At 47.6% G+C, this 60948-nt stretch overlaps 1 protein-coding gene across 2 annotated transcripts; it reads right to left on the bottom strand.

Annotated features, from left to right (window-relative positions):
• Positions 1-8837: 8837 nt before the first annotated feature.
• Positions 8838-44361, bottom strand: Rbpms2 (RNA binding protein, mRNA processing factor 2). 2 transcript variants are annotated; one of them, XM_057767801.1, is made up of 9 exons: positions 44323-44361; positions 43193-43402; positions 20395-20472; positions 19861-19899; positions 18628-18690; positions 18211-18361; positions 17603-17751; positions 10046-10115; positions 8838-9847 (listed from the first exon to the last, which is right to left on the bottom strand). In XM_057767801.1, exons 2-8 carry the CDS (start codon positions 43271-43273, stop codon positions 10053-10055), a joined length of 624 nt encoding a protein of 207 aa, XP_057623784.1. In that variant the 5' UTR covers positions 43274-43402; positions 44323-44361; the 3' UTR covers positions 8838-9847; positions 10046-10052. The 2 variants fall into 2 exon arrangements, with proteins under 2 accessions (XP_057623784.1, XP_057623786.1); XM_057767803.1 differs by lacking the exons at positions 19861-19899; positions 44323-44361 and having other exon boundaries at positions 43193-43553.
• Positions 44362-60948: the final 16587 nt, after the last annotated feature.

Here is a 60948-nt window from a genome sequence, read left to right as displayed (position 1 = left end):
CAAACACCTGTCACCCAGGATCAGTAATCTGTGTACCTGTCTAGAATCCAGAGAGTGGTCTGTGTTTGTAACTGACTGCCTAACTCAGAACTTTGGAGCAGGGGCCCAGATAGCCCAGGTCTGGGTCAAGTCTAACCGAAAGGATCCAAAGGCAATCATCCAAGTAGCTTTGAGCTCTTTCGCCATAAGAGGGCACCACAGACTCATGGTCTAGTTAAGGCCTCAGCTATTACCACTACAGTGGAGGGAACATAGGAACCTCACCTTCCCTCACAGGCGATGACCAAGGGCCAGAGAGGAGACAACATAGATGGGCATAGGATGGAGGCAGGGAAAGAGACAGGCATGGCTGTATACCTAGCACCTGAAGGCAGGGACATCACGGGCCCAAAAACTAGAGTTTATATGCAGATACACCACAGGGAATGCAGTCTTGGGGAAAACCTTAGTGAAGACCTCCGCTCTGGCTTTTGTACCTTGTTCCCCTTAATGGCATCTCTGCTCCCACTTCCTCCCTGAGTAAAGCTGACTTCCAGGAGACAAACTGCAGATTTTAGGGATGTGAATCTGAGTTTGGATAGAAACAGACACATCAGAGAAGCCTCTAATTCAAGTAACCCTGTCCTGGGAAGCCAAGACTACATTAGCACAGTCAGACTGGCATGCTAGGGAAGACAGGGAAGAACGGCAAACAGAGGGGGAAGACTTTTGGACTATTTGCCTAATTCTTCCCATTCCTAAATATTCCTCCTTGAGCTGCTCAGCCATCCAGGTCCCTGACTGTACACTCCAAGGAGCAGAAACTGAGCCCCATTCTCTACCGACCATGTACCAAGTGCAGGGTCCACTGGAGCAGTGTGTATGTGCGCCTGGGCAGGACACACGGTTCAGTGGTTAAGAGCACGTGGTGCACATGCAGAGGACCTTGTTGGTGTGACTCATGGCACCCACATGCCCGTCAACTCCAGTTCCAGGGGATCTGACACCTTCTGGCTTGCGCAGGCACGTACATGGTACACATAAACATGCTCCCAAAATGCAAATATACTAAAATTCCTTTACAAAAAAATGTGTGTGCCCGAGTATATGTAAGTGTACTCTGTAAACAGGTGCACAAGAAGTCAGGAGAGTGGAGTTGTAAGTGTGTGTAAGCCACCTAATGTGGCTGCTGAGAACAGAATTCAAGTCTTCTGCACTAGCAAGTGCTCTTAGCTGCTTGGTGGTTTTCTGCGATACTTATTGAGGTAAGGTCTGCTGCTGCACCTGGTATAGCTTGCTGGTATAGCCCCTCTTCTGCCTTCTAAGTGCTAGGATTACAGTAGACTGCTGCAGCCATCCAGATTTTACATGAGTTCTGAGATCTGAACCCTGGTCCTTACGCTTGCAAAGCAAGTGCTTTGCCCACTGAACTATCTCCCTCTGTGGGATTTTGAAAAAACATGTATTTACTAGTGGATGTGGACACATGCCAGAATGCACGTGCGGAGGTCAGAGGGCAACCTAAAGGAGTTGGTTCTCCTTTTCCACTATGGATCCCAAGGATAAAATTCTGGATGTCAGGCTTGGTGGCAAACACCTTTTTACCTGTTAGAACTATCTTGACAGTTTCCATGGGAGCTTTTACCTTCAGTTTCCATAGCTACAAAAAGTAGATGAAAATACCTTTCATGCTTCAAAGGACTTTTACGGTGACCACAAGAGACAGCATATGTAACCATGGTAAACTCCACATCAGGACAGGAATGTATAATTCTGTTCCTCCTGCTGCTAGAATCCTGAGATTTCCTAGTGGCTTCTCAGAGGGTTTCAGGTCGCTGGTGACACCGAGAAGACAGGGGGAGCCACATCTCAGTCTCATCTACATAGCAAGTTCCAGGGCAGTCAAGGCTACACAGTGAGCAAGACCTTTTCAACACAAAATGAAGAGTGTTAGGATGGCAGACTCAGGGCTTGTAAGAAGCCAGGGTGCAAGCCAGTGGCAGAGCACAGCCACATACACGGCCTTGCACCGACCGTCTGCAGCCTCTCTCCTTAAAAGCGTGTGGAATAATCTTTTTTGTGAAGATTTGTCACTCGGACTGATTTTAACAAAAAGCTGAATAGCCAATAGCTAGGCAGTATTTTCGGGGCAGAGAGGATGATGGGAATGAGGGTGGAGGCAGGGAGAGTTGCCAGCCAGGGATGGAGGAAGCAGGACAGCAGCATAGGTACTACAGAGTAAAGGAAATAAAGCCACAAGTCAAAAAGTAAACTAATAGAAATGGGTTAAATTAAGTTGTAAGAGCTAGTCAGAAACAAGCCTTGAGCCAGGCAGTGGTGGCACACGCCTTCAATCCCAGCACTCAGGAGGCAGAGAGATAGGCCTCTGAGTTTGAGGCCAGCCTGGTCTATAGAGCGAGTACCAGGACAGCCAGGGCTACACACAGAGAAACCCTGCCTCAAAAAACAAAAACAAAAACAAAAACAAAAAAACAAAAAAAAAAAAAGGAAAGAAAAAAAGAAACAAGCCTAAACTATTGGCCAAGCTTTTATAAGTCTCTGTAACATGATTTGGGAGCTGGTAGGAGGGACAGAAAATCTACCCACAAAAAAAACAGGTAGTAAGTACAGTGTGACAATATCTGAGGTCATGCTCTGTGATTTCTGGGCTTCTGACTCATTCCCCTTGCCCCCTTTCCCAAGTAGAACATTAGATGAAAAAAACAAAAGCTGAATACAACTTTCAGGGACAAGCATGGTGGCTGATGGTGTAGAAGCTGATGATGGAGGAAGGTCATTGGTTAAATAATCAAGAAACTGCTTGGCTCTCATAGGTTAGAACATAGGTGGGTGGAGTAAACAGAACAGAATGCTGGGAGGAAGAGGAAGTGAGCAGATGCAGGGCAGCTCCTCTCAGAGCCAGACGCGATGCAGCCAGCCACCAGGTCAGACATGCTGAATCTTTCCCGGTAAGACTAGTGCTACACAGATTATTAGAGATGGGTTGATCGGGATATGAGAATTAGCCAGTAAGGGCTAGAGCTAATGGGCCAAGCAGTGTTTAAAAGAATACAGCTTGTGTGTCGTTATTTTGGGGCATGAGCTAGCTAGGTGGCTGGGAGCTGGGTGGCAGGAACACCAGCCCGCAGCTCCCACAACAGAATGGCCCCTAACGTGTGAACAACTGAATCCACAGAAAGCCTGAGAAAGCTTGGGAAAGAAGAGAGTAAAGCATGTTTTCTTGGTAGCAGCAATTTCTTGGGTCTGCAAGTGCTCTCGTCTAAGAGAGGCTTCCTGACTCAGCTTTAGCTGCAAAGCTTGCAGCTCTTTTAAGAGGTCCTGCCACGAAACACTTAAATGGTATTGATAAAAGCTGACTGCATGCTTGTTTGTTTTCAGCCGTAGCAGGAAAAAAGTTATGTTGTTTTAAAATGTGGGCTTTCTGGGCCGTCCTGCCAGGGCAAACTCTGTGTGAGGCAGGAGGGCCAACTACAGAGAGAGGACTTGAGTGTTGTCTGTTGCAGCTTGCTTGCTGGCAGGGACCTTGAAACGCCATAGACTTAGACTTGTGGCAATAAAAATGGCTACAGCTGGTATCTCCGCCATGAGGCTGGAAAGCTAAGGAATGGGCTGTGTCCAGCCGTCAAAGCCATGGCTTTTGTCCTAGAGATATTGCTTGGTAAATTAAAGACTCATGTGGTCAGAAAAAGAGATATACAGTAAAGAGAGATTCAAAGACAAAGAAAACTTTAAATGATTTACAGTGTGTTTAAAAATATATGCAGGCTAAAAGTTAAAGTTCTTAAAAGTAAAAAAACAAAAATAAGGAAGTAGTTGGGTGTGGTAGTACCCACCTTTAATCCCAACACTTGGGAGGCAGAGGGAGATTGACCTCTGTGACTTCCAGGTGTGGTAGCACAGGCCTTTAATCCTAATGCCTGGAAGGCAGAGACAGAAGGATCTCTGAGAGTTCAAGGACAGCCTGGTCGACAGAGTTATTCCAGGTCAAAGATATACAGAGAACCTGTCTCAAAAAGCAAAAAATAAAAGTAAAAATAAATGAAATAGAGGTTAAAATAAAGCACACAAAGATGGAAAATACACAGAATTTTGATACTGTATGCTATTATGCTGTTTGAATTGTTTGAATGCTGAGGAAGGAGCAACAGCTGCTAAAAGATATTTGTTTATAAATGCTACTGAACTAATCCAACATAGATATTTTGAAAATACCTTGACTTCAGAATTTGGATCTAAGGATATGATACTTTGGAAAAGAGATTCTTCTTTTGTTTTCACAGAGGATGACACCCTGTGTATTGCTTCTATCCCAATATGGTATGACAGACTACGCCCTCCTAAAAGGTTGCAGTGAACACCTTCAAAAAATTACTTCGCTCAACTGCCAACTGAGATGAACCTAACAGACAGGTTACACCATAAACGACCTAATTAGCAGCACCCCTATACAGCAGGAAGCAGTTTGGAGAGAAATAACTGCGCCCATGTTCCCATATATTGTTTATAAATGTTCTTTTACACTTAAAGGGGGATATGATATAGATATGGATAATTTACATTGGTATAAGTTTTGCTTTGTTGATATAAATTTAAGGCAATTTTGTTATGTATATATATTTCTGATATTGATTAGGGTATTGTGGTTGTGTAGTTCATGTAAAAATGTAATGTATATAGGTTGTTAATGGATAATCATTAATAATAGTCAAGTTTGTAGTCATGTTAGTTAAGATTTTCTAGATGTACATAGATATATTTTAGATAGGCATTCTTCATATCTTTCAAAGGCTAGAGAATATGGCATTTTAAATGTTTTAATAACTTAGGGTTTTTCATGACAATGAGACACGTCTGCTCCTGGCAGCACCAATCTACTTCAAGAAGAAGATGGGCATCGAAGAGGTTCCTTATGGCGTTTGATAGCCATTTGGGCAAGAAACTGCTCTTGCCTGGACTATTGCATAAACTGGACACAGAGAACCTGCAGAGAGAGGACTACTGAACTTGCCTAAAGGTGAGATGATCTTTCAGGGTTCCTGATTCATGAAGGAGTCTGCAAGACATTCTGCAGGACACAGCAGATAGTGACTTAACTGCCTTTGAAATTTCCTGCTTCATTGAAATGTCTGCTGGAAACTATGGACCTGTAGGCCGAAGATGGATGCCCCAATGGTACAGAGGAACTTTGGGTGACTGTCCAGGCAGCGAGATGTCTCTGTGATTTCTAGAGTTTTGTAAGTTGCTTACTTCTCATTTACTTAGGTAATATTATATCCTTCTAGAGTTTTTGGTGGAGTAGAAGAATAGATAGATAGTTACAGTTTTCCTTAGTTATGATAAAGATAAAATAGATGCAAATATTGTAACTGTAATTCTTACTTGATAACTGTTTTGTTATATGTAATTTTGCTATGTTAAAGTTAAAGCCTTCCTTTTTTGTTTAAACAGAAAAGGGGGAAATGATGGAGGAAGGTCATTGGTTAAATAATCAAGAAACTGCTTGGCTCTCATAGGTTAGAACATGGGTTGGTGGAGTAAACAGAACAGAATGCTGGGAGGAAGAGGAAGTGAGCAGATGCAGGGCAGCTCCTCTCAGAGCCAGACGCGATGCAGCCAGCCACCAGGTCAGACATGCTGAATCTTTCCCGGTAAGACTAGTGCTACACAGATTATTAGAGATGGGTTGATCGGGATATGAGAATTAGCCAGTAAGGGCTAGAGCTAATGGGCCAAGCAGTGTTTAAAAGAATACAGCTTGTGTGTCGTTATTTTGGGGCATGAGCTAGCTAGGCAGCCGGGAGCTGGGTGGCAGGAACGCCAGCCCGCAGCTCCCACAACAAGCTGAGGCAGGAGGGCAGGAGGACTAATGCAAGTTCAAGGCCAACCTAGAAAACACAGTGAAATCCAGGACAGTCTGGGCTACAGAATAAGACCTTGCATCCAAACACACACACACACACACACACACACACACACACACTTTTAAAGACTATGATCTCTGACAAAAAACAGAGTATGTAAATTGTAATCTACACTTTAAATGCCAGATATGGTATCACATGCTTGAAACTTGGTCGTGGTAGGCTGAGACAGCACAATTACCACTGAGTTTAAAGTCAGCCTGGGCAAATTCCAGGTCAGGAGACAAAGTGAGACCCTAACTCATTGCAGGCTGAGGTAGTCTCTCCTAGAACTCTCTAAAACCGCACTCTGAGGTGTTTAAGGTTTCTCAAGGATTAGCCACAAGCCGACAGAACTCCAAGACCAAAATGGCTTCAGTAAACTGCAGGTTCAACCAGGCAGAGCAGATGAATCCTGGTCCTTCTACACACTTCTGGCCCACATTGGCTGGGTTCTTACCCAGTACTGATTCCCAGTGTGTGAGTTAAGGCAACTCCACATCTTGGAGCCTACTAACCAACTGTCATGTAAAGGCTCCATGGTAAGGACTGCCATCACTAATAATTGCCAACTAAACTACAAGACCTCAAAAATATGCAGGCAAACCAAGTAATCTTTGGTTGGGAGCCAAGTTCTCATAGGGTGTAGGGGTGGCAGCCACAGTTCTCTCAGGCATCTTCTGCACTGGTTTCTAGCAAAGCAGGGGCATGCAATTATGGTCTCTTCCTTGGATAGAGAAGGGACCCACACCCAAAGAACTTAGTATTCATTGACTCTCGGGTCCTCTAAGAAGGGAAGATTGCCTTAGGTTTCTATTGCTGTGATAAAGAACATGACCAAAGCTGGGGTGGTAGTGTACGCCTTTTCATCCCATCACTCGGGAGGCAGAGGCAGGCAGATCTCTGAGTTCGAGGCCAGCCTGGGCTACAGAGTGAGTACCAGGACAGGCTCCAAAGCTACAGAGAAAAAAAGACCATGACCAAAAGCAAAGCAACTTGGGAAGGAAAAAAAATTATTTGACTTACATACCCCACGATCCACTGAGAGAAGCCAAGGCAGGAACCTGGAGGCAGGATGAAGCAGAAGTCACGGAGGGTGCTGCTCACCACGGGCTGCTCAGGCAGATTCCTTGAACAGCTCAGGACCAGGGCCCAGGGGTGGCACTACCCAAAGTGGGTTGGGTCCTCGCACATCAGTCGTTAATAAGAAAATGCCCACAGACCTGCCTAGAGACCAGTCTGATGGAGATCCTGGCATGTGTCAAGGTGACATCATCTAATCAAAGTCCTGTCATCAGAGGCCAGGATGACACACCTGCGGGCCCTTTCTGAAGAACATACCTTATGGGCAAGGCAGCTTCTGAGCCCAGTCTTACCATGCAACTCCTTAACTATGGGTGGTTCTGCCTGTCAACTCAAGCTCTGTCCAGATGTGACAGTCCATGGAAGTCTTTCTGCAGAGGTCCTGCCCCAGCTGCAAAGGCTGCAGGACTTACTTCCTCTCATCAGACCAAGGCCTAGGCCCTGCTCAGTGAAGCGTGACCCAGTCCCCTCCTCCCCGGAAGCCACAGCATAGGGACCTTTTAAATTATGGAGTAGCATCCTCTACCCATCTCAGAAAGACCCAGGCGCCCCAACTAAATAATTTAGCACCTCGGGAAGACCCAGTGGATCCTGACACAGCTGAAGTAGGTCAGACCATGGCTTGGCTCTAGGAGGGGGCTGTCAAGCATACAACAGCTTCTTCCCCGTGGGAGAAGGAGCTTCAAGTCAGGAAGGCCTTTGCTTGCTTGGCCAGATCACACACCAGTGAGGGACACTAGAAAGGCCCAATCCTCCCCTTCCTGGTACAGGCACCGTCCCTCCTGCACCCCAAGTTACCCCGAAGCCTGTGTTTTCCTGTGTTCCTCTAGCCCACTCAGCACCTAGATACATGTCACCCCAACTTACTTGTCAGCAATTAATACCCTAGACCCAAGCCACATAAGAGAAGGGCTGAGGTGTCAGTCATCCATGCAACCAGGGCCAGCCACTGCCACAGCCACTGCCACAGCCACTGCCACAGCTACAGCCACTGCTAGCCACAGTCATTGCCACAGCCAAAGCTACAGCCACTGCAACTGCCACAGCTACAGCCACTGCCACTGCAGCTTTGCCCAGTGGGAAGCAGCAGGAGGCAAGCTCCGTTCTACTGGCCCTGCTCTCCAGGACCAGGGTGGACAAAAAAGCAAACTCAGAGCTCCAGCCATCCAGCAGGAGCTGGAGAAGATTTCAAGCCATTTCTCTCCTTAAACTGAAACCCGATATCATAGAAGAGTCCAGGTGGCCACAGGCCACCTGACCACCCTGTCCAAGCCACCCCAGGCTCTCAGCACAGCTCACCTCAGGGGCCTTCTGCTCTCTTCCCAGGTATCAGCTGCAGTCTACAAACAACAGCACAGTTAGTTTAACCTGTCATGGGCAAAGTTATTGGGTCTCCTCTGTTCCCACAGGCCAGCCTCACAGATGTACACCAAGATCAGACTCTAAAGAGGGAAGCTAGCACACCAACTTCAGTTTTTTCTTCCTAGAGGGCTTGAGAGGACCACAGGGCAGGAGGGTGAAGGAAGGTAGATAAAGGCACACTCAGGTCCCTGACTGGGTACGAGGACTAAGGCTCTCTGCCCTCAGAATTCCTTTACCAAGGAGCAAATCCATCAAACATGATGGGATGACGGTCAGCGGGTACCTGCATGACCCTGGTGCAGGTCACTCCTCACTCTGGGACTGGTTTCTCAGCTAACTACAAAAGGCAACAACTTCTATAATAACAGGAACAACTCTGAGGTATCCCCAGCCAGAGAGCCCCTGGGCCAAGACTGTTCCTGGCTTCCCTCTGGTCATCCCTCAGCCTGGCAGCCTGGATCCCATGGAATATACAAGCAAAAAAAATCAGCAGTCACTTCAGGTTTTTATTTTGCATTTCATTTATGATCCAGTTTCACATTCTCACAGGGTCAGCAATTACAAGAGCCACCTCCAGACATCACCCACAGTCCAAAGAGGCCAAACATCCGAGCTGAGGTTAAAGGTAAAGCACAGACATGCTTTAAAACAAATCAAAATTGCACAATTTATCCTTCATCTCATTCTTCTTAAACCAACGCCCGGCACAAAGGCCGACTGCTAAGGAACGGAAACCTTTCTTCATGCTTCAAACTAAACGTTAAACTTATCCGACAGGCTGAACAAGGTCTCTTCAATAATTAATGGTAAACACATGAAAAACCCTTTATGATCCATAAATATTTTGTTACACAGGGTACAAAAATACTTTTCACGTTTTGGTTGGTTTCAAAGTTCAGGAAGATGAAGAGCAGTGGCAGGGTGGGGTGCACTGGGGGACGTAAGCACAAGGAAGGCGTCTTGGGCTCGTCAGCCCACGGAGAAGGAGGCAGCGCAGGACTCTGATCAGAAGTGAATCAGAGGCTGCGGATCTGCTGCTAGGAGAGGATGGAGATTGCAGGTGTGTGTGAGCACATGTGAGGACCGGGGTGGGGCGGAGGGGAACACTCAGGCCTCCCTGAAGTAGGGTGGTGTAGGAGTCAGGAGTGGAGAGAGAGAGACTAGGCTTGACAAGCCTCCAGTGCCAAGACCTGTTGCTATGGCGACAGTGCGGGAACAAACCGTACACTCGTATGCACAAGTTTAAGTGTCACAATTCATAAACATGCAAAATTAAACATTCCTTTTCCTTGATGGGGACTACAGACGTAAGTTTGAGCAGGAGGTCAGGCTGTGCTGGGTTCCCAATGAAGCCGACAAGCTGGGCCTAGGTGTGGGATCCCAGCAAGACAGCCTCCCGACCCGCCCGGAAGGCCTTGGGAGAACGTCAGGCTTCAGATTCACAGTGTAGATCTAGAGGGAAGCAGCAGTTCCACACAGGCCCCACTCTAGGGCGACAAGACCTGAAGGGAGGGGAGAGAGGTGGCCATGAGCAGAGTAGAATGGGAGCTGGCTATGGGAGCTGGCTATGGAGGCTGCGGAAGGGGATGCCGGGTAACAGGAAGAGGACAGCCCTAGCAAGCACTCAGCACCAGGCAGAGGGACCCACGGCCATGTGAGCAGCCAGCGTGGAGGTGCTGACCTCTGCAGCCAACACTTACTGAGGAGCTAACAGAACTGGCGATACTTCCATCCTTGCTGAGTGGTATCCGAGGAGGGGTACCAGCGCACCTGCAAGAGAAGTCACTGTCAGGGAACACATGCCAGCTGCCTGCTCACCTCAGTCCTCAACAGGAGCTGGGTGAATCTGAGGAGAGGCCCTGTGGCTGTCCAGGCTGTCACAGCACCTGGTGAGAGCCAGCACCAGTTGGTTACTCATCTCTAAGCATCAGCTTCTTTCTCCTGATAATGGGAAAACACTAGCTGGCCTGCCTCCTCTGCGGGTCAGGGTTCCATGAGGAGGACATGCCAGCATTTGGACCCCACACGTATATATATGCATGCTTCGGCATATGTGAGGAGGCTAAATAGCACAACCTGTGGAAATCGGTCTTCTTTCGGCACATGAGCTCCAGGGACTGAACTCGGGATATCAGGCTTGGCAGCAAATGTCTACCAGGCTATTGGTGTTTGGGTATTTTTCTGAGACAGAATCTCATGACTCCCTTGACTTACCAATATAAGTAAGAATGACCTTGCAAAATAAATAAATAAATGACCCTGCATTTCTGATCTTGCCCCCACCTCTTGAATGTTGAGATTACAGGAGTGAAACTCTGTGTTTTATGCAGTGCTGAGGATTGAACCCGGGCTTCATGAAGGTCAGGCAAGCACTCTGCCAACTGTGATGCCTAGCCTGAGAAAGTTTCAACAGGAGAATGAGCTTGACACATTTTGTGCTGTTTCTTTGGATCGTTTTCAATCACCTCCTCACCCCCAGGAGACAGGGTTTCTCTGGGTAGACTCGGTTGTCCCAACACCAGCTCTGTAAACTTAGCTGGCTCGAACTCAGAGACGCATCTGCCTCTGCCTCCCAAGTGCTGGGATTAATGGCCTGCACCACTACCACTCAGCTTGGTTCTGGGCTTTTTGGTTTGCTTGTTTTGGTTTTTTTGAGACTGGGATTCTCTATAGTTTTGGAATCTGTCCCGGAACTAGCTCTTGTAGACCAGGCTGGCCTCAAACTCAGAGTTCCACCTTCTCTGCCTCCCAAGGGCTATAATTAAAGGCATGTGCCACCACCACCAGCTTGGATCTGTTTCTTGGTCTATTTACAAAACAAACAAGGCTGTAAAGAGCAAGCAGGACAGGAGGTAAAACAACTAAAACCAGTGTGGTCTTCAAGGCGTGGGTCTCCACGCAAAGCCCTGGCAATTCTTCAATGCAGCTATTTCTGACCTTTCCGTCTTTCCCATATTACAAGGTTCATAAATTCAGAGACTTTAAACCTCTGCTGAGGTTTCAGGCAGGAGTTCACAGCTTCAGGTTATCCTTGCCTGGGTCTGCAACTACCTAAAATGTGGCAATCGCAGAAAGCCCCACAGGGCAGCAGCCCCAAGGTTGGATTCCCAGAGAATGGTCAATAAAATGGCATGGATCCCTCTCTGTGAGCTAGACACCTGGCAAGGACAGCTGAGCTGCTGCCAAAGACTTCAGGGAAGGCACCTGCCCCAGTTACACACACCAAGGAGCATGTCAGTCCCAGCCTGACCCAAAGCTGCCTGGTGGAAAAGTGGGATCTGAGCACCCGGGAGATCCTAGAGTTCCCCTGGGAAAGAGAGGGGTGGTACTTAAGAGCCCCTGTAGAGAACAGGTGAGAAGCTGGGAATTCAGACAACAACCATGAACTGTAGCAGGCAGACCCAGTTGGCCCACTTGGCTATGACCAATGCCAGGCCCTCTGGGCCGAGGGAACTGCCATGGCGCTGCTCCTGTGACTCTTCCAACTCTACATGTGGCTCATAGAGAACACCATTTGGGCCAGCACACCCTCCCAGGACGACGAGAAGTCAGGGCTGATTATCCTAACACTTGCCACCTGGCACATAGCAGGGCAGGTTCTTCCTTCTCCTGGCTGACAGCTCTAAGGGAGGTTCCTCTGGCCCATGGCTGGGCTGGGGATACCCTCGAAGCTGGATGCCAAGCTAGACACTAGAACTTACTCACAGGCCAAGGATGTAAGAGTTAGAAGCAGTATTGCCACCAGACAAGCTCAGGGCTCTAGGCAGCTCAGAATCTCCTCACAGGCTCTGCCTGCCACCCTTCACCCAGTTGGAACAGTCCCACATTAGTACCTGATTGGCTGGGAGCCCACGGGACCACTCAAGGGGGCTGAGACCGACCACAGATGGCTGTTTGAAAGTCTCCCCATGTTCACTCCCCCACGTGCTCAAACTACAACAGCAGTTCCTTAGCCCCTGAGTCAAGATATCTTAGGGTGTCTTGGGGTGGGGGTTGGGGCATTTATTGACCCAGAGAGAATGCACTTGAATGGATGTATGTGGATTGCCGTGGAATATGTCTTCATATGCCTGTGGCATGGGTTCCTCTAAAAGCAGCCCAGTTTCTTTCTTCCTCTCCTCTTCCTGCCCTAGCTCAATGCATGGCACCACCCAGGCCCAGCAGTGTGAGGGACCCTGTAGTCTCATCCTCTCGGGGCCTTCAGCTGTTCACAGATACCTGAGGGCTCTCCCCATCCTACGTAAGGGCTGCTGCCAAGAAAGAAGAGAACGTGAGGACGAGAGGAGGGAGGTACAGCCTCAGTCCCCCTCACAGATCTTAGGACTAAAGTCTACCAAAAAGGAATGAGTCTAAATGAGAAAAAAAATATGAATAGCCAATAAGGATGGGGAGCCTCACTGGCCAGAAAACCAACTAAAATAATATTTCACCCAGGATCAGTGAGATGGCTCAGTGGCTACAAGCACATAGGCCCACTGACCCGAGTTTGGTCCCTGCAACCCAAAAAATGGTAGAAGGAGAAAACTGACTCCACAAAGTTGCCCTGTGACAGCCATAGTGTACCATGGCACCCATGTCCACACACAATCATCATCATAATAATGGTAAATTTTTAAAAAATTAATGATAATAGCAACAGCAAACCTCATTCCTTGCCTGACAAGTCTTGTCAAGTCTGCACTGTGACTCTGTATTGGTCTAGGAGTACAACCAGGCCAGGTGCCCACAATGTGCAGCAGGAAGCAAAAGCAGCTCCCAACAACTTCTCTGAAACCTGTCAGAAGTTGACACATTCATACAACGATGTGCCAGCCAGGCACCTGATGTGGAAAACCAACTAACAAGACTAAATTGCAGGGGGCACTCACCGTGTCTATGCCTACAATGCTAGAACTCAGGTGGTAGAGGTAAGAGAATGAGTTCAAGGCTGGCCTTGGGTCCATGAAACCTTGTCTCAAAAGGCCGAAAGACCAACAAGATTAACTGTATAGAAAATTTTATGAAAGACTCACATCTACTGATTTATTTACATGCCCACTCCCAATAAGTAGTAAATAAATCATAAACAGTAATTAAAAATAGTAAATAGTAAATAAATCTGTATATGTATTTACTTTCTATCATGTATTTGTGTGAGCATGTGTGTCTGAGTGCGTGTTGAATCAGTGTTCTGCTTTCATCCTTCTGTGGGTTTCAGAGATCAAAAGTCAGGTCACCATGCTTGGCCCAAAATCTAAGAATTTTTTTTTTTTTTTTTTTTTGGTTTTTAGAGACAGGGTTTCTCTGTGGTTTTGGAGCCTGTCCTGGAACTAGCTCTTGTAGACCAGGCTGGTCTCGAACTCACAGAGATCCGCCTGCCTCTGCCTCCCAAGTGCTGGGATTAAAGGCGTGCGCCACCACCGCCCGGCTAATCTAAGAATTTTTTAAAAGGAGACAGCCATCACTGGGCATGATAGCACATGTCTGTAATTGCAGCACTGAGGCAGAGACAGGAGGACTACCAGGAGTTTAAGGCTTTTTGTTTTAACAAAAAAGAAAAGTTTCCTTGAAGTAGGTTAGGCCAATGTTAAACCCAATCCATGTGGCTTCCTCCCTAAATGCAGATCTGTAGGAGTTTAAATGTTGAGATACTTGTGTCATGTGCTGCTCTGAATTTCCATTCATGAATTTCACCTGGATTGTCAAGAGCCCATCACACTGAAGACAGGCAAGGGAGTCTGTGGCCACACACACTTTCGTGCCTTCTTGCTTAGAAGGAAAGTTTTGTTGAGACATAGTTTCAGTGCAGCACAGGCTGGCTTCAAATCTGCTATACAGTCAAAACTGGCCCTAAACTCCTGACCCTCCAGCCTCCACCTCCCTAATGCCAGCCGGAATTAAAGGCAGAGGCCATAATGCCTATCTCAGGTGAAGGTTCGATTCCTTTCAGGGCCCTCCTGCAGGTCTGGTCAGTGCAGCCACAGGGCTATGAAGCTGGGATGCGCCTGGCAAGGGAGCAATAGTGGAGATTAGTTCCCACACCTTCTTGCCTTCTGTTTTTCTGGCTACTACCTTTTCTCAAGGTCACCTCTTTGCCCTTCAGGTGTGGCGTACATGTATGTTTGCGTTATTTTTTGATTTCTAGTTGTGATTATTTTTTTTTTTATTTATTTATTTTTTTTTTGGTTTTTCGAGACAGGGTTTCTCTGTGGTTTTGGAGCCTGTCCTGGAACTAGCTCTTGTAGACCAGGCTGGTCTCGAACTCACAGAGATCCACCTGTCTCTGCCTCCCAAGTGCTGGGATTAAAGGCGTGTGCTACCACCGCCCGGCCCTGCCCTTCATTTTTCTATTGGTCCTCAGGGTCAGAACTTCTCACTTGGGCTCAAAGTGTCCACTTCCTTAGTTATAAGACACTTCTGGTGAAGTACTGTCATGGAACACAGACGAGAGGGAAACATCACTCCATGGAACAGGCTTGCATGCCTATGACCTACCTCCTCGTGGCCTCATTGACTGCTAAGGAAATGGGTGTCTAGTCAACCTGAAAAACAAGCTCAGAACCATAGACTGTTCAGTCATTAGTCTGCCTCTAAAATATACCACCGTGCTTAGGGTGGCCTCCTTCTTGCTCCCAGGAAGGCTAGAAGGCAGCATCTCAGACAGCCAGACAATTATAATCATCCTCCTGCCTCAGCAATCACAAATCCCAACACTTCTGTAGTACTTTATCCTGACAAAAAGCTGGGTATTACCGGTAGAGTATGATATATCCTAATATCCCAAGATAGAGGCAGATCAGGAGTTGAAGGTCATCTCATCCTAGGCCACAAGAAACCCTGCCTCAAAAAGCACAGAACACAAACAATAAAGGGACCCTTGAGATATAGATCCGTGATAGTACTGGCTTATAATGTATGAGCCTTGAGTTCCATTCTGAGTACCGTGTAAAACCTGGGTGTTGCCTGTTTGTAATCTCATCACTCTGGAGGTGGAGGGGGGGGGGTGAGAGGCTCAAGACCATCCTGACCCTTGGCTACACAATGCAATCAGCCTGAGGCCAGGCAGTGGTGGCCCACATCTTTAATCCCAGCACTCAGTAGGCAGAAACAGGCAGATCTCTGTGAGTTCAGACCAGCCTGGTCTACAAGAGCTAGTTCCAGGATAGCTAGGGCTGTTATATAGAGAAACCCTGTCTCGAAAAACTGAAATAGATAGATAGCTCCAAAGCTACAGAGAAACCTCGAACCGCCCCTTCCCTCCAAAAGTTACCGCGAGATTGAGTAATGGAGCCAGGATCTGGAGTCCAGCTGGAAAAGAGCAGAGCACAGACAGGAACTGGGAGAGGGAATGCAGGAGACCAGAGTTCAGGGACTGGCAGCAGGGTAGCACTCCCAGCCAGCAGAGCAGAGGAGTGTTCCTGGGTTTGGCAAACCATTGTCTCTGGCTCTTCACAAATGACACACTACAGGCCCAAGGTAAAGCTCATGTAGCTAATTGGCGGCAGAGCTGGGATCACAGGCCAGGAACCAGTGAGGCAGTAGCCTCTCATCCTCCCCAGTTCCTTGCACTGCTCCTGCACTGAAAGCTACCAGCTTAGCCTAGAGCACTCAGACCTGCCCAGGGCACACACAGAGAAAAGGTTTCCCCATCTCCCTCCCGACTCCTATGTTAATACACCTTCCCTCTGGACGGCCCTGGCTATCCCAGAGGAAATTTTCCAGCTGTCCAGGACACTCAGCTGGAGAAAGCACCACGTTTAACTACAGTGTGGCCCCAGTACAATCAAAACAGACTTTCCTGCTGAGGTAACCGTGCTAAGATGGTAGCACCTGACCTTCTTCCACCTTGAGAGGACAACCTCTGTGTTGCTAAGCCCCTCCAAAGACCTAGGAACGATGCTTTTTGGTTTCTGAAGACAGTTTCCCTGTGTAACCGTCTTGGATGTCCTGAAACTCGCAGAGATCAGCCTGCCGCTGCCTCCCGTGCCTCGCCTCCTAGGTGTGCCTAGTTGTCCTCACTGCGGTTCCTGCTCCCTGTGAACTCTCCCTCTGAAGCTTTTCCTTTCCTTTCCCGCTACCCAGGTCAGGACCAAGCAGCTACCTCCATGTGCTCTTCTCCTGACAGTCTAGGAAATCCCCATGGTGGATGGCCACGTCAAGGCTCAGTCTGTAGTGGTTGGAACAGAGTAAAGGTCTGCATGGCCAGCAGCAGAAACAACAGTGACACCCTGCTCTGGGCCTAGTCTCCTCTCTCACAAACTTCCCCTACAAATGGTTGCTGTCTTTTTTCTGCCCCAGTGCCCAGTCCCCAAACCTGTAATCCTAATACTTGGGAGGTTGAGATAGGAGCATTACCAACAGTTCAAGGCCAGCCTGGCCTACATAACAAGACTGTCTCAAAAAAGAAAAACATTGGTAGGCGTGGTGTTGCAGGACCCCAGCACTTGAGATAGAGGCGGGAGTATCAGGAGTTCAAGGCCAGCCTGGGCTAGATTAGTCTCCCCACTCATCCTGTTAAAAAAAAACTTAAATAACTAAATCTACCAACAAAACAAAATAATTAAACAAACAAAAAAAATCTACCAGTGAACAGGACTGTCAAGATGACTGGGTGGGTAAAGACACTTGCTCCCAAACTGATGACCTAAGTTTGATTCCTACAACCCACTTGGTAGAGAGAATTGATTTCCAAAAATTGTCTTATGGTCTCTGCACACACGGGACACACATATAAATGTAATTAAAAACAAACCACCACCACACACAAAAAAAGCAGTAGTTCTAAGATATCCAGGCAAAGTTCTAGCCTTTATTGTGTAACTCTCCAACTCTGAACAATTCAAATGCTCTGTATATTATTCTAATTCTCAGAGTAATAACGCCTTTAAAAGCTTGATAAAGCTCATAAAGACAGGAAAAGGCAGAACAGATCCGCCTGCATGTCCCCAGTTTGGTTTGTGCTCCGGACAAGCAGATAGATCCCCAGAGCCTGAGCTTTCGAAAAACCCACGAAGACAACAGTTTACGGGATTGTTTTTGGTTTTTGTTTTGTTTTTCTTTGTACACCAAGTTTCACATTTTAGTCCAGGCTGTCTTCAAAATCCCAGCAATCTCCTCCTGTCTCCGTTTCCTAAATCATAAGATTACAGACATGAGCTAACATTCCTGGCAGAAGACACTTCTGTTGCTGCAGCCCCAGGGGCAGGAGCAGCCTATGCCAAGGTAGGCAGAGCCCTACTTGTCTGTCTTAAGCCTTCTCGTCCACCTGAATAACTTACCTGAGCATGTAGGGCGGCGGCAGCAGCAGTAGCAGCTGGGTAGGTGAACGTAGTATGTGAAATGGCTGGGGTCAGCTCTGTGGTGTAGAGAGGGTAAGGGGCCCAGGCCTCTGGGGATGCAGGAATCAGTGCAGCCCCCATCAGGTCATCTACAACAGGAGACAGCACTCCATCATCAGAACACTGGTCTCTCCTCTCACTGCATACTTTCAAACAGAAAAGGGGACCCATGCACAATAACTGAACCATACTCCCCATGCCCCGAGGCCAGGGAAAGAAGCCCTGAGAACTTGCTCAGCATGGCCAATACCCTATTTCTGGAAGCAGGCCATAGACAGCCTGTATTAAGAAAGAGAAATCACAAAAAGGCTTCAAGGAAATAGCGCAGCCCTGACCGCCCAGGAGCCCAGCCTTTCTGAGTCTCCAAATGGCCACAGGAGGAAGTAGATTGCTAAGTCTCGAGGTGGTGGCTATAGATGAAGAAGGCTCCAGAAAAGGAGACATGACTGATAACTTCTCTTAGGATCTGAATATACGCAGTTTAAGGAGAACCTGCTGGCCGCGGCAAACCCAAAGGACAGGAGAAAGAAGATCAGAGGTCCACTCACAAGGGTCCCGTGCAATCAAATGTGTTCCTAGGGCAGGGTGGGTACTGGTGGGATTTGGTGTCGCTATCAGCTTGCTCTTGGCCGTCTTGGTGTTGGCTTTGGCAAACTCTAGCCTCAGAGTCTGTGGGTTCTCCGGATCAAAGCGAATACCCTGAATGGGAAGAAAAGAAAGAGCGACTCGTACAAGAACCCATACTGCCAACTGCCATCAATACACAGGACCCCAGAAGCAAGTCTGCCTCTAAAACGTGCACCCAGGGCTGCAGCAGAGGGAATACTGCGCTGACCTTGAGTAACAACACGCATCACAAACCAGGCAGTCAGAGATTCTGCCCTGGGACGGGTGGGCAGTGGGGAAGATTTGCAGTGGACAGAAAAGGGACAATCGCTGCTTCAGAGGTCTGTGGGTCTACTCACATTCAATGCATTTTTGGCTGCTTCTGCTCCTGCCCGGCTGTCAAAGATCACAAAACCAACAGGCTAGTAGGAAGGAAGAAAGAACACCCTTGCATGTCTCCAGCCTTCCATGTATGCACCCCATGTGCAGAACTCACCCAGCATGTTCAAGGCCTTGGACTCGACCTCCCCACCACAGTACCACAAATATTAAAAAAAATCCATCACCTAATTGGAAATACTACCTGCCCTGTTGGTTAGAGAACACAGAAGAAATAAAGCTCTTGGGCATATCCTCCCTAAGATAAATCTGGAAGATTCAGGATTCACAAGCATCTAAGTTAAGTCTCCCTTCTGGGTACCACACCATGAAAGGATGTCAACACAGCACTATTCCATGGGTCATTAATACCATGTAATATCACCTTTTCTGTACCTTTTTTTTTAAATTTTATTTATTTATTTTTTTTGTTTTTCGAGACAGGGTTTCTCTGTGGCTTTGGAGCCTGTCCTGGAACTAGCTCTTGTAGACCAGGCTGGTCTCGAACTCACAGAGATCTGCCTACCTCAGCCTCCCAAGTGCTGGGATTAAAGGCGTGCGCCACCACCGCCCGGCTTGTACCTTTTTTTTTTTTTTTTTTTTTTTTGGTTTTTCGAGACAGGGTTTCTCTGTGGCTTTGGAGCCTATCCTGGAACTAGCTCTGTAGACCAGGCTGGTCTCGAACTCACAGAGATCCACCTACCTCTGCCTCCCGAGTGCTGGGATTAAAGGCGTGCGCCACCATCGCCCGGCTTCCTTGTACCTTTTTTTTTTTTTAAAGCAAATCTGAGGATTAAACCTAGGTCTGGCACATGTCTGGTAAGTGCTCTATCACTGAGCTGTAACCACAACCCCAGAAGCCTTTGCAAATGCATGCAGACAAGGAAGGCTGCAAACTGACTTCAGACTCCCAGTGGCCCCTGAAGGCTCTGGGCTCTGGTCTCTTGCAGGAGGTCAGAACTCAGCTACTACCTCTAATGTCTTCAGCCTTGGGGGTCAGGCAGAATGCCAGAGCCAGACAAGGACAGAGGCTGACAGGGCCCAGCTGACTAGAAAAGAGGAGGGAACTGTGGAGCCTGTCCTTCTGTCGGGACAGCAGCGAGACAGCATGGAGTGGGTCTCTGCCTTCAGATGCTTTCAAACAGTAGGAAAAAGGTTTCAGTTCTGCCAGGAGTTAGTTTGGGCTGGGAGGAAACACCTAGGAGAGAAATTACCTGTCTTGAAGTGAGCTTGATCAGGGACCCTTCATAGCCCTGTGGAGAGAGGTGGCCATTTCAGGGTCAGAAGCTGTTACTGTGCTGACCCTAGCACAGTCTCCCCATCAGCCTCATCTTTCCTCAGTGGTTCCCTGGAGGTGAAACCCTCACCGAGGCCGAGTTCCTGCTGCCTTTGTGTTCTGAATCACATGATACAGTGGTACCCAGGGCACACTCCTGAATGCTCTATTAACTGTGTGTGTGTGTGTGTGTGTGTGTGTGTGTGTGTGGCTACACTGAATCTCCAGAACTCCTCACATGGAAAAGTCTGTTAGGATTCTTTACTGTCTCCATTTTACAGATGAGTAAACTGAGGTTCAGCAGGGCCAGGAAACTGGCACAAGACGAGATTCAGCAGAACCGTCATAGATAGAGCCAGGTCTGTGAGCTCAGTTTCTGATGCACCTTTCTGCAGTTCAATCCACAGCAGAGATTCATTCTTGCTGCTCATCCCTGATCCTGGGCTCTGGGGGCTCCTGGGTCCTGACTCACCTTGAATGGCCGGAAGAGCAAGTAGAGTTCTCTAGGCTTAATATCCACAGGGAGGCCACTGACAAACAGTGTTCGGACCTGGAGACAGAGACCACAATGGTCAGGGTCAGAGGGGACAGGAAGGAAAGGGTTGTTCATCCACCAGGTAGGGCTCACCGAGAAACGGAGTGCCTCCCAGGCCTCCTTTATACACATAGTTCCGTGGCCTTATAATCTGTCAAAGCATCCTTCTATTTTTTTTAAAGATTTATTTATTTATTATGTATACAACATTCTGCCTCGATGTATGCCTGGGCGCCAGATCTCAGTACAGATGGTTGTGAGCCACCATGTGGTTGCTGGGAATTGAACTCAGGACCTCTGGAAGAGCAGCCAGTGTTCTTAACCTCTGAGCCATCTCTCCAGCCCCTCAAAGCATCCTTTAGGCTTCAGCCAACACCAAATCTCCTGACAACAGAGGCAAGGCGGGAGGGCCCCTCGTACATGAATGTACCATCCTTTCTCAGATCAAAGAACACAACCCCCATAAAATAAGCACACAAACTGTTAATGGTTTTGCACAAGCTACACAGTCACAAGGACCGCGGTTTGGATTTGAGCGGCCACATCATAAGCTGGACATCTCAAGAACAGCTGTAACTACAGCTCTGAGAAGGATGGAGACAGAAAGATTACTGTAGCTATCTGGCTTTCAGCCTAGGTTCAGGAAATAAGTGGAAACACCCTCTTCTGGTCACCACTCGTGGACACAAACTCACATGTGTGAGTATATACACACACAGACATGTACACACACAGATAATAAATCTTTAAAAGTTCAATTTTCCCTTGGTGGGAACGCTCTGGTCTGGAGGGAGGCAAAGACACACACACACACACACAGGAGTGTGAGCACAGGCGGGTGTGCTGCCAATTCCGTGTGGCTTCTGTTTTCTGCACTTGGCTCCACGGTAGCTGGGAGCAAGTTATAATCTTGTCTCTAAACCTAGATAGCGCTTAGAAAATGCTATTAAAATGTTACTAAGGGCCGAAGTCTATCAGTAGTGCAGACCTTTATCCCAGCAGAGGCAAGAGAATCTTCAGGTTCAAAGTCAGCCGTGTCTACAGAGCAAGCTGCACGAAAGGCAGGGCTACATAGAGAAACCTTGTCACTAAAACCAAAAACAAAGCCAAGTTTACTGGGCAGGGTACGCTGGCACTCGCACCTAATCCTAACACCTGGGAGGTAGTGCCAACAGGAGCAGGAGTTCAAGGTCATCCTTGGTTACAGTGACATTGAGGCCAACCTCAGTTACAAGAGATCTTGTCTCAAACAAACCAAAGTTTACTGGATATGTGAGCAGGTGACAAACTGGAAATAAAACAATTATTGCAATGGGATTAATGCTGGCCACCTTGCCCATCTGGCTTCGTTTGTTTGTTGTTTTTTTTTTTTCAGTCATTGTAATCTGCATTTTCTTTAAAAATTTATTTATTTATTTATTTATTAAAGATTTCTGCCTCCTCCCCACCATCACCTCCCATTTCCCTCCCCCTCCCCCAATCAAGTTCCCCTCCCTCATCAGCCCTAAGAGCAATCAGGGTTCCCTGCCCTGTGGGAAGTCCAAGGACCACCCACCTCCATCCCGGTCTAGTAAGGTGAGCATCCAAATTGCCTAGGCTCCCACAAAGCCAGTAGGTGCAGTAGGATCAAAAACCCATTAAAGAGGTCTAAGTAGCCCTAGCCTTGTCTGTACTGGAACTCGATATGCAGATTAAGCTAGCCTTAAATACAAAGATTCGCCTGCCTCTCTCTACCTCGGAGCACCACCTGGCTTTCAGCTGGAATTTAAAAAATACTTTGTTCATATGGGCGTTCCGCCTACATGTATGTATATGCACCACATGCGTGTGTGGTGCCCTTGGAGGCCAAAATGGAGTGTTGCATACTCTGGAAGTAGAGATCCAGAAGTTTGTAAGGCACCATGTGGTTGCTGGGAATTGAACTCTGGTCCTCTGGAAGAGCAACCAATGCTCTTAACCTCTTGGATATCTCTCCAATACCCAACCTGGCTTTGTTGTTGTTATTGTTTTGTTTCTTGAGACAGGGCTTTTCTGTGGCCCTGGCTGGCCTCAAACTCACAGAGATCCACCTGCCTCTGTCACTCGAGTGCTAGGACCAAAGGCATGTGCACCACCGCTGCCTGGCCGCGACTTGGCTTTTGATGTGGATTCCGGGGATCATAACTTTAGTCCTCAAACAGGCAAGGCAGTGTTTTGCCCATTGCCTCTACAGCCCTATATGTTGAGTTTTGAAAAGTAAAATCTTGCCAGGTTCCCGCAAGAGGGTGATGCTGTAATGAGTGCCCTCCTTGTGGGTACCAGTTGGTAATGAAGTCAGATCTAAACACCAGGTTTCATCCTGTGACTCCTGGCCTCCTGAACCACAGGGAGGCCACTTGAGATGACAGGAGAACTGTTTACCTTATCCAACTTCTATTTTTATTTCATTTATTTGTTTTTGTGGTACTAAAACCCTGTACACGCAAGGCAGGCACTCTACCACTGAGTTACAATTCCTAGTTTTTTTGTTTGTTTAGAGACGGTGTCTCTCTACAGAGCCCTGGCTGTCCTGGAACTCTACATAACCAGGTTGGCCTTGAACTCAGAGATCCAAGTACCTCTGCCTCCCCAGTGCTGGAATTAAAGGCATAGGTCACCATCATGCCCAGCCAATTCCTAGCATTTTTGTTTTTGTTTTTTAAAGACATGGTTTCTTTGTGTAACAGTCCTGGCTGTCCTGGAACTCACTTTATAGATCAAGCTGGCCTCAAATTCCTAGATTTAAAAAAAAAAACAAAAAACTCTCCAAAGCTACAGAGAAACCCTGTCTCGAAAAACCAAAAAAAAAAAAAAAATCTTTGAGACAGTATCTTGCTAAAAGCCCAGACTGGTCTTGAACTTTCAATCCTTTCACCTTTGTCTCCCAGGCACTGGGATTACAGGACGTCACACGGGCTTTTGCTATGCAAATAACCCCGTGTTAAAGTAGGGACATCCCTTAGGGACTGTGGCAGGCAGGGCTTCTCAGTGTAGCCCTGACTGTCCTGGAACTCACTCTGTAGACCAGGGTGGGCTTGAGGATATGAGCCACCACACCCTGCCTACAGTTTTTAAACATATTCTTACGTATGTGTATGTACATATGTGTGCAGTCATAGACAACTTGGGGAGTCAGTTCTCTCCTTCCACCACATGGGCTCCAGAGGTTTGAAGGCAGAAGCCTTTATACACTGAGCCATCTCTCCAGCCCAGTCTTATAGTTTACATACATTAAAAATACATCTCTTAGCTGGGCAATGGTAGTGTACACCTTTAATGCCAGCACTCAGGAGGTAGAGGCAGGTGGATCTCTGCGAGTTCAAGGCTAGCCTGGTCTACAGAACAAGTTCCAGGATAGGCTCCAAAGCTACACAGAGAAACCCTGTCTTGAAAAACCAAACAAAAAAAAAAATACATCTCTTATTCATTCGTTTATTTTTAAATAATTATTCTCATGGTATCTGTGTGTATACACACAGCACTAGGAAGGCAGAGGCAGGCAGATCTCTGTGAGTTTGAGGCCAGCCTGGTCTATATACAGAAGCTCTGTCTCGAAAGAACAAAAGGTTCAATGGATAGACACTTGCTGCCCAAGGCTGATAATTTGAGTTTGATCTCTGGAACCCACACAGTAGGAGAAAATTGATACCCTGACCCTCCCCACCCCACCATGTGCATCTGTGGCATACCTGTAAACACACACATAGTGTAATTTTTTTTTTTTTTTTTTTGGTTTGTCGAGACAGGGTTTCTCTGTAGCTTTGGAGCCTGTCCTGGAACTAGCTCTTGTAAACCAGGCTGGCCTCGAATTCAGAGATCCACCTGCCTCTACCTCCCGAGTGCTGGGATTAAAGGCATGCACCACCACCGCCCGACTGTAGTGTAAAATGTTTTAAAGATTAAAAAACCAGAACCACTTTAAGGTTTATAATATCACCACTAGAGAGGCAGAACCAGGGATGTGAGCACAAACTCAAGTCTTTGCTCTACACAGTCAGATTTTAGGCTAGCCTTTGAAACACATCTCGTCAGACTAGAGGGGTGGCACAGCAGTAAAGAGCATTTGTTGCTCTTTCAGAAGACCTGGGCTTGGTTCCCAGTGCCCACCTGATAGCTCACAACCATCTGTAGCTCCAATGCCTGAGGATCTAACGTCCTCTGGTCTCTGAGGACAAGCAGGCAGGCAGACAGACAGATAGACAGACACAGACACACACATACACAGCTCATAAATACAAGCACTAGAGGTTAGTGAAATAGATCAGCGGTTAAGAGCACTGGCTGATCTTCCAGAGGTCCTGAGTTAAAGTCCCAGCAACCATATGGTGGCTGACAGCCATCAATAATGTGATCTGGTGCCCTCTTCTGGCCTGCAGGTATATATGCAGATAGAACACAGTTTACATAAAATAACCTTAAAAAAAGAAATAAATTTTTAAAAAAATTAATAAACACTCATACATATTAAATATATCTAAAAATTATTTTAAACAAAACAAATATAAAATACCCCAGATACGTAAAGCTTCCCTGCACACCTGACTCCTGTTTTGAGCCTCCTCTCATACTCCTATGCCCAGCAGCATTATGAGAAGCTGGGAATGTGACTCCGTGAGGAGACTGTTCGTCTTGCGTATAAGGCCCTACGTAAAGCAGGTGCTGCTAACAGTCTGCAATTCCAGCACTGACAGACAGAAGGACCAGAAGATCAAGGCCATCCTCAGCTACACAGTGAGCTTGAGGCTATCCTGGGCTACATACATAAGAGCCTATCTTGGGGCTAGAGAAATAGATCAAAGCACTGGCCAGTCACAATTGTCTGTAACACCAATTCTAGGCGATCTGGTACCCTTGCAGACATGCATTAAGGCAAAAACCACCAATGCACATAAAAATAAAATAAAAATCTTAAAAGACACCATCTTAAATTTAAAAAAAAAAAAAAAAAAAGGAAAAACACAAGCCAGGCATTGTAACTCATGCCTCTAATTCTAACACTTGGGAGACTAAGGGAGAATTACTCTGAGTTTAGGGCCAGTCTGAGCTAAAACAAAATAAAATGACCCTGTCTCAAAATTTAAAAAAGGGTGACTCTCCTTTGAAATAACCATACCCACGCTCTTGGATGTGTCTCACTGATCCCCTCCCCTGTCTATTTCTGTTTGTTTGTGGGAGCTTTTTTTAGATAGTATGTAGCCTTAGCTGGCCTAGCGTTTGCTCCGTAGACCAGGTTGGCCTCAAACTCACAAAGATCCATCTACCTCTGCCTTCCAAGCACTGGAATTAAAGGTGTGGACTAACATGCCCAACCACCCCTCTCATTTTTTTTAGATCTTTATCTATTAGGTATACAGTGTTCTGCCTGCGTGTATGCCTGCTCGCCAGAAGAGGGCACCAGACCTTATTATAGATCTGCTTGTGAGCCACCATGCGGTTGCTGGGAACTGAACTCAGGACCTCTGTAAGAGCAGCCAGTGTTCTTAACCTCTGAGACATCCCTCCTCTGGCCTCTGTCTCTTAATCTTTGTGCTTTAAAATATTAAAATTGCTGGGCGTGGTGGTGCACACCTTTAATCCTAGCACCTCAGACAGATGCAGGAGGATCTTTGTGAATTCAAGACAAGCCTGGTCTACAAACTCAGTTTGAGGATAGCTAAGGCTGTTACACTATCTCAAAAAAAAAAAAAAAGTATATTAAAATCTCTTTTAATATACTCTAACTCAGCTCCCAAAATTAAAAAGATGTTTTTTAAATAAAAAGTTTTTATTCCCCACCTACAATACAATCATTCCTGAAAGTATTTGGTTGTCCCATGGTCGTCCACAGGGAAGAAGGAGCATGCTCCAGGAGGGGTGGCTCAGTGGTTAAGACCACTTGCTGCTCTTGCAGAGCACCCCAGGTTCAGTTTCTCAAACCCATACTGATGGGGTCAAAACGGGATTCCTCTTCTGGCTTTCATGGGGATGTGCATGCACACAGTACACACACAGACAAGCAGACACACACCCATAAAATTCTAGGGGTAGAGGAAAATGTGTTCCATGTTCTAGGGATGTGGTAAGTGTTGAACAACCAGCTTTTGGGGGACACTGATTTGAACTAGGAACCTGAAGGCAAAGACAGACAGACACAGATACAGACACACACACACACACACACACACACAGAGTCTCTCTCTCTCAACAGAGTCAAGACTGTTGAAGAAAATCAATCTGCTGGAGAATATTATTGTAAGGTGTGTGTGACTTTTGTTTATGCTGCATTTGTTTAACTCTGAAGCTGTGATTCTCTGCCTGTCTAAAACACTGATGATCTAATAAAGAGCTGAATGGCCAATGGCAAGGCAGGAGCAAGGATAGGTGGGGCTGGCTGGCAGAGAGAATAAATAGAAGGAGAAATGAGGAAGAGAAGGAGAAAAAAAAAACACAACAAGGACAGTAGAGGCCAGTCACCCAGTCAGCCATGGAGTAAGACATATAGAAATAAGAAAAGAAAAAAGCCCAGAGACAAAAGGTAGTTGGGATAATTTAAGAAAAGTTTGGCAAGAAACAAGTCAAGCTGAGATCAAATAAGAATAAGCCTCCGTGTGTGATTTATCTGAGAGTTAAGTGATGGGCCCCTCAAAAAGCCAAAAGAATAAAACATCACACAACACCAATCCTATAGCTGCTGGTTACCATGTTACCTCACCCACCTACACAAGAGTGATTCTCAGCCAAGGGAAGAATAAACTTCCTGTGAAATTTGCCAAGCACATACAGCAGGGCCTCTGGCCATTCTGGATGCTAAACACATGGCATTTTACCTGGGAGAAGACTCTGCATTTCCCAGTCCTCAGAGCTCGATAACCCTGCAGTACCCCTCTGCTCTGTCCTTTGGGAACTACACAGCCGAGGCTCCAGGGTAGACTAGCCTGTCTCTGCCTTTTGCTGGCAGGGTTTAAAGTATACAACTGAATCCCCAGGCACTTGTGAAACACCTAATGTCACACAGAAGACCAGTGACTCGAAAATCCAAGTCACTCTGCTACACAGCCTGGCAAAAAAGACACCTGCTTTGGGTTACCAGGAAAGGATTAGACCTCAGTGCCAACCCTCGGAGTAGCCTGGGGTCTGTCCCAGCAGACGAGACTTTGAACGCAAGCTCTCTACCACCAAGGAAACCTCAGCCCTCTCCAGTCTGCCTATCTCAGCCCAGGCTAATTTTAATTCCTCCCTCAAACAGTTCTTTGGCCAGACCTCCCCAGAGGCCCCTTAAATAGCAAGGTCTCAGCACAAAGTTTCCTGCATGGTGTGGGAGTGGGGCATGAGCTCAGGGATCTTTCCTTATCTCCAACTCAGATCCTCCTATGTAGCCTTCTCTCTGGGCCACAGGGTCCATTTCTTCAGGTTTCCATCGCTGATGTTCTAAACCTCCTCAAAGACTACAAGTGCGACTTCCAGTGCGACCCTGGCTACCCTGACAGAAACACAGCAGCTCTAAATTAGGTGACTGGTCCCAACTGTGGGGCCACGGGCCCTTTGCGGAAGCCAAGTATGAGAGCCTAAGTAACAGAAGTAGAATCTGAACATTCCACCCAGCCAATTACACCCTTCTACCTCCCTTGTTCAGAGACGGACAGTAAGCTTAGAAAGAATCGATAACTTGTCTTTTTTTTTTTTTTTTTTTTGAAACAGAATTTCAGTAAGTATCTTGGGCAGACCTTGAATTCATTGTATGCATGGCTTCAAACTCACAGCAATCCAGCTTTCCAAGAACTGGGATTACAGGTACATGCCACCACCATCAGCTTTGCTAACTTTTGTAAAAGGCACACAACTTGGTTCACCAAGGAACGGAGCAGGGTGGCTGCTTTCACTATCAAACCCTATGCAGCCCCGCGCACTTCAGGTTCCCATCTCATGGCAACGGCTTGTGCTCTTCCCTCTCACCCTGACCTTCCTTGTTTGCTATCTACACAGCATCCATCCTTTAGGCTGGGTTTCCTCACCCCTCATTCCCAGAAGTCCTGCCATGGGCCTTGGCCCTGTGCCTTGCATTGCTCTCACCAGTCTGAGCTGATCTGGCATCCCAACTACACAAAGTCTCAGAGACAAGAAACCAGTCTCAAAGCTCGTTCACCTTCCAAAGCACAGATTTGGGTCCTGTCACTCAAGACTTCCTCCCTTCTTCCATATTCAGTTCCTTTAAAGAAACTCACCCAGAGACCAGCTGTGGCCCAGCAAGGCAAAAGTGGCACTACAAACAGCAAACGAGCGGGTTATAGCTAGCTGGACGAGCATATGCATCTCATCTTTAGGCGCTGGCCTAGAAAAGCTGCTTCGTCTTTCTGAACCTCCAAGACCAAGAGCCACCCTTACTCTATGCCTAGCACATACACAAGGCTCAACAAAGGGCATGAAATCATTTACCTCCACAAACTCTTACCTGTCAGCTGCCAAGAGCTATCTGTTTATAAAGGCTGCCTAGCGACTTTCTGGCAACTGGACCATCAGGAGAGGCCAGATGAAGACCAGGATTTGGCACTAACAGCTAATTGATACCATAACAAAAAAGATCAACCAAAGAACTTGAGAACTCAAGGCCTACCTATTTCATACTTTTTGTTTTGTTTGTTTGATTTTTTTTGAGACAGGGTTTCTCTGTAGCTTTGGAGCCTATCCTTGAGCATGCTTTGTAGACCAGGCTGGCCTTGAACTCATAGAGATCCGCCTGCCTCAGCCTCCCAAGTGCACCACCACTGCCAAGCCTATTCCATAGTCTTTTAACAAGTGAACACACATGCACGCGCCCCTTGAAATTATTTGAGGAAAGCATCAGGGTGGCTCATACCATCCTTAGGAGGGCAGAAGCTATCACACTTGCTTTCTCGGAACTCTCTCACACATGTCTCTTCTGGAGAAGCAGCAACACAACCCAAGGGATTGTCTCCTTTCTGTCCCAAAAGGTAAAGAGAAATTGCATCGCTTTAGAATGGCACCTTTGGGCGGTACTGGCACACACCTTTAATCCCAGCACTTGGGAGGCAAATGGATCTGTGAATGTGAGGCCAGCTTGGTCTACAGAGTCAGTTCCAGGACAACCAGGGCTACACAAAGAAAAAAACAAAACAAAACAAAAAAGCAAATAAATAATAATATAATAAAATAGAATGGCGCGGGCTGGAGAGATGGCTCAGAGGTTAAGAGCATTGCCTGCTCTTCCAAAGGTTCTGAGTTCAATTCCCAGCAACCACATGGTGGCTCACAACCATCTGTAATGGGGTCTGGTGCCCTCTTCTGGCCTGCAGGCATACACACAGACAGAATATTGTATACATAATAAATAAATAAATGTATATAAAAAAAATAGAATGGCGCCTTCAATGGAAGGAAGAGCAGCATAGCTAAAATGTAAGTGTGCAGTTAGTGAGGAGGTGTGACCGTAGAGATGGATGGAGGACCCTTAGATGGTGCACGCTGGAAAACAATCTCTTAGTGAACTGGCTCAGTTCTTGAGGCGGGGTATCATACTGTCATGGCCTTAAACTCCTGGCTCCCTGACTCCACTTCCTAAGTGCTCCTGGATTACAGGTGTGTACCACCAGGTCACTTTCTGAAGAAAAATAGGAAGAAGGGCTCTAACAAGCCTACTCACATCTAAGGGTCAATGAAGGTCTTCCTCCACACGAACTCAGTTGTTTAGAGAGATTACCAGGGCTGGAGAGGTGGCTCAGTGGTTAAGAGCACTGGCTGTTCTTCCAGAGGTCCTAAGTTCAATTCCCAACACCCACATGGTAGTTCACTACTATCTACAACGCAGACCTGTAGGATCGGTACCCTCTTCTGGTGTGCAAATGTACATGCAGATAGAACACCTATATACAGAAAAGAAGGGAGGGAGGGAGGGAGGGAGGGAGGGAGGGAGGGAGGGAGGGAGGGAGGGAGGGAGGAAGGAAGGAAGGAAGGAAGGAAGGGAAAGAAAGGAAAAATTAGAAAAGAAGGGGCTGGAGAGATGGCTCAGCTGAGGTCCTGAGTTCAATTCCTATCAACCACATGGTGGCTCACAACCACCTGTAATGAGATCTGATGCCATTTTCTGGCCTGCAGGCGTACATGCAGACAGAACACCATACATTCAAAAAAAAAAAAAAAGACTAAACAAGCTTTCAGTAACAAAGTATTAGTGACCACACACGAACCCATGGGACCTGACAAACAGCACAAATTCAGCTTGAATGAAACCAGCTTCCAGGCAAGGCATGGCTTTTTCTAGCAGCCAGGAACACTGGAGGCAGCCTGGAGGTCAGGAATCAAACAGCAGCTGCTCAGACATCCCTCCTTAGGGGCTCACACAGGATCCTAGCCGGGAAGGTGGGAAGATCCTCTTCATTAGAGGAACTATACTCAGAAATTTGAAAGGAACCCAGTTGCTCACTAGGTCTGTGTCCTCTTCTGTAAAGGGGAGCAGAGCTGACACTGAGGGTTCCTATTTCACTTTTTTGTTTTCTGAGATGGGGGTCTCAGGGACTCCAACTTGACTTTCACCTCCCTGCATAGTTGAAGACGACCTTCAATACCTACCTCCTGCCTCCACCTCCCAACTGTAAGCTCAGTTTCTTTTCTACACAACTTTTTATACCCCTCAGAGACCTCCTTCATACCGAGCATTAAACACTCACTGCTCAGCTACTGTGGCTAAGAGGATGGGCTCCATAAATGCCAGATTTTATTATAGATGGAAAGAGTAAACACTACTTTCAAAAACAATGTGACACCCGCAGCCATTAAATTCTCTTACCCTTTAACTCTGAAGGACAACCCAAGCCTTCTTCAAACCCGAGCCTTAGGAAAGTCAAGGCAGGACCCGTGTACAACTCCAGGGATTGCTCTGTAGAGGACTGAGCCTTCTTCCCTAAAAACACTAAAGAACACCAGGGCTAGCCTACAACTCAGAAACCCCAACAACCCACTAGGCGGCAGTCTGCCCTGCATAAATTTTTGCCACAAGGATTGGAACTCGAGGAGAAAGTACACAGGGAAAACTTTGTGGCAATAGCCTACAAAAGAGATAAAATTTATACACACACACAATTACTATTTAGAACCCCCCCCGTATGTATGTATAATTTTATATCATTCTCATAGAGCCCAGATTGGCCTCAAACTTGTTGTGTAGACGAGGATGACTTTGAACCCCAGTCCTCCTGCCTCCATTTCCTGAGTGCTGGAATTACAGATGACAGATGTGTGCTATCACACCTGCTAAAAATGATTTTTAAAAATTGAATCTCAAGCTGGGGATGGTAGTAGACAAGAGGCTTAACTGGGAAGGTTGTGAGCTCTCTAAATCAGCCTGGACTACATACTAAGACATCGACTCAAAAAAAGTCAAAATATATACTGGGCATGGTGGCCTAAACCTTTAACCTCAGCACTTGGGAGGCAGAGGCAGACAGATCTCTGAGTCTGAGGCCAGCCTGGTATACAGGGTGAGTTCCAGGACAGCCAGGGTTACACAGAGAAATCCTGTCTCGAAAAACAAACAAGTCAAGAAATACTTTTATTTCTCTTTAGACTGGCATTCATGTGCCACCACACCTGCAATCTCAGCATTTGGGAGGCCGAGGCAGGAGGATTCTAAGAGTTTGAGGCCACTCTGGTCTACACAGAGAACCCAGGTCAGCTAGGACTACATAGATACCCTCTCTCAAGAAACCAAAAAGGAGGGATAGAGAGATGGCTCAGAGGTTAAGAGCACTGACTACTCTGCCAGAAGACCTGAGTTCAATTCCTGGCAACCATGTGGTGGCTCACAACCATCTGAAATGAGATCTGGCACTGTCTCCTAGAAAGTGTATATATAATAAATAAACAGATTTAAAAAAACAAAAAACAAAAAAGGGTCTGGAAGACGGCTCAGCGGTTAAAAGCGCTAGAGCGCATCCCTAGTAATCTCAATTCAATCCCCAGGACCCACTAATGTGTATTACTAATCCAAGACTACTACAGCAGATTGTGAGACGGGAAAAGGGCCCTAAAGCTTGTGGAAGTAGCCTGATGTAGCGCCATAGAAACAAGAGAAATCAAATCCTGCCTCAACAAAGGAAAGGCAAATGACTCCCAGAAGTTGTCCTGATTGCTTCATATGTTGTGACACCCCCCCACACACACACACGCACAAAGTAAAACTCAAAACTTTACAAGGGTTTAAAAAAAAAAGAAAATTATTCTGTAAATTCCTTTTTTTTTTTTTTTTGGTTTTTATTTGGTTTAGTCTATTTTGCATTTCTAGGGATTGAACCCAAGACTTTGTGCCTGCTAGCCAAGTGCTCCCCCACTGAGCTATCCCCAGAAATCTTTTAGCATCTCTACAAGTCAGAATTCAAACTGGAAAGGAAAGGCAGCTGACCCATCCACTCCATCAATGCTCAAGTAACTACTTGCTTAAGTTCCGCCTACTCACGGGCTGGAGCGAGAGCTCCCAGTGTCATCTGGATGGAAAACACTACTTAGGTGGGGGAGGGGAGAGGAGGGAAATCCAAACTGGGAAAAACAAGACTCTTGTAAGCCCTTCCCACATCCTTCCCCCACTCTTAGCCCTCAGCAGTAACCTAAATAAAGAATATTTGAGCTGGAAGAGACTGTATTTTTAGATGAGAAAACCAGGACCCAGGGGTCCGGTCCAGAGAGCTTCTAGCAGCCACTGCACATGAGAAAAGTAACTTTAAGGTCCCCCAGTGCTTGGCTCATGAGTTCGTGCCCATTTCCAGACCTTGATCATATGCCAGTCTGCTTAGACCCAGTAGGAAACAGCCAGGGACAAGTAGCTCTCAGTTTTGGACCACAGAAGAGAGGAGTACCTCACAGAACACTGGGGTGGGGGTGGGGAGGTGCCACAGAGCTGATTTCAAAGGTGAAAGGAACCAGACAATCATGGTAGCTCACACCTGTAATACACTCTGGAGGCTGAGACAGGAAGACAGGAGAATTTGAGACCAGCCTGGAAGTTCTAAGACAGTCTAAAGCTGGGTCTAGAGGCACAGACCTTTGGTCCCAGCACTGGGAAGGCAGAGAGGTAGAGGCAGTTTGATCTCTTTGAGTTCCAGGTCAGCATGGTCTACACAGCAAGTTCCAAGGCAGCCAGAGTGATGTAGTCAGGCCCTAAATAAATAAAAGGATGAATAGGTAGGGAGTAAATCTGGGAGATTGGCACCTTCATCGTCTGTATATGAGCAGCATGGGGTGTTAGGATGGGGTGAATCGCTGCAATGGCTGCAGGCTATGTACATAGCAAGTTTTCCTGACCAAAAAAAAAAAACCCCACTCAACACCTTATAAAGATGCCATCACTTCACCTGGATGTGAAGTGATCACCGCAGGAGAGACTCCACTGAGAAGAATCAAGATGCTGGTCTTGGGCTTTCCCTCCTGACCAGAAGGCAGCTGCCAACCAGACTCAGAAGGCCTAGGGTGAAGTCGCAGGCCCTATCACCAACAGGGACAAGTGACTGCAGGCCTTCCCTCCTATCTCAGCTATAAACAACGGTTCCCTCACACTGCAACATTCTAAAACCTCAAAGTTTTTTTTTTCTTTCTAGACAATCTGTCACCATTTATCCCAGACAGGCCCTGAACTCAGCCACCTTGATGATTCTCCCCTCTCAAAGCATCTAGGACAACAGAGATGTACTAATGAGCACACACCATCTGACTTTGTGCACTGCACAGAGAGCAGCAAGGACAGCAGCAGAGAAAGAACCACTTGCTGACTCCTTTCATAAAGGGAGGGAGAGGAGAAGGTGATTGAGACTCAGGGTAAGGGCTGGGTATGGTGGTGTATGTCTTTAATCCCAGCACTCAGGAGGTAGAGGCAGATGGATCTCTGTGAAGTCGAGGCCAGTCTGGTCTACAGAGTGAGCTCCAGGACAGCCAGTGTTAAAGAGACTGTCTCGAAACACAAACTCAAGGTAAGATGCAAGAATTGCCTCTATCCCTCTTCTGAAAGTCTCAGTGCTTCCTTCTGCCCACAAGAAAGCAAAGGTGTGGTGTGCAAAGGGACAGAGAAGGCAAAACTGAGAATAAGGTGGTGGGAACATTGGGCACAGGGCTGCGAGGGTGAGAGTCTCTGCTGGGCCGTGCTGAGGTTGCCAGGTAGAAACCTCAGGGCATCCACACCCTGACTTCAGTGGTCAGGTTCCGTTTTTCCTTTGGTGTGCTCCAGGGTGGAGCAGATTCTCCTTGGGTCCTAGGCTTGGGCTTGGCACAGTAGGTTACTCTCACCCCTCCCAGGGAAAGCCGGCCCTGAGTGGGGCCACTTGAAGCGGGGTAGATGGAATGTAGCAACGTGGCCCGCAGACCCAGGACTTATAAGGTACTAAGAGAGGACAGAGGGAAAGAGCAAGCAGCATACAGTGGTAGGCAGTGGCTGTGAACCTAGAGACACAGGCTCCCTGGAGTCCAGTGCTCTGAGGACAGGCTTCCTCTGCTTCCTACGGAGCTCTGGGGTGGTTCAGGGGTTCCCTCACTCACCAACCACATCTTTTCCAGGCGGTTCCCGCCCAAATGACAGACTATCCCACAGTTTAGGGTCCACTATCACTAAATCAGACCTAGTAGAAAAGTCCGAGGCCTGTGTCTGTCCTATCATTTTGATTCGGGCAAACTCCAGCCCCCAATTCCATATCCTCAGAGGTTGTGTTCTGACCCACACTTTGCTCATCCATACGAGCCAACCACAGGCTTGTAAGCTTGACACTCCTTTTCATGCAGCAGGTGAAACAGGTACCGGCCCCCATTTTACAGACCAATCAACTCGTTAGATGGTGTGTGGCCAAAAGCTGGGGGTTAAAGTCCAAACGGCTTGGAAAATTTGGGGCTCTTCCCCTCTAGGCTAGTATTGACTACATATAGGAATGGGAAGGGCAGAGATTGGGGAAAACCAAGCGAGGTATCTAAGGGGAGAAACACAGCTGGTCATGTATAAAGAACTATGTAAGGCTTCAGACTGCATCCTCTAAGCTATTCCTATCCTCAGGAGGAGAGAGGCTTCATGTTTTATGAACACAATCAGTCAAAGTCTGTCATGTGCACTGACCTATGTCTCATTTAGAAAACTAGAGCTGACATGAAGTGCCGTGCTGTGCAGAGTTGGTGCTACAGCAGGATGCTGGGAGACAGACGAGATGGGTCCAGGCGGAATCAGAAGCCACACCCAGAAGCAAGGCTCCCTGGGCATTAAAGAAGTCTCACAAGTCCACTTACTGCCCCATTTCTCTTGTTGCTGTGTGGTCGGCTATCAGGATCTATCACTTGCCTGTATGCCTAGTGGCTTAGTCACTGTTCTATTGCTGTGAAGAGACACCAGGACCAAAACAAGTCTTAAAAAAAAAATTTAATTGGGAGCTTGCTTACAGTTTCAGAAGTTTAGTCCATTATCGTCATGGCAACACACATGGCCCTGGAGCGGTAGCTGAGCGCCACACGTCCTGGTCAATAGAAAGAGAGAAACGCTGGCAGGATATGGGCTTTTGAAAACCTCAAAGCCCACCCCTAGTGACACACTTCCTCCAAGAAAGCCATCTCCTAATCCTTCTAATCCTATCAAAGAGTTCTACCCATATGGTAAGGGGTGGCCATGGTCAGATCATGGAGAGCTGACATGGAGCTCAATGTGGCGACTGCCTATGACGCCTATAATGCCTATGACCAACAGCAGAACAGAAGCAAGCAACTGCCAGACCATGCCATCACACAGCAATTTAGTTCTGGATACCTTTGAATCCGGGACTGCCTTCTCCCCTCACCATCAGCCCAGGACCCCATGGGATAGATGGCTTAAAACAAAGAAAAGGCAGCATCTTCAGCCCATGCTGCAGCCCTACTTATGGAACCTAGCAACCCCAAACCAGAGAAGGTGGAGGAAGCCATCGTTTGCAAACACTAAATGGGGTTTAAAAGATGACTCTCTTAAGTAGCAAACCAGCCAGGCTGCCTACATATACAGGGAAAGAGATCATAAGGAGACCCAAGAGAATGTCTCCAGTATGGCAGCGGTCACTTGAGAGCCAGACCATTCATTTCTTTAATTAAGATGCTCACAGTGGTTTGTGGGTATGAAAGCAATTGGCCCCATGAATGGATGACTAAGGGTTATGACTCCTGTAGAGAATTTAAAATGTAACTGAGTCATTTCCATTATATCCAGACGATGGCAATTCTAAACATGCATGATAAAACCCCTCTTTTGGCTGGAGCTGATCCTTCACCTTCTACTGCCAGGTCTTGGGTTGCCACCAACCTCAAACAAACGGCCTAGACTCATTCACTAGGTTCCTCTACTTTTGGGAAACAGACATGACCAGAGCACAACCTCAAAACTTGTGGTTACAGCTGGACATGATGATGATTAAATCCCAGCACTGCAGGGGCAAAGGCACGCAGATCTCTGTGAGTTTGAGGCTAGCCTGGTCTACTTTTCTGGTACTACAAAAGCAAAGACCCTGTATCAAAACAAAACATTTTTTTTTTCTTTTTAGGGGACTACAAGGGTAGATGCTCAAACATTGAATATTTGATTGGTAAGTACAAAGCCCTGGGTTTGATCACCAGCACCAGGAAAAACAGCAACTGATTACAGACACCTTTCCTGCCCCTTCTACCCTACCTCACCAGCCCTAACAGAAGAAGTACAATGCGTGGTTAAGCTAACACCAGACTCAACTCACCACTTACCAGTCCTGTGAAAGCAAACCTCTTTTGTAAAAGTGATACTCCAAGGACTTCTCAGTGCTATTGTGAAAATAGGAATTAAGACGGAAGGACCCTCAGCAGAATGCCCGGAGCACACGCACTACAGTCAGACTTACTCCAACAATCCTGTCTCTCTGAGCCCAGAAGACAGACACATCCACACAACCCCTAGAGAGACTGACCTCACACAGAATCCTCCTGGGTCCACAAGGCTGGGTCATGCCTAAGTAAATGCTTAGAAGTATAGAGGACTTCCTAAGCAACAAGAAGTCCCAGGGTCTTTTAACTATGTGTTGTTTGTTGTTAGGGGTTGTTTTGTTATGTTCTTGTGGTTTGCTTCCCCCACCCCACCCCCACCCCGTGTAGCCCTGGTTGGCCTGGAACTTGCTATATAGAACAGGCTATCTGCCTACCTCTGCCTCTGCTGGGATTAAAGGCGTACACCCCATGCCTGGCCTTTTGTGGGAAGAAAGGGTCTCGGGTAGCCCATGGTAATCCAGCTGCAGAGGTTTAAATAAGAATGGTCCCCACAGGCTCACACATTTGAGTGCTTAGTGACCAGGAAGTAGCACTATGAGAGGATTAGGAGGTATGGCCTGGTTGGAAGAAGTGTGTCACTGGTGGTGTGCTTTGAGGTTTCAAAAGCCCATGTCAAACCCAGTCTCTCTCTCTCGCTCCCCTCCCCCCTCGAATCAGAATGTAGCTCTCAAATATTTCTCCAGCACCATTCCTGCTGTCATGCTTCCCACTAAGATGATAATGGACCAAACCTCTGAAACTGTAAGCAAGTCCCCAATTAAACGCTTTAATTTTTTTCTTTTATATGAGTTGCCGTAGTCACAGTATCTCTTCATAGCAACAGAACACAGACCAGGACACCAACTTACAATATAGCTAATGACCCTGAACTCCATCCCTCCTGCTACTCCCCAAACGCTGAGATTAGAAGGATTCAACACCACATCCAGATTAGTTTGGTGTTAGTGTGTGTGTTGAGGCAGGCTTTCACTCTGCAGCCCTCATTAGCTTAGAAATCCTTGTGTAGCTCAGGCTGGCCTTGAACTTGAAGCAGTCTTCCTGTTTCTACTTCTGAAGAGCTCGAATTAGATGCATTACCCCATCACATTCTGTATCTGATGTCAGAGAAAAAGAGAGATGGGGGCTGGAGAGATGACTCAACAGTTAAGAGGTCTTACTGAGCCTGCAAGGTACCTAAATTCAATTCCCTGAACCCACCTATAACTCCAGTTCAGAGGATCTGATGCCCCCTCCTGGCCTACATGGGCACTGTACTCACATACAATGACTCACACATACATATATGTACTACATGCATAACTAAAAAATAAATATAAGGGGGGAGGCGGAGAAAGGAGGGAAGATGCCAAGCCACACACTGAACTCTAAAATTCCTTTGCATTCATTTAGACCAATAGTTCTCAACCTTCCTAATGCTGTGACCCTTTAATACAGTTCAGTTCATGTTGTGGTGACTCCCAACCATAAAATTATTTGTTTTTATTTCATAACTGTAATTTTTCTACCTTTATGAATCATAATGTATATATCTGACATGCAACCCCAAAGGGGTCGTGACCCACTTAAATTTTTTTTTATAATTTATTTAACTTTATTTTCTGTACATTGGTGTGAAGGTGTCAAATCCCCTAGAACTGAGTTACAGACAGTTGTTAGCTGTCATGTGGGTGCTGGGAATTGAACCTGGGTTCTCTGGAAGAGCAGTTAGTGCTCTTAACCTCAGCACCATCTCTCCAGCCTGTGACCCACCTTTTGAGAACTGCTAATTTAGACTAGCCTTGGCCTGTCCATCCCCACAGGCCTAATACCTTCCCTACTAACCCACAACTCGGGGAGGAAAATGAAGCTCTAACTTTTCAGAGGTGCCCTGTTCCCTGACATCCCCTGAGGGTACATCCTCTCATCCCAGCTTCTGTGGGAAAGGAGAGTAGCAATCATAGATTCAATTGTAGATACTTTGGCTACCAATAATTCCTGACATTGTACAGTTTATAATTAGGTTAACATAAAACTTCCTTACAAGCTGGGAGTGATGGCACATGCCTTTAATCCCAGCATTGGGGAAGCAGAAGCAGGAGGATCTCTGTTCGTTTCAGGTCATCCAGGATTATATAGTGAGACTCTGTCTTACAAACAAAAACAAACTTCCCTAAAGTTTTAGAAACTTATACCCTCAATTCAGGAATCCAAATGCTATACTTCAATGACCTAAGAATGCTTCCTAATTAAAAAGTACTGTAGGTTAATCCCAGCACCTGGGAGGCGGAGGCAGGCCAAGTTCCAGGCCAGCCAGGGCTATTAAACATAAAATTACTACAGGAACTAAGATGTAGCTCAGTGACAAACCACTTGCTTAGCATGAGTGATGCTTTGTTAACAATTCTTAGCACCTAAAACAAAACAAATACAAAAAGTAACTATAGTCAAGTCTCCAAAATCATCAAATTACATGTTGGATAATGTAGCTTTCTTAGTGTCAATCATACTGCAATAACGGTAGTTTTAAGTAACATTGAGTGTAGTAGCACCTATCTGTAATCTCAGTATTTAGAAGGCTGAGGCAGGAGGATAAAGAATTTGAGGTCATGGTAACTGACCTACAGTTTCAGGTCAGCCTAGTATTTTAAGTCAGCCTGGGCAATGTAACAATGTAACAAGATCCTCTAAACATACAACCACCACATATACACACTGCTCTCCAGAGACACAAATACCGAGCCATCCAGGGCAATCATCACTGGGATCTAAGCAGTATTTACAGGATCTAGGTGACGTCATCTGATGCTCCATCAAGACCCACCTGGAGGAGGATCAAGCCTTAGACCAAACAGGAACTTCAGCTTCCCCCCTTAATTCCCCACTGACCTCTTTAGCCTTCAAAAGTTATCAAAGCTTTTAACACATCTCCTCAAGTGCAAGAAAATGGCAGCTTCCTCCCTCCTTCACAAGTCCTCAGGCTTTTCATAATGTGGTGTTTGCTACTTCTCCACATAGCAAACTACTGATAGTTACCCAGATAAATCACACGGTCTCTCGTAATGCATGCAACCCTGCTCCCCAGCTTTGTTTTTGAAATAGGGTCTCATTATGTAGCCAAAGGAGCCTTGAACCTAGGATTCTCCCGCCTCTGCCATACTTTTTGGAATGCCCTTTCCACTCACTAACAACCTCCTCATCTCAGGGAGAGGTAACCTCTAGGTTCCTGGTGTCACTAAGTGCCACGATTGCCAGGCAAGTCCTTCTCACACACACCCCACCCCCACACCTTTCAGCTGTATCCCAGAGAAGGAAGCTGATGATCACAGTATGGATGAAGCCCCTTGGGTAGAACAGGAAGCCAGCAGGGGAACCTGCTGCTCAAGGTAAGAGATTCCGTCCAGAACCGAGAAAATGCATCAATCTCCTGCAACATGGGACCCTTAGGAAGTGAGGGGTTAAAAGTGGACAGTAGCTTTTACTTCTCTAGGCTTGTTATAGCTAATCAATAGATGATTGGAAGAGCCAGTTTCAGTCACAGCACTAAATCACCAATGTGAACAGTATTAATCTGGATGATGGTTCTTAGGGATTGTAAAACTGACTGCCTGAGACCACGTGAACTAAAGGGGACTAGCTTCCCCCAAGCAACCAAGGGAGAGGAGCTAAGTTTCTGGGCTACTGGTCAGAATGCAGCTGAGGGAAGGGATACCAGACAGACACAGCACACCAGGAGATCACCAGTTCCCTTTTATTTAAAAACTTTCAATTATATTTAATTTGGTTTTTTTTTTTGTGTGTGTGTGGTGGAGAAGGACTGCCAGGGTGCACACTTCCAGGAATCCATTCTCCTTCCACCATGCGGACTCCAAGGACCAGGCCATCATCAGACTTGGTAGCAAACACCTTTACCCACTGAGCCATTTCACCGGTTCTATTTTATTCTTAAATACGAAATGCCTCGTGAATTTTCATTTCTTCTTTAACAGAGCCATGCTAACTACTCTGTTTTGTTCTAATTTTAGTGTATGTGTTACCAAAATGAGGACCTGCTGACCACCAAAAACCTGCTAAACACTAAATTCACGTCCACATGCTTCTGCTGGAAGCACTCAGGACTCTGAACCACCAAGGCCCATAGGAGGAAGAGTGGTGGCTCTACGCTTTGAATATCCTACCCTCTCTCCCAGAAAGGGAATTTTTAAAAGTAGCCAAGACACAGCTGAGCGGTGGTGGCACAAGCCTTTAATCCCTGCACTCGGGGTGCAGAGGCAGGAGGATCTCTGAGTTAGAGGCCAGCCTGGTCTACAGAGTGAGGTCCAGGACATGAGGATCTACACAGAGAAACCCTGTATCGAAAAACCAAACAAACAAAAGCAAAAGTAGCCACATGGTTAATTACCACCCACAACAGTGGTCTGAGGATCTGTGCAGCCCCTGCTGAGGGTCAACCTTTCACTGGGTGCAGGATTTGGGGTCATCCTTGCACAGTACTGCCTAATCCCAACACAGGACAAGGGCGAAAACAAGCTGAGATCACAGACACACCAGCAAACAACCCGCTCATCACTCCCCCAAATCTCAGGGAGGAGTCTAAAATTCGGGTAGATCAGGATGGGGTGAAGGACCCCAAAGCAAGGGGCCTGCAGACATTAAGGTTCAAAGGGGACAAAGCCAACAGAAACCAAAACCAGTCACGCTTCAGAGCTCCTAGCATCGTCTGAGTGAAGCGAATCGCTGCCTCTAATTCTCTGCCTCCGTGTGCCCAAAGCAGTATCCTAGCGTAGGTTATCAAGATGGCAGGTCGCTGGTGCACTGAGGCTGGACGCAAGCCCCTGCTGGCCCTGCCCAACAGCGGGCCACTGGCGGGCGACTCATAGCACAACCAGCAAGAAACATTAGGGCCTCTGCGGTTTCTACCCCTGACCAAAGGGAAGGGCGCTAGGGCTGGATAACTGACCCTTGGTTTCCTTGGTAAGAGCATGCCAGGGCGGGGCAGGAAGGGTCTCTCAGCCCTGGGGTGACACAGCACACGTCAAAGAAGCTGCCTAGGAGCTCAGAAGCCTGTTCCCTTTTCACTAATTCTGCTCGCCCGCCCTGCCTGGCTTCCATTCGCGGCTACCTTTTAAGTGTTTATCCCCCACGTGTGCGTCGTCCTCGCCAGTCCAGGCAACCGGCGGGCGCTGGGGGTTCCTCGACGCGGTCTCCTAAGCCCTTCTTTCAGCCCAGGGCGGTTGGACACAGTGATGTCACCTCTCTTTGGAGGATCCCACCCAGGGCAGTGTGGGGTCCGGCTTCACTACTAGGTCAAAGGGCGAGAACAGGGAATTCTTAGTGTTTCCAAGTCCTCTCTTTTCTGACTGTAATTAATGAAATTGCCGGCTCATCTCGGTGGAAGCCTAAGCTCTGGGGCTGGGAGGGAAGCCCGCCCGGTCGGCCGCCCCTCGAGACAACGGCTCTCGAGAACCCAGGCGCGTGGCAGCTGCCCCAGCCTCCAAGGTCACGGGGAGGGGTCAGGGTGGGAGAGACGGAGGGTGAGCATGCCTCCCGCGAGCCCACCTCGAGAATCCCTCCTCTGCTCCCTCCAGCCGGGGCCGGGGTCCAGGCCACCCACGAGGTGCTCCTCAACCGCACACGCGCGCGAGCCGGACTCGGCGTGGGGAACGAAGGCAGCGGCCGTGGGCCCCATGTGAGGCGCGGCAAGCCCACCACGGGGGACGCACGGATGGCGGTCGACGCGCACCCTCCTTGAGCCCTCCCGGGAGGGCGGGGAGACAATGCCGGTCCCGCCGGGCCAGTCCAGGCCGCACGCCCCCGCCGGCTGGCCACGGGCTGCTCCTCCCCGAGGCGAAGGGCAGCGGCGGGAAGGCGCCGGGAGCGGTGGGCCGCCCGACCTCGCGCCGCCTCTGGCCCCGGGCGCCCACCTCCGCGTGCAGCTCACGCGCGCCGAGTCCCGCGGCCGCACACCCACCTCCTCCTCCAGCGGGCCGCTGGGAGCCGTGCCGGTGCCTGCGCCGGTGCAGTGCTCGACGTCCGGCTTCGCGGTGCTCATGGTGAGGGGGGAACGCGGAGAGGGGAGCGGGACGCCCGGCCCCGAGGTGGGCAGGGGCGCGGCGAGCCGTGCGCCCCCGAGGAAGAGTGCGGGCTGGTGAGGAGACAGACGGGCGGCTGCCGCGTCAGGCTGAGGAGAAAGGGAGGGGGGTCACATTAAGTTTGGCGGGTGCGGGAGGCGGCCGAAGGGGCCAGGCACCGGGAACCGGAGCGAAGCCCGAGCGGCCGCCGCCTCCGGCTTTTCAGTGCGGCCCGCGAGTGCGCCCGCGGCGGCGGCGGCGGGGGGCGGGCGCCGGGGGAGGGGGCGGGCGCCGGAACCGGCCTCAGCTGGGGCCCGGCCCGCCCCTCCCCCGCCCCGCGGTCTCCGGGGGAACGCGCAGCCAATCCCCGCAGCCCACTGCGGGCTCGCCCCGGCCCCGGCTGCGCCGCTCCGGCCTCTCCGCCTTGCTCAGCCCGGGCGTCTTCCCCTCTCGGCTTCCCTGGTCGCCCCCCCCCTTCTCTCTCCCGCACTCGGCTCTCAATCCCCCCCCCCATCCCCTCGCCATTCCCTTCTCCCTCCGAGACAAGTTTTTAAACTTTGATGAACTCTTTCAGAGAACTTTTCTTAAAGGAGCCGCACGGGTTTGGGTGGAACTTGAGGTGCCCCGCAGGCGCGTTGCATCCCCAGCTGGGGAGGCGGTGCTCCCGCTACCGTGCCCTGATGTGGGGTTGTAAACTGTCCTGAGCACTCGGTTCACCCCCAGATTCCCGGGGGCTCCCGCCCAGCGCTTTTCCTCGCGCGCGGCTGCTTGGGGGCCGGGTTCTCGGGGTGAAGGCGGGGAAGGGGGAGGGCGGCAAACACCTGATCTTGAGCAAGGCACCGAGTGGTTGTGCTGAGTGACCTTGAGGAAATCACTTCCCCTCTCTGGCCGGAGGCTTCCAATTTAGAGTACAAATTCCCCCCCACACACACACACACCCCGTCAACTCAAAGAGGAATGTTAGGGAGCCTACTCGTTTTCTGCTACGGGAAGGGGTACCTCGAATGACCTAGAAGGTTCCGTTCGTTACCTCCACCCCACTTTTAAGATTCTTCACAGCTCGCTCTTTTTCCGCTCCAATTCCGAACCCCGGGGGGGGGGAGCGGGCTGACGCCTAGGGCGGGGTCACCTAGACTCCCACCCCACGGTGGCCGGGGGCGCGGCCTTAGGGTCGGATTTCCCCCTACCGTATAAATGCTGACCAGGACCGTCTGCTGCTTGCAGCTTGTAAAACCCGCCCCTGGCCTTGACTGCCCTGCAGAGCTGACGGAGCATTGGGGTCCTTTTCTCCGCACCCCCCCATCATCTTTGAGCAGCCATAGCTGAGAGGTGAGGGGTCCTGGCCCAGGTCAGGCGTCCCCGGGCGCGATCTGCTACCCCGACTTAATGCATGGAACTTGGGTCTTAGTATCGGTATTTGGGGCGAGAGGCCGCTCTTAGAGACGGTGGACGTGAAAAGCCTTGGTCTGCACCCCTGTACCAATTAGGAACCTTGACCTTGGGCAGTGGCTTAGTCCCTGAGAACTTCCCTGTGCCGACCTGCCAAAAAGTTAGCTCCGTCAAGCGTGAGAGCTGTTGTGGCCGACCTCCCAGATAACTTGTCGTCCTAATACGTCACATCTCACGGGTAAGTAAACTGAGGTTTTTGCCCGTGATATATTCACCCATTTGGGAAATATTGTTGAACCCCTACTGTGACCTGGGGGGGGGGGTGCGCTATACTTACTGTTGGCACAGAATTCCCACCACACCAACGCCTGGTTCGGGCCCTGCTTTCTGAAGGAATCAGGTACTGACGATCCGAGGTTGCTATCTGGTTGCTACACTCTGCCAGAGCTTTCGTACTTCCAGCTTCCGGCATCTCCAGGTGATACCAATCTTGTGAAAACTCAGATACGTCTACCACATTTTCCGCTCCTGCAGACCATAAAACCCTTGAAGTCTTCCTTTGCCAAAGAGAAATTCCCCTTCCTCCCTTCTCTCAGTATCCTGTTGTAGCTTGGGCTTTTTCCAGAGGAGAAACCCAGTCAGTGTTCTAAACTTGGGTATCCTCTATAGGGTTGATTTGAAGTTTTCTAATAGAGAGGCTTCTTGTGGTTAAGGGCTCCATTTTATAGATGGGGAAGCTGAGGCCCAAAGAGTGGCAGATGAGACAGGGGCCTCCGGAGCCCCATCTCTGCATTTTTCATGTTAGGAGCTGGTAATGTTTCTAAAAGTAATACTTCTTTTCTAGTGCTGTATGCACTTTGTAAATACTGAGAAATATGAAAAATGGAGAACAGACCTGCTGTCTGATGCACGAGATTATTATATCCTTCTAGTCCATTCTCTATGCATACTTTAAAAACAAAAATTACACTCTATTCTGAACATGCACCTTTTTATTTTTTTATTTTCTTGGCTTTTCAAGACAGGGTTTCTCTGTAGCTTTGGTACCTGTCCTGGAACTAGCTCTTGTAGACCAGGTTGGCCTTGAACTCACAGATCCACCTGCCTCTGCCTGGGATTAAAGGCCTGTGCCACTACTGCCTGGCTGCACTTTTTTTTTTTTAACAGATTCTTTACTTAATTTTTGGTGTCCACCTCCCCACTTTTTCAGGACAGGGTCTTTTTTTTTTTAACCATCTCTTGTTAAACATTATTTTCATTTTTCTTGTTTATTTGCTTTCATAAGCATGGTAGTGCATGACTTTAGTCCCAGCACTCAAGAGGCAGAGGCAGGTAGAGCTCTGAATTTGAGACCAGCCTGGTCTGCAGAGTGAGTTCCAGGTCAGCCAGGATTGCACAGAGAAACCCTGTCTCAGGAAAAACAACAACAAATACTCCTTTTGTTTAAGCGTTTGTGCCTGAGTGTATGTAGTGCGTTCATATGCTCACAGAGATGGGAAGACTGTGCCCAGAGTTCTTCTAGAGTTGGGTCCTCTAGAAGAATAGCAGCCTCTCTTAAATGCTGAGCCATCACTCTAGTCTCATAAATAACACTTTTTAGGAAGATTCATGTGTCTGTGCAGGGAGTGTGCAGGTCACATGCCTGTGTGCATCTGGAGGCCAGGGCAAGACATTGAGTCTTTCTCACTGTCTCTCTTTGCTGGGTCTTGCTGAAAGAGAAGCTCTGCTCTTTCCACTAGGCTAAGGAGCTCTCAGAATCTACCTGTCTCTGCTCCCTAAAGCTGGGGTTATAAATATGTAGCCGTGTCTGGCATTTTACATCCATGCCGAGGATTTGAACTTACACTTGCTCAGCAAGTCTCTTACCTGCTGAGCCATTTCCCCAGAATCATAAAGATTCTGAACATGTCAGAAAAGCATCCTGCATGTGTGACACCTCTTAGGCACTTTGGAGGCACCTGTCTTTTCTGTGCCCACAATCCCTGGAAATGCATCTCCAGCCACAAAGAGACTTGAGATCAGAAAGACCGGGAGGCTCTGCCCAGCCCACTATTCCCTGTGTGTATTAGGATTTTTTGATACTGGCCACAGGATCAATCCTCCTCAGGCTAGGAAGGGGAGTTGTGGGAGCACAGTTTGACTTCCTGCCTGAGGATGGGACTTTCGCCTGTCTCCTCCAGCTGTGGCTTTAGTAGCTCAGCCTCCAGCAGTCTCCTGAGTGTCTTCCAGCGTCACCTCTGAGCTTCTCACATTTCCATTCTCTGCTGTCTCCCCCACTTCAGCTTTCCCTTCCTCAGTCCCCCTCTCCTCTCCACATGCTCACAGTGCCTTCTCTCTTTCGACCCTGGGAAAGGTCGAATCTTGCTTTGGAATCTTGCCTACTGCCAAATTGTAGGGAGTACCCTGCTGGAGGAGTAGCCTCCCTGAAGAACTTGACCAGTGGTTTTCCATTAAGAGATCTCCTTAGTTGAATAATACTGGGACTGCTTCTGCAGGATGCTTCAGGGTTGTCTGGTGCCTAAGCCCCTTTCTAGGATTTTCTATACATGTATTTCTTTCTTTCTTTCTTTTTTTTTTTTTTGGTTTTTCGAGACAGGGTTTCTCTGTGGCTTTGGAGCCTGTCCTGGAACTAGCTCTGTAGACCAGGCTGGTCTCGAACTCACAGAGATTCGCCTGCCTCTGCCTCCCGAGTGCTGGGATTAAAGGCGTGCGCCATCATCGCTCAGCTCACATGTATTTCTTGTTATGTATTTGTTTACTTACTTATTTTGCAACAAAGTCTCACTAGCCCTGACTGACCTGGAGCCTGTTATGTAGACCAGGCTGTCCTCAAACTCAGAAATCCTCCGGCCTTTTCCTCCTGAGTGCTGGGATTAAAGTTATATACCATCACTCCCAGCCACAATATTTCTTTTTTTGGGGGGGGGGGGCGCGTTCTCTGTAGCCTTGGTTATCCTGAAACTACCTCTGTTGACCAAGCTGGCTTTGAATTCATAGAGATCCACCTGCCTCTGCTTCCCATGTGCTGGGATTAAAGGCATTCACTACCACCACCACCCCTGGCAATATTTCATTCTCAAGAGTGGGAAAAAATTCCAGACACCAGCTACTAAAAAAGAAAACGAAAAAAAAAAAAGTAGAAAAAAAATCAGATAACCTCACTCCTGTGAGGAACACCTCCCTGGTGTATCTGGGCACTCCAAAGCAGGTCAGGCATTCTGACTTCAACCTTTCCACCGCAAGATCCTGAGCACAGGTTGAGGATGACCTTGAGGCTCAAAGGAGGTGTTTTTGAGGCTTATTTTCTTGGTTGCTAATGGGGTTTAAATTCCAACCTTTTAGGTGAAATAGGTCTGGGGGAGGGGACAAGGGGCTGTTCCCTGTTAAAACACCTTGTTCTCTAATCCCCTTGTTGTTCCTGTGCTCTCTGGTTACAGGCTAGAAAACTGGGGCTCAGAACTATTGGAGGAGCTCTCCTAGCCCTTGGTAAATATCATTGGATGTCAGGGAAAGAACCTGAGTTTTATTCTCCAGCACTCTCCTAAAAAGCACTTTAGTAATCCCAGTGGGGAGAGGCAGAGAGGATTTCTGAGGCTCACAGGCCAGCCTCGCCTTATCAGCCAGCTCAGGTCCCAGTGAGATACTCAAAAATAAATAAATAAATAAATAAATAAATAAATAAATAAATATTAATAGGAATTGCTCCTGAAGAATGAATGTCCCTGCATGCTCTAGTCCTAGCACAGGAGGCAGAGGCAGGCAGATCTTTGTGAGTTCAAGGCCAGCCTGGTCTACATAGCAAGTTCTAGGATAGCGAAGGATACAAACATGGGACTCTGACTGTGGGATGGTGAGCAAGCCAATAGCCAAAATATCAAATAAATCAATAGAATTGCAATAGTAGTGTTCAGTTGCAGGAAGGTCAGCTAATAGCTAGCAGCATCTGCAGGTCAAGTTAGACCTGAGTCATCCACAATACTCCTCCTCCCAGAGTAGATTTATCAGAAGCCCTGAGTCTGCATCCAGGTCACCTGGCAACTGTGCACCCTCAGGCAGGACCTTTACTCTCCAAGACTTTGCTTTCCTCAAGTATAACTAGGGACTGGCAAGAGGCTCGCTCTTGTTTCCTGAGTAGTGTATGAGCTCCTAACCCTGACAGGTCATTGATGACCACAGAGTCCAAGGCAGTGAGAGACATGATTATAAGATCAGGAGAGGGATAGACTAGGAACTTCACTCCAAGCCCAGACTTCTAGAATGACAATATCTTCTCCCCAACACACACCAAAAGATGTTTGTACTGACTCTCTCCACCATTGGCTGAAAATTAGGAGACAACCAGAAGAGAGATGTGACTTCTGAGTGCCTTCCCCAGGTTCTGACAGGAAGAGTTCAGGGACTGGGAAGAGTGAGTGTCTAGGGGCAAGGTGTGCCATTTGTAATGGTAAAAGTAAAATACTGTGGATCCCCGAGTGGCGGCAGTGGGCGGCGCGCCGTGAGACCACTCCACAGGTCCCTGAAGTGGCGGGGGCAGCGGGTCCTGAGAGCAGCCAGTCCCAGACAAGGATGGTGCAGTTCCCTGAGTGGCTGCAGTGGCCCATGAGGGGCAGCGAGTCCCAGACAGGGAGCCGCATAGTGGATAAGAGACCTCGATGGGGAAGCTAGTCCAACAAGGAGAGACAGATGGATGGGCATGCTCGGAGACCACACCGCAGGTCTCCAAAGGTGACTGATCCCGGGCAGGGAGTCATGCGCCACCCAGAGTCTACAGACCGATAGGCACATCATGCAGAGTGAGGTTGGATATTTATTTAGTGGGTTATGGAGGGGAAAGGGCAGAAGGGGAGAAGAGCAGAGAGAGAGAGAAAGAAACAGAGGGAGGAGAGGAGCCATAGCAGCAGCTACCTCTCTGGGAGAGAAACAGAAAAGGGAGGGACTCAGACTGGCCCCTGAAGATCAGCTTGCTTCGGCAGACTGGGGGGGCGTGGCTTGTCTCTTAAAGGGACAGGACAGATCATTACAGGGTTCAGTTTAGTGCTTACCTGGCATACTGTGGTGGTTTGAATGTTTGTGGCCCCCATAGGCTAATATATTTACATGTTTGGTTCCCAGCTGGTGAGTTACTTTGGAAGAATTAGGATGTGTGGCCTTGTTGAAGTAGATATGTCTCTGGGCTTTGGTGCCTGTAGATCAGGATCACCTCTCAGCTACTACTCCTGCCTGCTGCCACACTCCCCACCATGATGGCTAATGTTCTGAAACTCTAAAGCAAGCTCCCAATTAAGAGCTGTGTTTTAATAGTTGCCTTGGTCATAGTATCTCCTTTAGAATAGTAACTAAAGTCAGGCGATGGTGGCACACGCCTTTAATTCCAGCACTCGGGAGGCAGAGGCAGGCAGATCTCTGTGAGTTCAGGGCCAGCCTGGTCTACAAAAGCTAGTTCCAGGACAGGACAGGCTCCAAAGCTATAGAGAAACCCTGTCTCAAAAAAAAAAAAAAAAAAAAAAAGTAACTAAAACACATGCCCAAACTGCAGTCACAGCACTGACCACCTGTCCCTGCAGCTCAAGGTCAGCCTCAGACCTCAGCTGTGTAGTGAGTTTGAACCAGCCTGGATTACATGAGATCCTCTCTCTCTCTCTCTCTCTCTCTCTCTCTCTCTCTCTCTCTCTCTCTCTCTCTCACAAGAGAGAAAGAGCAATGGAAAGGAAAGCTAGTTTTCCCATGGAAAAAATTCTGGAAGTACTTTTAATTAGCATATCAATTACTGCTTCCCCTACCTCAAATGGGAGAGTAGAATTCCTCCAGGAACCTGGATGGGACAAGTACAAGGGTTGAAGAAATAAGCCAATTGTGATGGCATACTCTTTTTAAACACAGCATTGGGAAGGCAGAGGCGGCTAAATAAATCTCTTCAGACCAGCCAGTCTGAGAATAAAAAAGAATCCAGAGATGTCCCAATAGAGGTTTCTGGCTTCAACACTGACAACCCTGCTAACACCTCAGCAGCCAGCACCTGTGAATTCTGTGTAGCCACGGTGGTTTTTACAGATAGAGAAACTGAGCTTCAGTGGCTGACATGAAGTCACTTGAGTTTACACACAAGATACTTAGTAACAATTTATAGTTATGTTTCTCTCCAAAGGTCAATTCTGGTGTCATTCCTCTGTAGCTGTTCATCTTGGTGGTTTTTGTTTTGCTAGGCTAAGCTGTTGGGCCAGGGAACTCCATGGATCCGCCTGTCTTCACCTCCCAGCCACGAGACTATAAGCATGTGGCACCGCGCCTGACTTTTTACAGGAATTCTAGGGATAGAACCTAGGCTTTTGTTTGGTTGTTTTTGTTTTTTTGTTTGGTTTGGTTTGGTCAGGTCAGGATCTTTCTGTGTAGTCCAGGCTGGCCAGGAACTAACAATCCTCCTGCCTCTGTTTCCCTTTCTATCTAATATCAAAAGCAGATAGTAAGTACCATGGTTTTGAAGTGCCCACTGCCATGTTCATACATTGGAAACTTACTCTCCAAGTTGATATGTTAAAAGTCTTGTATGTGATGCGGCTCTAGGCTGCCTGGATTTACAGTCTCCATAGCCAAGAGCAAGGTGAACCTCTCTCCTTTGCAAGTTATCTAATCTCGGGTATTTTCTTATATCAACACATAATGAACTAAAAGGATAACTAGAAAAACAATGAAGGTGATAGAATTTTTTTCCTAATGAGGTTGAGGCAGAAAGATCTTGAGTTTGGGCTAAGATTTCCCTCTAGGAAAAAAGCAAAATTAATCAAAGATCTTTTCGTAGGGAACTCTAAGTGATTTTGTTTTGTTCAAAAACTCTCTGGTTTTGTTTTTGTTTGAAATGGATTTTAAGTTCTGGCATTCATTAAGCAGCACTTGCTAAAGTTTTACTGACTGTTGAGTCCTTCCCAGGGAACCAAAGGTCACTGAAAATACCTTTCTGACCTGCTTCCCCGTGTGACTCCCTGACCTCCACCCTCTCAGCCAGACACATTACAGAGTTGTTCACCAGGTACGACAGGCTGGCCCTGCTAGCCCAAGTTTCCAAGAAAGACCAGGAATTGACATGGGAGTCATTGCTCTTGCCAATGTCTCGGAGTTTCTGTTCCTGTGAAAAGACACCACAACCATGGCAACTCTTATAAAGGAAACAGTTAATTGAGGGGGCTCCCTAACAGTTTCAGAAGTTCAGTCCGTTAGGGAGCCCCCTCAATTAACTGTTTCCTTTATAAGAGTTGCCATGGTGGGAGCATGGTTTGCATGCCCACAGATGTGGTGCTGGAGGAGTAGCTGAATTACTCCAACAAAGCCACGCCTCCTACTAGTACCACTTCCTATGAGATGATGGGGACCAATTGCATTGAAACCACCACAGTGTCCAATGGGCAAAGTGGCAAGCCTTTTTTCTTTCTTTCTTTGGTTTGTTTTTGTTTGTTTTTCAAGATAGGCTTTCTCTGTAGCTTTGGAGCCTGTCCTGGAGCTAGCTCTTGTAGACCAGGCTGACCTCAAACTCACAGAGATCCACCTGCCTCTGCCTCCCAACTGCTGGGATTAAAAGTGTGCAGCCACCACCCGGCTTAAGGGCAAGTCTTTTGGGTCCTGAAGTACTGTATAAAATGAGGTGGGGCAAGGAAAGGAAGGCAGCATCTATCCATCCCTCTGAAGGTGTCAGTGCAGCTTCTGTGCCCTCCATGTTTACTCCCATGATGGGGAGGGCACACTCATCCTAAGAGCTTAAAGGCAGGCAGTCAAGGAGAGAGAAATACCCTAACCTAAATAACCCCTCAGTGATAGACGCAGGGAGCTGCAGACCATAGAACCTGTCAGAGTTATCATAGTGATCATCTAGAGTCAGCTGACCCTATTTTTACCTGCATACCAGAAGTTTTTCATTATTATTATTTATGTGTTTGTGTCCGAGTGTCTGCCATGTGTGTAGAGGGCAGCAGAGCCCCTGGGCCTGGAGTTACATGTGGTTATAAAATTCCTGATGTGGGTGCTGGGAAACTGTCTCCCGTAACTTCATCCCGCTTTTCCCTACATGATAACCACTGGTTCCATGTGCCATGGGGCAGCCCTCTGCAGACAGCAAGCCTTCTCCCTCATATCTGACCATGGTTCCTGTCATCCTAAAGTAGAATTGTCCACTCTTATGAATATTTTGGGATCGGAATTCTGTGCAGCTGGGCCAGGCCTCCCACTACAGTTTCCTGAGAGTACAGACGTCAGAGCAGCTCTAATACCCTGTGGACAGCAATGCTCTGCAAGGAAAGAGCTCCTGTGCCCTGCCAGTAGAAGACCACCAACACAGGCGCCAGCTCTGTGCTGGGCTCCCGTATCTGAGCCACCTACTCCTCATTACTGCTCTGTGAGACGATCTTTCTGTTCTACATCTGAGGTAGAGGTCAGGTGACCTGCGCAGGATGCACAGCTGCAACTGTCAGGACTTGAACCCAGGGTGCCTTGTGCACACTCCCGAGACCGGAGTGCAGGAAGCAAGTTCAATCTGAACTGAGATCTCTGAGTTCAACTTGCAGTTTCCTCCCAGGAGTTATCCAAAGAAAGGCAATCTCCTGTGTTTACAGCACACTCCCCTTCCATAAATGTATGCCTTCTTCTTTTCTTTTTTCTTTTTTCTTTTTTTTTTTTTTTTTTTGTTTGTTTGTTTTGTTTTGAGAAGTCAGTGTTTCCATATGAATAAAACCTCCATGTGGGTTAAGGATGGCCAGCTTGGGCTATATGAAACTTGTCTCCAGGAGCTAAGGCAGGAGTATTACAAGATTAAGGCTAGTCAGGATAAAGCCATCACAAAGAGTTAAATACATGATTACTATGTGACCAATAGGGCCTGGAGATGTAATTCAGTGATAGAGCACTTGCTTTACATGTCCACGGCCCTGGATCTGATTCCCAGTGCCAACAAAACAAAATAAGAAACTAGATGTGGAGCTGGAGAGATGGCTCAGAGGTTAAAAGGTCCTGAGTTCAATTCCCAGCAACCACATGGTGGTAATGAGATCTGGCGCCCTCTTCTGACGTGCAGGTGTACATGCAGGCAGAATGCTGTATCCATAATAATCTTCAAAAAGACACTAGATGTGATCCAATAATTGCAATGCTAGTATGTGCTTCAAATACTTGGTGAACAGTTTCTCTTCAAACAAATTCCATATGTGATTGTTGATATTAGTGAAACAACCCAGATGTTTGCCAACTGGCAAATTCATCGACAAAAAGAATGAGAAAAATATGGGAGGCGAAAAAAGCCAGAGTTGAAAGGTCACATTGTATGATTCCATTTATAAAGATTATCCAGGCTGCCAGTCAGTGGTGGTGCACGCCTTTAATCCCAGCACTCGGGTGGCAGAGGCAGGCGGATTTCTGTGAGTTTGAGGTCAGTGTGGTCTACAGAGCGAGTTCCAGGACGGCCAGGGCTAAACAGACAAACCTTGTCTTGAAAGAAAAAAAAAGCAAAAATAATATCTGGAAAGAGGCAAGATACATGTTAGAATTTGCTGGGAGCTGAGGAGATGAAAGCTAAAAGTGATTGCTTGGGGGTTTGTTGTGGTGGAATGACAGTGTTCTGTCACAGGACAGAAATGATAAGCAACAGTGCTAAACTGAAGCTCTGTAGTTTGACACAATTAATATAGGGCCATCAAGGCGACTTAGTGGGGACAAGCACTTGCTGTGTTTAGCCTATGACTCAGGTTCAACCCCCAGGACCCACCTGGTGAAAGGAGAGAAGTGACATGGCAGGCATCATACAACAACAATAATAAATGTGAAATTTTTTTCTTATTAGATTTATTTCTTTGTTATGTACACAATGTTCTGCCTGCATGCCTGCAGGCCAGCAGAGGGCACCAGATCTCATTATAGATGGTTATGATCTGAGCTACCATGTGATTGCTGGGAATTGAATTCAGGATCTCTGGATGAGCAGCCAGTGCTCTTAACCTCTGAGCTATCTCTCCAGCCCAATAATAAATATGAAAATTTTAAAACAAAAAGATTAATTTTGTATTAAGTGAACTTTACTCAGTATGCCAAAAGGAATATTGGTTCCCTAAGATCCTTAAATCTTCCAGTCCCTAGTCTTGTCCTCCAGGAACACTTCAACATCGCTGGGATGCGGGAAGCATATGCAGACATTTGTCTGTATAGTTTTGATGTCAATGGTAGCAGCTTGCGCATTTTGTTTCTTTCTCAGCAAAGAACGTGGTAGTGAGTCTGTATCTGGAATTTGCACTGGCCATGTGCTGTATTCATTCAGCTGTCATTTGATGGAAGCTTTCTGGTTTATCCTCTGGCTTGTCCCAGTTGACATTTAGGTTTGTTTTGTTTTTTTTTTCTTTCCTTAAACTATTGCAGGTTTGTAACTAGTTTTTTGTTTTGTCTGCTGTTTTGTAGCCCTGACTGTGAACTGGCTCTGTAGACCAGGCTGGCCTTGAGATCACAGAGCCTGCCTGTGCCTCCTGAGTTATAGGATTAAAGGAATGGGACACCGTGGGCCAGCTATCTTTTGCTATTTTAAACAAAGCTGCTGGGTTTTTTTTTTTTTTTTTTTTTTTTTTTTTTTTGGTTTTTCGAGACAGGGTTTCTCTGTGGTTTTGGAGCCTGTCCTGGAACTAGCTCTTGTAGACCAGGCTGGTCTCGAACTCACAGAGATCCACCTGCCTCTGCCTCCCAAGTGCTGGGATTAAAGGCGTGCGCCACCACCGCCCGGCTTGCTGGGTTTTATATTTTGAACATTCCTTTTGGTTTTTTTCTTCACCCCTTTTTTTTTCTCTTTCGCATGGCTGAAGACTGAACTCAGCCCCCTATCTTTCTTACTCCCTCTCTCTTCAGTGCGGGAGATGAACCCAGGGCATAGGTAAGAATTCTCCCTCCCCAGCTCAGCTTCAGGGTCTGTGCAGCTGCAAAAATAGGGCCTATTTGTCGTACACATTTGAAAGAACTCTGAAGTTCATATGCCAAAAGTGGAAGAGCCAACTGTACCCCAATCCCATTCCTCAGAGTTGGGTCTGCTCCCTCTTCCTCATCTTACCTCCAGAAGGCAGTTTCTGGCTGCTGAAGCACTCACACTCACCAGAGCTTTTCCTGTTCCACAGCCCTGCCCCACTCCCACCCCATTCCTTCCCTCTTCTTCTAAAGGGACTTTTTCCAGTCTCCCTGCTTGTTCCCAGGACCAGAGCTGGAACTAGAATTTACAGTCGGGTATGACTTGTTGGGTGTGGTGGAACATACCTTATCTCTGTTCTTAGGAGACGACGAGACAGGAGGATTGAAAGTTTGAGAGGCTAGTCTGTGCTATGTAGTGAGAGCTATCTTCAAATGTCATAGCAGCTACAGAGAATACATAATATGTGTGTGTGCATAGGTGTGCATACTCATAATGACCTTACAACCACCAGACCCAGCAACAGCTGATGGTATTTTCAAAACTAATCGTGGGCATGTGAGATGGCTCAGCAGGTAATAGCACTGGCAGCCTGGGCACAGGAGTTGAATCCCCATACCCTCAAAGTAGAAACAGAGAACCAGCTCCCACAAGTTGTCCTCAGACCTCCCGTGTGCATGCTATGGCACACGCAGTAATGCTTCAGTTTGGTTTTGGTTTTTTTGTTTTGTTTGTTTTCTTAGACAAAGTTTCACTGTGTAGATAAGGCTGACCTCGAACTCAACAAAATCTGCCTCGGGAATGCTGGAATTAAAAGTGTGTTACATCCGGGCGGTGGTGGCGCACGCCTTTAATCCCAGCACTCAGGAGGCAGAGGCAGGCGGATCTCTGTGAGTTCGAGACCAGCCTGGTCTACAAGAGCTAGTTCCAGGACAGGCTCCAAAACCACAGAGAAACCCTGTCTCGAAAAAACCCAAACCCCCCCCCCACAAAAAAAAGTGTGTTACAGGCTTAGGAGGTAGAGAGATGACTTGGGTTAGAGCACTAACTGCTCTTCCAGGGATCCTGAGTTCAATTCCCGGCAACCACATGGTGGCTCACAACCATCTATAGTGGGAAATGATGCCCTCTTCTGGTATAAGTTTTTTGTTTTGTTTTGTTTTTGAGACAGTGTTTCTCTGTAGCTTTGGAGCTTATCCTGGAGCTAGCTCTTATAGACAAGGTTGGCCTCGAACTCACAGAGATCTTCCTGCCTCTGCCTCCCGAGTGCTGGGATTAAAGACTTGAGCCACCACTGCCAGGCCTGGTATAAGTTTATTGAGCACCCATGTGCATAAAATAAATAAATCTTTTTTTAAAGTGTGTTACCACGCTTAGATTATAACAAAAAAATAAAAAAAGAAAGATGAATAAAACAGAAGACTCAAGGTCAAAAGATGAGGGGGCTTGTCTGATTCTTTTGCTTGTTTATTTTTTGTTTTTTTTTTTTTGTTTTATTTTTGGTTATTTTGAGACAGGATTTGAGATCAGGCTGTCATGGAACTTGCTCTGTAGACCAGGCTGGCCTTTATTTTATTTTTTTTAAATATTTTTTATGGTTTATTTAACTTTATTTTATGTGCATTAGTGTGAAGGTGTCAGATCCCTTTCAGACAGTTGTGAACTGCCATGTGGGTGCTGGGAATTGAACCTGGTCCCCTGGAAGAGCAATCAATGTTCTTAACTGCTGAGCCATCTCTCCAGCCCCCCCAGGCTGACCTTTAACTCACAGAGATCTGCCTGCCTCTGCCTCCCGAGTGCTGGGATTAAAGGTGTGGACCAATACCAACTAACCATTTCTTTGTTTTGTTTTTTGGGTTTTGTTTGTTTGTTTGTTTGTTTTTTTTTTGGTTTTTCGAGACAGGGTTTCTCTGTAGCTTTGGTGTCCGTCCTGGAACTAGCTCTTGTAGACCAGGCTGGCCTCGAACTCCCAGAGATCCGCCTGCCTCTGCCTCCCGAGTGCTGGGATTAAAGGCGTGCGCCACCACCGCCCGGCTGTTTGTTTGTTTTTTAATGTTCATTGGTGTTTTGCCTGCATGTATGTCTGTGTGAAGGCGTCAGAAACCTGGGAACTGGAGTTACACGTAAGTGTGAGCTGCCATGCGGTGCCCGGGATTGAACCTGCGTCTTTTGGAAGAGCAGTTAGTCAGCCCCTACAGGCCGATCTTAAGGAGGCATTTTTCTCAGTAAGATTCCCTGTTCCCAAGGCAACATCCAGGCCAGAGCTGCAGTTGGGGTCTGTGTTGATGTCTGTGGCCTGTGTCACCTTAGGGGCCTGTGGGAACCGTGGGTGATGGAATCAGAGGGCCATGCTGAGCCAGCCCTGCCCTTTGCTGGCCCTGACCCTCCTCACTGGGGGAAGGGCCAGCCCCAGTGGCCAGAACTGACAAGCTCAGCTACCACCAAAGCCCACAGCCGAACCTTGAGGTGCCCCACCCTAGCATCTACCCTATCTAGAACCTGCTTGTGAAGGGACTGGTGCTGTGCAAAGATGCCCTCAGGATCTGCACACCTGGGGCGCCCACGGAATATCCCAGAGGAGCTCCAGTGAGGATCCACTGATGATGGTGTACCAGAAACCAGTGCCTCGAGCCAGACCAGTAACGAATTGCAATGAACATTTGCAAGTAAAGCTGGTCACAAAAGGATCCACTGTGTGACACACCACAACTCCCAATGCCACCAGGACAAATGAAGAAGCATGGAGAGGCAGGAAAGATGGAGGATCAAAGAGGCTTTTTGTTTTGTTTTGTTTGTGTGCTTGTTTTGTTTTTATTTATTTATTTTTTATTTTTTTAAAAGAATTTATTATGTATACAGTGTTCTACCTGCAGGCCAGAAGAGGGCATCAGATCTCATTACAGATGGTTGAGCCACCATGTGGATGCTGGGAATTGAACTCAGGACCTCTGGAAGAGCATTAACCTCTGAGTCATCTCTCCAGCCCCCAGATTTTTAAAAATTTTCTTTTGCGGGGCGATGCAGGGGTGAAGGGAGGATATGGAGGGTTAGGAGGTGAGCAGAATTAAGGTGCATGAGGTGAAATTCCCAAAGAATCAATAAAGAAATTAGTGCTAAGTAAAAAACAAACAAAAGATTCCCTGTTTCAAGATATGTCTAAGTTTGTGTCAAGTTGACAAAAACCAACCAGGACTCAGCTATGTCATTATCACCATAAAGAACTAGTTCACAGGACTCTGAGCCACAAAACTACATGCCTGTTATAACTGCTCCTGTCAACCCTTGTGACTATAGTAGGAAAGCAGCCACATGAAATAGAAGATCAAGTGGGCATGACTGTCAAGTGAAACACCAGGCTATGGGTCAACCTCTTCCACAGGATGGAACATGCTAGTAACACAGGAGTGCGCTGTGTATTAATTCCGTTGTTGTGGGAGGCTGGAAATAGATTACACTTTCCAGATTAAAGGTGTTTGCTTCCATGCCCGACTAGAGAACAAGTGTTAAAAGCCTGAAGGGACTGGAGAGGTGGCCCAGTGCAGAGGACCCAGGGGTAAATTCTAGCACCTCCATGGTGGTTCGTAAGCATCTGTAGCTCCAGTTCCAGGCGATCCAGTGCCCTCTTCTGGCCTTGGCAGGTACTGCATGCATACTGTACACAGACATGAGCAAGCAAACAGCACAAACAAAATATGAAGGGAAGAAAAAATTTAAATGTGTCTGTGTTAGAGATACTTCTCTGTATTATATAATTTTCCTTAGTTTTTTTGTTCATTTGTTTATTTATTCATTCATTTATTTATTTATTTTGGTTTTGCGAGGCAGGGTGTCTCTGTGTAGCTTTGGAACCTGTCCTGGAGCTCACTCTGTAGACCAGGCTGGCCCCAGATTCACAGAGATCCACCTGCCTCTGCCTTCCGAGTGCTGGGATTAAAGTCCTGCACCACCACCGCCCTGCTATGATCATTTCTTTTTATTTGCTCTGTTGTCATTTATTAGAAGGGAGCCTGTCCTGGAACTAGCTCTTGTAGACCAGGCTGGTCTCGAACTCACAGAGATCCGCCTGCCTCTGCCTCCTGAGTGCTGGGATTAGGCGTGCGCCACCACCGCCCGGCTAGTTGTGATTATTTTGAGGCAAGTCTCATGTATCATGTAGCCCAGGCCTTGAACTTACTACGTAACGTTTGAACTCCCGATCCTCATACCTCCGCCTCTGAATGCGGGGATCACAGGTGTGCACAGTTGTGCTCAGCTGCTGGGACTTTAGTGTGTGAATGCGAAGGTGAACAAATGAGTGTGGGAAAGAAAGAGACTCTGGGTTCTTCCCAGTGTTGTCACCCAGCAGTACAAACTGGGGAAGCCTGGCTCGTAGGCGCCCTCCTCTGGACTCTCCCTCGGCCATGCTGTCTCGGGCCAGAGGAGGGCTGGCAGGTGAGGCTGACACATTCCAGGCCCAAGCCTTGTGCTTCACATCGTCCCACAAAACCGGATGCTGGGCAGAAGCCAGAGCTAAGCTTCCATGATGTCACTGCCTCCAAGAGACAGACCGCTCCCAGCTCTTCTCAGTGCTGCCAGCTACTCTCAAGAGACAGAGTCTCAGCCAGGCACAGCAGTACAGCCTCTAATCCCAGCCCTGGGGAGGAACTCAGGGCAACCAGGGCTCTAGTACAGCGAGACCATCACAAGAGCAAACGAACGGAAGGTACAGCCCCTTGCCCCATTCTGGGTCCAAACCCATTTGTGACATTGACAACTGTTAGAACACACCAAGTCCCAGTTCAGTCTCCAGGACCAAAAAAACAAAGCAACTATTAGAGCATAAACAGAACAAGAAAGAAGTTATCTGATAAAGTGAAAAGTATTAAAACATTTATTATACTTCTCAGTGAGTTGGAGAGGACTCAGAAAACTTCTGTCTCAGACTCCTGCTTTTGACAGAGGAAGAAACAGATTTCAGTCAGATGATAATTGTAGGCTGCTTCTGACCACTTCTAGCTACATCTAAAATTGGCTTCCCTGAACGACCCCCAACAGTTGTCCAGAGTAGCAGTAGAGGGTTTGCCTGACATAGACCAATACCCTGGGTTCAATCCTCAATATCTCAAAACACCCCAAGAGCTATAGCTACCAATTTTTATTTATGATGTGTGTATGCATGCATGCCATAACAATACATGTGGAGGTTGGGACAATTTTCAGGACCCAAGTGTCACCTTCCTCCATTGAGGCAGAGTCTCAGGGTCTCCCTTGTTTCTGCTGCTGTGCCATGTACTTCAGGCTACTTGGCCCATGAGCTTTCAGGCAATTCTCTGATCTCTGCCTCCTATCTCTCCATAGGAATTCTGGGATTAC

Source organism: Chionomys nivalis, chromosome 4, assembly GCF_950005125.1.
Source record: "Chionomys nivalis chromosome 4, mChiNiv1.1, whole genome shotgun sequence".
NCBI lineage: Eukaryota > Metazoa > Chordata > Mammalia > Rodentia > Cricetidae > Chionomys > Chionomys nivalis.
The sequence above is the reverse complement of the archived record's forward strand: the minus strand, read 5'-3'. Positions and strand labels throughout refer to the sequence as shown.

Coding starts and splice junctions, on each gene's coding strand:
- Rbpms2 (XM_057767801.1), bottom strand. CDS start 43,273: ATGAGCACCGCGAAGCCGGACGTCGAGCACTGCACCGGCGCAGGCACC. Junction 20,473..43,192: donor GCGGCCCGCTGGAGGAGGAG/GTGGGTGTGCGG, acceptor CTCTGTCTCCAG/GTCCGAACACTGTTTGTCAG. Junction 18,691..19,860: donor TCAAGCTCACTTCAAGACAG/GTAATTTCTCTC, acceptor CCTTCCTACTAG/CCTGTTGGTTTTGTGATCTT.